Raw genomic sequence first — 72,089 nt, 5'->3', positions numbered from 1 at the left:
TCCTAATACTTTTTTCTATCAGACACACAAAACAGAAAACACGTCTCTAACATTTGCGATATGGTGTTATTTATTTACGTTGAACTTCGTTCTGTTCGCCCAGTAGCACTCACCCCCATCATCACTAAGTGCTAAGTGCTTAGAGCAGCTGGTCCTAGCACACTTCAAATCCTGTCTCCCCCCCACCCTGGACCCCCACCAATTCGCATACCGCCGGAACAGGAGCACAGAGGATGCAGTCTCCATCGCAATGCACTCTGTCCTCTCACACCTGGACAACAACAACACCTACGCCAGAATGCTGTTTATAGACTTCAGTTCAGCATTCAATACAATCCACCCCTCACAACTCATCAGGAAACTGACAGACCTGGGTATCAGTTCCCTCATCTGCAAATGGTTACTGGACTTCCTGACCAACCGCCCCCAACATGTCCGGCTGGATAACCGCTGCTCATCTACCATCACAATGAACACCGGTGTACCACAAGGCTGTGTGATGAGCCCTTTCCTCTACTCCCTCTTCACCCACGACTGCAGACCTGCTGATGGTTCCAACACCATCATTAAGTTTGCAGATGACACCACGGTGATTGGCCTCATCAGTGACAACGATGAGGCCGCCTACAGGGAGGAGGTGGATCGTCTGGCTGAGTGGTGCGACAGAAACAACCTGCTGCTTAACACCGAGAAGACCAAGGAGCTCATCGTGGACTACAGGAGGAATGCTGACCCACATCCACCCATCCACATTAAGGGGACGGCTGTGGAGCGTGTGAGCAGCTTCAAGTTCCTGGGAGTCCACATCTCCGAGGATCTCACCTGGACGACCAACTGCTCCAAGCTGGTCAAGAAGGCTCACCAGCGCCTCTTCTTCTTGAGGACTCTGAGGAAGAACCACCTGTCCTCAGACATCCTGGTGAACTTCTATCGCTGCACCATCGAGAGCATCCTGACCAACTGTATAACAGTCTGGTACGGGAACTGCTCTGCCTCGGACCGGAAGGCGTTGCAGAGGGTCGTGAAAACTGCCCAGCGCATCGCCGGAGCACCACTTCCTGCCATAAAAGACATCTACAGGAAGCGGTGTCTGAAAAGGGCTGGGAAAATCATCAAAGACCCCAGTCACCCATCACATGGACTCTTCACCCTCCTGCCCTCTGGGAGGCGCCACAGGAGCCTCCGGACTAAGACCACCAGGTACCGGAACAGCTTCTTCCCCACAGCTGTCAGACTCCTGAACTCTGCCTCCTGACATCTGACCCACGTTAACTCATGGACTGAACATACACACACCCACAATGGACAACTGTACCCTCAAACACAATAATAACATGGACTGAACCACCACTCACAACCACTAGCACTTTATATAGCCTCTGTAGAAACTATCTACACCCTCACTTATCTTAACTGCACTACTGTATAGCTCTGTGTAAATAATCATTCTGTACATTCGATAATCTTTAATCCTACAACTGTTTACAACTTGCATAGTTCCCATTTCTGTATAGCTGTATATCCCAGATTCTGTAAAGTTATTTATTTCATTTCATATTCTGTATAGTTTTTCATATTTATATCCTGTTCATATCCTGTACATAGCTTGTACTCACTACAGCCTGTACATACTTATAGTTATAGAATATTCACAACATACTTCATACCGTGTACATTATAACATACCATAATAGACCCATTTCTGTAATATACTCACATATCTATATTATTGCTAATATATATTGTAATATATCTATATCACTAAAGCACTTCTGGATGGATGCAAACTGCATTTCGTTGCCCTGTACCTGTGCATGTGCAATGACAATAAAGTTGAATTCTATTCTATTCTATTCTATTCACCTGGTTGTGTTTGTGGCACTCCAAAAATGTATGTTGCCAACAGGGAAGTTGCAGGGTGCCCTCTGCCAGACAAACTATGTAACGTCAACACTCAAAACACGACTGAAGAGTGTTTATCCAGAGTCCAAAAGTATTTGCCCAACGAGTATTTATAGCTTTTAACTGTCCATCTCTAACAGACTGTAAATAAGAGATCAACGTAGCTCCAAAGCTAAAAAGTGAAGCCAGTTTAAGCCTGCCTTCGTTCTATCCATCCATCCATCCATCCATCCATCCATCCATTCGCTTCCGCTTATCCTTTTCATGGTCGCAGGGGGCGCTGGAGCCTATCCCAGCTGTCATAGGGCGAGAGGCGGGGTACATCCTGGACAGATCGCCAGTCTGTCGCAGGGCCAACACACAGGGACAGACAACCATTCTGACCCCCGGCCTGATGGTGGAATTGAACTCAGGACCTTCTTGCTGTGCGCAACAGTGCTAACCACCGTGCCACCTGCCTTCGTTCTAAATATAGTAAACTAAGTTGATGACTTAATTTAGATGTTACTGTGTTTTCATGTCACCCTCTGGTGCTGTTAAATGTGCACTTTATTGTAAAACTTTTGTTTTCAATAACAGCCATATTGGTTGTCCTGCCTCAGTTTGACCAGGGCATCCATGGCACAGACAGGAAATGCCCATTCTGGATTTCAACCTGCCAACAGTGGAACAGGCTGTACATCAAAGCTAGAATCACGTGTAATGAGGCATGACGGAGTGAATGATCTGCGATTAGAGCTGACACTTTAACACATATTCTTGGAACATATAAGAGATTAACTTGAAAGGCAGATCTTGATAATGTCACAAGCCAGCGGTCGATCACTTACTTTTCTTATGTCATCTAGGCAGTTGATTTCTGGTGAGAGTCCGCCATGTACACACAGGAACTGCTGGTTGAGTAGGGCAGCGAGGGGCAGGCAGTCAAAGGCCTCCATACAGGCGTCATACACCCGTTCAGAGTATTTAATTTTACCTGCAGTAAAAATAAAGATTGGGATTCAGTCTGAGGTCATAATTACTGCCAAAGATGGCAAAAAGTCTGTTGAATTTGCTCACTACAGCAAAGGTTTGGTAGATGTGTTATGAGCGGCTAGCAGAGCTGCCCTGCCAACTGTGCCAGTGGTGATTGTTTCCAGACAGCTTCTACAGCGCCACTTGCAGAAGAATGAAAGGGTCAGATTAGGTCAGGAGGAAGTCCATGCCTTATAGAGGAGAAGCAGCCAGGACAGTACAATGCGAGTGCCAGTTTGAAGACAGTGCTACTTTAAGGTCATAAAGGGGAGTGTGGAGCTTTGAGCTTGGAAATTAAAGTTCTTTACTCTGTGAAAATGTTTTAGTAAATGAACATCTTTAATGCTTAGTTGGAATAACAATGAAACACTACTCATGGGATGAGAAACAGGAAAATGCTATTTCTGCAGTTAGCTAAAGTAAAGAGTTAATGCCGTCTTATGAATCTAGGTTAACTCTGGACTCCGCACACTAACCCATGTCTTCCCAGAAACGACGTCATGGGGCTGTAGACCATAACAGATAAGATGAGTGTGCTTGGTGATAATAAACTATGCTAAAACTGTTTATTGATGAGAACAAAGATAATGTATTCATTAAATAAAACAGGTCGTCATTGTATCGCGCTTGCTCATGAGGCTATGAGCTGCATTATATCTACCGCACAACAAAGTTGCCGTCAAATCCATTGTAGCAAGCCGCTGTTTCTGCCGCTTGTGCAAGTCTCTATGTCTGTTACTTGTCTTATTGTGTAAAAGATTACACAGAGGGAGGTTTCGACCCCTTTTTTGTGAGTGCTGATGTGGAGGTATAGTGGCGACGCCTATCATTCATGAGAATAGCTGTGGGATGTGGAGGAATCGCAGGAATAGATGCAAGGATAACAACATGGTCAACAGAGCCTTAATGCAGTAGCCAATATTCTGCCCACGTCATAACTCCGAGTTGTACACTGTGAGGATCAATCATAAAATAAGTTGTAAAATAATCCCCACTCTTGACTGTTTAATCTGAAAAAACAAAACGTTCTAATATCATTAATGCGCCACTTAAAACAATAAGGCAACATGGGTTAAAACATCGTGTGAGGCCACACTGACTTGGATTGCCACATTTTACTACTTCTACAAACCTTTCCTGTGTGTACTACAAGACAAGGCTACGAGAGAAGTGTGATCGCAGCTGCAATCAATTACTACAACAATCCCTAATCTCTCTGATTAAATTTGTTAGTGTTGAACTGATTATCGATCAACAAGCTTTTCCGATCAATAAGCTTGCCCCAACCGAACAGGTGGCAAACTGTGTGTGTACAGATGAGGTGGCATGTGGGTGGGTGTGAGCAGGGATGTAGTGAGTGAAATCTATTTGCAACTGGCAAGACATTCTTTGCCGACTGCTTTCTGAGTTTGCATGCTAATACCTCCACACTTGCTCTGCACACACACACATGCAGCTGTCACTGACTGAAATCAAAGTGTGAGTGTAACTGTCTAAATAGCATCAACAGCATGCCTCGCTGCTCTCCATGCTTCAGCAGTTTGCTGTCGGCAAGACAAACGGGACAAAGGCTTCATCTCCTCGCTGGAGATTCGCAGATGAACTGTTGCATGTTGTGACGGGACTTCCCAATTCAACGTGTTTGTGACAAATGTGTCCTACTTACGGGGCGCTAGTCATTTTACTAAAGGGGAATAGAGAAAACACTCCACTTCTCTGGCATGAAGTCTGACTTAACATAGCTATGTTTCCCAGCACTGTGTTTTCAATTCCTTATTTGTGTCTGCGGTACTTGAAAGTGAAAAGAACTATCAATGGGACTAAGGAAATACCTGCGACAGCAATCCTGCACTCACACTATTAGCACCAGACTGCACCATTATATCTGGGCTATGTGTGAAATCTGAGAGCTGACTGATACAGGTCAATTTAAAGTGGTACAGAGAGCATATGAGCCCCCTGGGCTGGTCTTCATACGGCTGAGAAAAGCAGCACACTTACATTCCTGTTTGAAGGTGAAATACTCGGTGAGGTGCCGGCACTCGTGGTTCCCACGCAGCAGGAAGAGTGTGGTGGGGTGGTTGATCTTGAGAGACCAGAGGTAGAGAACGCACTGAGAGGAGAGACGGCAAGAGAGAAATGTGAGAAAGGTCAGAGACGTGTGCTCATAATTCTATTCAAACATATTCAGTGTTCTCCACACACAGGCTTCCCTCACCACTGTCATCAAGAGCTGTTCGAGGGGGAACTGTTGAGCTGCTCTTTCAAAGGTTTTAAGGTATGGACCTTACTATGTAAAGTCCCAGGAACTGATTTTTGGTTTAATTTCACACTATATAAAAAGCAAAAACAATATTTATGTTAATTAAATGTGTTATCTCTCTACATATGAACTAGATTTAATCATCTCTTGAATATGTTGACATTTTTACAAGCGTATTAGCATCCCAGATGACCCTCTAAAAGGCAGCAAAAGGCCCCGCTTTCCAACACAATTCACATTGTGTGAGTATTGAAACATTGTTACTATTGTAAAACAGTGTTCCAAAATGTTGCTACTATTAACATTTTCATATTTTAGAGCCACCGGAGATACAAAGGAGACATTACCGGTACTTATTGCACACAGACTTTATTTTGGCTGGCCACCCGGCCTTAATCAATTATCCAGTTCAGGATCATGGGAAGGGAGTATCCCAGGTGACATAAGGTGAGAGGCGGGGTGCATCCTGGAAAGATCTATCATAGTATTAACACTAAGTAATAGACAACCATTCAGACTCACAGTTACACCTATGACTAATTTAGAATTACCAATTAACCTGACCTGTGTGCCTTTGCACGGTGGGAGGAAACCAGAGTACCCAGAGGGAATTCACACAGCCAAAGGGAGAACATGCATACAAGCCCCAACTAGCCAATGGACTCATGTCCCATGGAAGGACTTCAACGCCACTGCCTTGGACTGCAGCTCGCAATGGTACTCCTTCTGCTCTGGAGATCTGCTGCAAGATGCAGGCTGACTCTAAGCAGAAACAGCGGGTAGCTGAAGAGAGCTGGTTCATGTCTTAAGCCAACCTCACTTACAGATTGGTTACAGAACAGAACAAGGACTACTTTGCCAGCTGCAGTCCAAGACGATGGAAGGCCTCCAGGTGGACTCAGGGTGAGAGATGCCCTTATTATGTTCTTGCAGCAAGATACATCATATTTTTAGTTCCCTTAGACCCTTAGAATGTGTGCATCTCCTTTAATGATAGACAACCCGTATACCCCTCCATACTGAACAATAATGTTTAGTGAAGCATACTCATATTAGAAACGCTAGAAACAGCAAATGTTGGAATAATTACTCAGGCAATTATCTATCACTCCATCCATCCCTGCTCTTAAAATGAATGTGCACTCTCAACCTTTGACCACTTTTGATCACAAGGTAGTTGCACAGGCCGCATGGTGGGAGACAACCTGTCTGCAAACAATCACAGACTAACTACAAACACTCTCAGACAGATTGGTGAAGGTTTCCAAATAACTGCTGCTTAATTTATAAACACAATGTGTCTCACTGCAACGCAAGGCTCAAACAGACTGGTTGCCATCTGGTTATATTCCTATATAAAAGTAAGGTATGAGTGCTTATGTCATTTTGCAGTTAAATTCCTGTCCTGTAGAAACTGCTACAACTGCTATTTGCTTTCTGCCACATGAAGCTCCAAACACACATTAACCATCATACGCCAAACAACAGTTTGTTTTTCCCTTTGCTAACCAAATATTAGAAGCAGTGGGATGGGTTTCGTGTGACTACATTACTGGTTCTAATTTTAAAAGAACAGAACAGCATTTACAATCCAAATCCAAACATGCTTTCTCTTCAGTTCATGCACTGTTCAATAGCTGCTGCTTGACACTCTCAACATGCTTTTTTAACATGTGCAAACCATGGCCCGCTATCGATGCAACGAGATGCCAAGGTAACCAGAGCCTGCAGGTGTGTGTTCACGCAATGTCGAAATAAGGTGGTGGTGGTGGTGGGTGCACCCATCTCATCTTATACACATTGATCACTGAGAGGAATATCAGACTGTGAAGTGCAGGTAAATGTGTTGAGGGGGCTGTCGGTGTGACTTGCTCTCTCTTATGTGCGGAGGCGTAGGAAAGGACATGGCTCTGAGTGGCTTGAAGCTGACATGGGTTTTAATGAGAGCTCTCTGCACTCTTTCAGCCAGCTACTCACGAGCGGGGAAAAGAAGACAAAGAAAGGGGCATGGAGCTTTGTGTGGCAGACATGAACACTGGCTACCTTCACCTCATCTCCCACAAACACACACACACACTCTCTTCAGCCTGTGCATGGTTTATGTAGGGGTGGAGCTGGGGCTTGGACGGTTTGTCCAAAGAAACACTTGCTTGGATCAAAGAGAATTCACTAAGTGAATAAAGAAATACACAGAATAAAACAGGTTGTGCACACACAATGAATTTAGACTTTGGCAAATTGCTGGCCTGCAGTGGTAACGCACTGCTTCAAGAGGCTGCGGTGACTCTTTATGTTACCTAGGTAACCACATCCTGATATCCATTTTCCTATATCTGCCTTATGCATTACTGAAGTGGCCTAAAAAAACACTAGCCCTGCTAGTGAGATCAAATGGCTGCAAATCTATAGATTTTACACTTCAGTGCCGTTTCATGGTGACTTTAGGCTGCTTCCTCTCATGTGTAGAAACAATGACACATTTCAGAGATCTTAATCACTATTTTAACAAATCAATAGCTGCCAATTAATGATTATTTTATATTTGTAATAATCTACCTCAATCAAAAGTCTTTAAGAGAAAAAAAACCAGACCATCTAATCTCAAATTTTTGAGAAAAATCATCAGAATTTAGAAAATGAAATTGGAAGTTCTTTTTTTTTTTAATTCACTTAAATTATTAATTTATTAAAAAAGAAAAAAAAACTGTTTTACCTTAGAATGACTGACTGATCCACTGTTTTAGCTCTAGACGGATTAAGAAAAATGCAATTACGAAGTTGCTCAACTCAATTTTTTCTAACAAAAGGGACAACTTCTGGGATTAAAAAAAAATGAACCCATCAACTAACAGAAACTGCAATTTCTCTACTGACCCTTTGAGGCTGTCTGTAAAAATCAAGTGAATTTTCATAGACTTAATATACATAAACAGACAATTTAAAAGCATATTTTCAGTCTTGTATATAAGAAAAATGGTTTTGGCAACTGTCTTATTTGGACCATATAGATCAGAGTCCAAACTGGTGAGTTCACAGCAACTGTGTCCATCTTTTATCTTTGAATTCAACTCGATGCAAAGCTTCTACTACTAGCTTTGTATGATTCCCAGTCTAAAATAACGCTTGTTTATCTCATCCTTGGTGAAGCCCCCTAGTTATTCCGCTGTCCCTCTTCTTCTAACTTTAACCCAGCTTTCTTTTGATTGGCTGTCACTTATAAACAGAAAGCTTGAACAGCAGATGGGTGGCGCTTCTGAGTTGTGTGCCTGGGATGACCATAATAGTGATAGTGTCCCTCATGGACATAGAGCCAAGATTACAAACACTGCCTGAAACTGAGCATTCAGAGCAGTCTGAAGCCTGAGTTTTCAGCTCACACAGATTACTTGTACATACACTGACTACATTTAATCTTTTGCTCATGTGCTCATGAGCATCATCATCGAAACAGTATATAAAAATACAGCAAACAATAACAAAAACCAAATTGTGCTATTCCTGTATGTGTGCTCCAAAGCTAATCCAGTGTCTGGTACTGTTAAAAAACTATCCTGGCAGCTTATTGGATTGGTTTCCCCTCAGCAGCATTTTTAATTATATCCTAATAATTGCCTGGCTGCATATTATGTGTGTATCCCATTACTTTTAATTAGTTGCTGCATGTTAGTTGTGGACTACTTTGTGACCCCAGCCAGCCACAGTAGGTTGTGGAGTTTTAGAACCACAAGAAGCATACCCAAACAAATCAAGCTGATTCTTAAGAGATGCCACTGTTTCTAAAAAATGTGGTGAAAAAATATAAGCGTCTTTAGTAAAAACAAATCTATCTTCATCATCAAGAGCCTTTCATTCCCTTTGCTACTTCTCTGCCCTTTTTTCATCTGTGACATTTCACCCACCTCAGGCAATAACCCAGGGCCATCAAAAGACCCCAGAGGAGGCTCAAAATGTTAGCATACGTCCTAGTTGACTCTTACATAGCTTTCATTTTCTGCTTTTTCTCCACAAATATTCAAAATACTTGAAGACATGAATCAGGACTGCACACGCCCTTTAGGAAAAACAAAAAACCCCACTCATATCCATCATGTATCTACTATCAAAAGGTGCAGCGATGTCTGAAAGGCTCCCTTCAAGCACTTATGGACCAGCTTTGGGCCCCAAACAGTCACTATTTCTAGGCTCTTTTCTGTTATATAACATAACTTTTACAATTACTATGTTCTTAAGTTGTCAAATATACAAGACGCCGGGAAGAAGGAGGAAACTTAGACTCCAAAAGCCGGTCCTAGCAGGTCTGGGGCTAAGGATAGAAGTCGTCAACAACTGAAATGTCAAAATGTTATTTATATTTAAAACATCAATACTTTAGATGCTCTACGAGGACTCGTGCTCCACAGGGTGCTTAATTCAGACCAAGAAAAGTACTTACAGGAACAATCTGAAATGTGTGCTACAAGGAACCCACTGTTAATACACTAACTCATACTGAGTCTGAGTAAGTAACAGTGAAGCTTGAAATTCACACTACTCCCACAAGGTATCCATATTTTATTTATTTGGGGTTTTTTTGGGTTTTTTTTACAAATCTGGCTCTCAAGGCTATTTCACTGCCATCTGGCATAATTTCTCCCTAGTTTTTGTTACCAGCATGAGTGCTGACATACAATATTGTGCAAAAGTCTTGAGTCACCCCTCGTTTCTTAATAATGTGCTAGGAAAATGGCAAACAGCAATACAATTCACAGAAATATGTGCAAACATACATGGAAATAAAGCATATAAGACAAATGGAATATGTACAAAAAGGACATTCAAAGCTCTTCTTTGGACGCTGTCTGCCTTTTGTTTTGTTTTCTGTCAAATTTTCACGCTGTTTTAATAATGTCAAGGTCTGGGGAGGCCAATCCATGACTGACAGTGTGTTTTATGCTTTTACAGCAAGGACAGTGCTGTAAAAGGATCACTGGGATCACTGACATGCTCAAAGAAAGAAGCCGTTTCCGTCAATTCTGACAAGATTAATTCAGTTCTTGTGGCATACCTCAGCCTTTTCTCCACATTTTCCTTAAGAATTTCTTCCTCACATACATTCTTCCACTGAGACCATTTCTAATGAGGCTTCAGTAAACAGTAGATGGACCAACTGAAGGGCCACATGCATCTCTCAGATCAGCTGTTCATCTGCTATAGATAGTTTTAGGTCTGCCCCTTCTTATTTCATTCTCCATGTTAGGGCAGGGCAATATGGCCAAAAATATTTATCAAAATATATATTAAAAAATTTACGATAACGATATAACTGACGATAATTGATAATTGATGTGAGACAAAATACTTTAAAACTCCGCAACTTTATTAGTGCAAAAAAACCCATCAATGTATTTTCACTTAAACAAGCAGCTGTTTTTTTATGGTTCGAGGTCAGTAAGCACAACCAGAATTCATACATAAGGCGCACCGGATTATAAGGGGCACTGTCAATTTTTCAGAAAATAAAAGGATTTTAAGAGCGACTTATTTTCCGAAAAACACTGTAATAACAACGGCCCGCTTGCATGCTCTACCAAAAGTTGTGCCAAACCAGTTCCACACCACTGACGTTGCACCATTTTTACAAACCAATTCTGATTAATCAGTTTCATTCAACGATCCGCCTTCACCCTTCTCATTCTCCGTCGCCCCCATGCTTTTTCTGCCATGTGCGTATGAAAACAAAGGCACTGCGCATGCACGTTTTACCCATATTCTATTGCGATATTTTATTTTCTTATAGTTGCCTAACATTATACCGGTATTACCGTGAACAGTATGATATGGCCCAGCCCCAGTTCCCTCAAATGCACACCACGATGACACCTGCCAGGTTTCAGGCTCTTTTGGAACCACCTTCAGTGATAAATTGTCTCTTATGTGTAGACATAACACTGAGTCATCCCCTCAGTTAGATGCTTTTCTTATGCTTGATTCATATGCCACTGTTTAGTGGCTTCAAAACAAAACAAAAAAAAACCCCTCACACATTCCCCTGAAAATGGTCAGATTCAACAACTGGACTGAAAATAAGCGAAAAAGCAGCCAATGTCTTAAAAAAAAAAAAAAAAAAACACTTTTAAAGACCTTCAGAGAGCCTGGAGAATGATTGCTCATGACAAATTTAAAGGCTACAAGAAAGTCTGGCTCCTTGGGACCAACACATAAATAAATGCTTGTTTTTTTGTAATGTACACAAACCATTCCAAATGTGTGATTTATGTTTTACTTTAAATGGTAAATGGTAAATGGCCTGTATTTATATAGCACTTTTCTAGTCCCTAAGGACCCCAAAGCGCTTTACATATCCAGTCATCCACCCATTCACACACACATTCACACACTGGTGATGGCAAGCTACATTGTAGCCACAGCCACCCTGGGGCGCACTGACAGAGGCGAGGCTGCCGGACACTGGCGCCACCGGGCCCTCTGACCACCACCAGTAGGCAACGGGTGAAGTGTCTTGCCCAAGGACACAACGACCGAGACTGTCCAAGCCGGGGCTCGAACCGGCAACCTTCCGATTACAAGGCGAACTCCTAACTCTTGAGCCACGATCACCTTTAAACCAGCTCACCATTATAACTGCAATAAATTCAAACGCACTACAGGCACAGCCCTCCAGCCAGAGATCTTGAGAGTCGCACTGCAGCTTTCTGCTCCACTCCTCTGTCTTATTTTTAACTGTTCTAATCAGCATGTAGAAAAGTGTGCCCTTTGGAGGTGTCACTGAAATAAAAGTTAGGGCACAAAAACCCATTTGGTCAAGGAGCACTGCAGTAGTACTCACATTTTAGCAGCCTTTCTCACCATGAGCAACCATCTGAATCAAAGTGGCACTGAAACACGCTCAAGTCCAAATGCTTTTCATTACATCAGCTCTAGCCCTTTCAATGTGACTTGCAGCCAGTGGTCTTACTACAACATCATATACACTTAGAATACAAGCAGCAGTATAAGAAGCCACCAAAACATAACTAAACTAGATTTGACTTTCTGACAGTAACACTTGTATCCAAATTGGATATAAAGACAGCTTTTTTTTCTTAAACATACAAGACATACAGTTAGAATACATCAAAACATATCACACTGTTAGATAAACAATAGTAACTGATTACATTAGCATTTTTTCCCAATCCATTTATTTCCCACAAAAGAATGAGCCTGCCTAGCATTTATTAACAGCCCAGCTTAAATATCTGAAACGCTTTACTCAAAGTCGCCAGATCTGAAATCAGTCAGAAAAATGAGGAATAACCCTTCTAAAAAAAAAAAAAAACTACAAAGAAAAACCAAAACATTGTTATAAGTCTGATTATTTCTTTAAATTCATAAATTAAATCTCACTACTTAAGCTAAATGCTTTCAAATTGCTATTTTTTTGTTATTGTAAAGGACTTCTTAATCCTTAAAATTGAAACATTTAAATGCAAAAAAACATGAAAATATAAAAATTTGGAAGATAAAGAAATAACCTTTTAACACTGACACATGCCAAGATAACTGCAGATAATTTTCAAGCGTTATCTGTGAACCAAACCTATACAGCATGTTCATACAGTGTTTACTGATACCAGAGTGAAAAATATTCAAAAGAGGAAATAAATGTTTCATTATTATTAAAGTAAAAATAAAAATGACTCAAATATACTAACACAACTACTCACCTCAATACTGAAGTACCCTCGATCTACGTAGTCACCAAGGAAAAGATAGCGCGTGTTACTCGGTGAACCTCCGACTTCAAACAACTTCATAAGGTCAAAGAACTGTCCGTGTACATCTCCACATACTGCCAAAGACAGACAAACACGTTGCTCTTAATTTCTCAGTTACATATTATAGCCATATTACTTATTCTGGATATAGATGCTGCTCTTATGAAAGTAATGGCCATAAATGCAAATAGTTCAAATAGTTCTCCTAAAAGATTTTATCCTACTTGTTGTTTTGATGATGATGGTGGACAGAAAAGTCAAAAATGACCTTTACGTGTTTGGGACCAGACGATGTGGCCCACATCTACTTTAAACCATTTACTGACTCCTTGTGGCTTTTCACCAGTATACTTCTGGCAGGCTGCCACTGCTGCACCCACCAGGCTTAACAACTCTTCTGATGAAAACTCTGCTATGATCAGTGATAGTATATCTGTGACCTGTAATCCTGGAAAACATGGATTCCATAGAAATAGAATCACAGGGAGAAGGCGATCACTCAGATAAAGTAGGTATTGCTTCACTCTGAAGCTGAGAAGGGTCACTGCACTCTCCTTTTATGACACCAGCCAATGGGTTTTCTTGTTATTCCTTATCTAGTGTGACTATAGGATGCATGCTTGGTAGTCTGTGTGGTCACAGGTGTGAAAGCATGTAGATATCCACCTGGAACCAGGTCAACTTAGGTCAATAGCGGACGGTGAAACTAAGGTTACCAGTGGGCTCAAACCATGCTAATGTGACATCACGACTTCTGACGTGTAGGATGGTTTAATGTTGTTTCAGATATGCATGCCCGCAAGCAGGTCGGTCTTTCCATCTATTTCATATTATTGTAGGACTATAAATAATCCAGACGGCACAGGGGCGAGAAGCTGGAAAAATAAAAACCTACGTTCGCTTCATTTCCAGTTACTAAAGCTGTGCTTTTCCCTGAGTACAGACACGCACCTTTTAGATGAGGTGAGTGCATACTTAAGCATACAGATAGATGGTTACTCAGCTGTGCTGCTCTCACAGTTTCAGAGCAGTGACCAGTGCGTAAGCTATACTGTGACTTGACAAAGCCGTAGAATCCCCTCAATGAATGGAAATATATACATAGAAGGGTTATAGACACTGCAACAGATTATTAAAGATTGAGTATACTGCACGCTAAATTTTAAGCTAAGTTGTAAATGCTGATGTTTGCTTGGCACGCAAAAGGTCGCTGGTTCAACTCCAGCTGGACACACAAGGCCCTTTGGGGTTGCGTCAGAAAAGGCATCTGAGGTAAAACTCAAAACAAGCATGTGGAGCTACCTGCTGTAGTGACCACTTGTGACAAGGGAGCAGATAAAAGTCACTTCCTTTATCATAACAATACAGACTGTGGCGGTACCTTTCTAACCTTTTCAACCATTGTAGAGGTGGAGGGGGGAATTCTTTTTAAGTTGAAATTTTTTTTATTATTCACTGTCACTGAAGTCACTACTTCTGAATTATGCAGTAAATGAAAGCCACTTATCTGTGGGTTCAATGAGAACGAAACAGTAGCACAGCCAGGACTTTGTACAAATACTTCCTGCGTATTTAAAGAACAACTGACCAAGCAATACTTCTCATATCTCTTTACCTAGGACTACTCAGCTATACAAACTATATGAGCTGAATGAGCTATTCTAATCAATCACATAAACGTGCAAAGCCATATTTATCATGCTTGTCATCCCCTCCCCCAGAGTTTAGCTTTAGTAGTTTTAACAGGGTTTTGCTTCCTGAGGTTGAAAAACAAAACAGAGTATGATAGGGTCAGCTAAGGAGCTGACACTTGTCAAAGCCTGACTGACAGCCTGCGAGGCCCTCTGATCTGGTGAAAGAGTGAGGCGTCAGCCATAGAACATAAACAAGCCTGCAGTGGAATAATGCTGAAGCATCACCGAAGCAGACTTTAAACATCTGCTCAGATGTCTTCAAATAGCTTGTTTATTCTACATCCACCTGCTTTACACTACTTGACAGTGATAGTCTGTTGAACTGTGCTCTTTACTGTATGTCAAAGTTCAAAGTCAGTTACAGAGGAGCAGCACAATTTCTTAAATGGATCTAGTGTAGGGTACAGCACATGTGGGTGGGCAATATTATCGAGAGTCCGAACAGTAGACCTCCAGCTCAAGGGTAATCTGCATTTTTGTTAGATTATCCTGGAAACAGATCTGAAAAAATATGCAAGTAATACTTAAATAATGATTTCCAAATTCACTAAACACATGACACAGTCCTCCTTAAGCTCCTAATATCGAGCATCTCACCTGTAATAGGTGCCTCCACCTCCAGCATGCACTTCTCTTGACGGAGGATGTTGGCGCCGTCATTGATGATCTTGAGAGCCACGTCCTCTTCCACGCGGCCCTCCTTGACGAGGTGGTTGCGTAGCAGCTCAGCATTGGGCTTGCCATCTTCATACAGCTCTTTTATAGTCAGCTTATGTTGTGGAGGGTATGGCACAGCTGTTGATTAACAAAAACAAAAAAATCATTATGATAGTCATATTTGAGCTTAGGTTGGCAGCTGCATGACAACTGAAGGGGAGCAATGCCGTCACAGGGGAGTGAGACAATCTGTGCCAAAATTCAAACTTCTGCCTGGATTCATGACTCAGACAATTTAGAAAAATTCAAGCATGATGATGCTCATTATTTATCAATTATTATATTTGCTTGTTCTTAGCCATCCAAGATGACATCATTATGGTTCACCAATAAACATCAACAAATCCTCGATCATTCGAGAAAAACCTTCCATGGTAGGGGTGGGACCAAATCTCGATATTGTCACGGGATGTGGGGTTTCCTCCTGAATTATGATAAAAAGCTAAAAATCTGTCAAAGTCAAGCTTATAAGGGCATCGACAGTAACTAAGTTGCTGGCAACATATCCATTCGTGTTTATATAACGAATGCTGCCAAAATTGCTGCATTAAGATTATTGGCCCAGTTCATCTAAAAATCTGAAAATGTGTTCGTCTAAACATCAAAAAAAAAAAATCACTGCATCCTTAAGATGAAGTGCATTTGTGGAATTTTTACACTGATAGTGCGCATTAATTAGCATTAAGGGCGTAACCAGTGTGAAGCAAAGCAATCTGTAATGGTGTAATCTGGTTCCACTACAGCACCAGCACAGAGCTGCTAATGTCCACTTCAGACATACTAGTCTGGTAGTAATGTTGCAATATTCAAAGATTGTCCAGAAAATCAAGTGAAGTGGAAATAGATCATGATAAGAAGTTTGTTTGGATTTCTTGGTAATGATCAAGATTCCAGTCAAAAATCATTTTTCCCTTTTTTGGTTTTTAATCTCTAAGTTTTTCTTTTCCAAAGAAAAACTCCAGCATGATGCAAAGTCTGAAGGCCTGATTCTCCAGAAGAAACCACCATCACCAATTAAGGATAAACTGATTTTCACCATTTGTGAGCAGCCGCAGATTATGATTCAATCTTATTTTTATATGGAGAGAAAAAAAGGAGACGGCTTGGAGAAAAAAGAAATCATAGGACTTATTTAATATATTTGCAAAACACCAAAAATACTCTCAATGTTCATTATTGCATTCAATTAATTATTAATTACAATAGAATAGAATAGCCCTTTATTGTAATTGTACATGTACAACAAAATTGCGGGTGCACCAAACTAACTATGCCAGAATAGAATATAACTATGACTAAGTATGACTAAATAACAAACAGGAAAATATGGATAAACAAGAGCAATATATACAAAAACAATAGAAAGGCACACATTAGAGAACAAGTTGCAAAGTGAAAAGAGCAGACTTGATCTCAATAGAGTCCGTGTGTGAGTGACCTGAGTGATGAGAGTTACTGGTGAGTGGGCAGGGTGGGGTGGGGTGTGGGGGGCAGTGTTTTTTAACAGTCCGAATGGCCCAGGGGAAGAAGCTGTTTGTGAGTCTGGAGGCGTGGGACTGATCAGATGGGCAGCGTATCAAACAGCTGGTGTGCGTTAGTTCTGTTGATGTAGTTTCATAGCAGTTTTATTAGAGTTTTCACCATTTCAATAATATAGAAACAAATACAATAACGCTACCCTGATTAGTACTTGGTGACAGCGGGGAGGAAAACCTCCCTTTGAAAAGGAAGAATGCATCAGAAGAATAAGACTGTGTGGTCCCAGCAGTCCACCCTTGGATCAAAATGTTAATTTAGAAGTAGTATTGATACATAAGGACAGATTACCCCAGAAGTAACACAAAAGAAAAAAGCAGTAAAGAAAAAAAAACCCAAAAACATTATGGATCTCAGCCTGCATTCACTTCAGCTGAAGTCATGAGGTGTGACATTTTCCTTGACTGAGCCAAGACGAAGTTACTTGCACAGAAGCAGCGACGCATACACCTACATGATGACTCCATGTAAGAGACAAACAACAAGAAGCCCTGCACCTCACTTAACCCCCCCAGCCGCACCCTCCCTCCCCCCATAAGCTGCTCCACACCACCTACACAATCCTTTTACCATCATCACTAAAGGTCAGTGCTTTTGAGGCTGAGACCTGAAAGCATCACGATCAAAACACAATTAAGTGAGTAACAAGTAAACCTGGAAAATGTATCACAGAGGCAGTGTGACAGCAATGCAGTTGGGGCATTAGCTTACCGTGTATGGAAAACAACACGTTTTAGTAATCACGGAAGCAATATTTAATCTAGCTCTCTGACAAGAGACTATAATGCAGGGAATTATATCAAAATTGCATAACTGTTTTAAAACAGTGTCCACGGTGTAGATTAGTGCTCCAACACTGGCATCATGGGTTCATAAAGCTGCAGGAGCAGATAGCTGCCGACTAATCTGCGCTAGCTCAAAACAATAGTAGAGGGAGATCCAAGCTCTCACTGCCTGGGTCTGAGAGGTAAAACGGATTATGCCTGGTACGCCCAACAACAGACCAAGCGAACACAAATGCATTATGCCACCAATTAATTATGGTGTAAAGCCACCGTCTGTATGGCATGCAAAAAGAGGTGAGCCGATCTGGGATCGTGCTGATGATAGGACCCTTCTTTTAAACCCATCCCTCACAGGAATCGTGGAAGGAGACAAACACCGGTATCAGCTAAGTGGTGCAGGCGGCAATGATCACAGAAAGGAGAGAGAGAGGAATTCTGAGAATACTGTCACACCTACACACAGTAAATCAAACTGCAAGCTGAAGAGAGAGAAAAAAAAAAAAGGGATTCAGACTTAAGTGTGAGTGTTTTTACTAATCAGTGATGTGGTGCCTGGGGTTGCCAAATGTATTTGTCACTCAGGCTCATGCCATGAGTCTAGACTAAGAGTTTAGAGGCAGATCTGCAGATTGTTTTTTTTTTCCCCACAAGGAAATAAGTGCCGTGTTTTTATTGCTGGTGCAATAAAGCAAGGGAATAAGTCACAAGATGTTATTTGGGCGACAAACTACTGCCTGGCCTGTAGTGGAAAAGCTCCGACTTGACTAGCCTGTGTTGAGGACAAGCTGTCATGCACTGGCTAGTGTGGTATAAATAAACAGTAAGTGCTCCCAAGCATACGAGGCACGGCCGCAAAGAGAGCTGTAAGCTGAGGTACGAGCCTTAAGAACAGATTAGGTAAAGCCTCTATTAGCAAGGGCTTCGAGATTCAGGGGCTGTTTACTTAAATGGAAGAAGGTTCCTGTATGGACAAAGCCGGCCCTGTTTAAGAAAAAAAAAAAAAAAATCATAAAGATACAGAATGGGCATGACATAACCTGACTGTTAAACATTTCAGGCAATAGCAGCGCTGACCACATTTACAAGCAATTGCCTGGAGGCTAGCTGGTAATCCCCCCCATTCCCCTCACATGCTGGACAATAACTTTTCTCAGTGCCAGTGGAGTGAACAAGCCATGCAGCTCAACAGGAAAGAGCCTGCTGTCCTCCAGTAATGATAATAATAGCAGTAATAATAAATTCTGGGGTTGATTTGCCTGCACGATCAAGACTGGAGCTGTCTGTTCAAACACAGATACAAATGAACCTCTGGCTGCCAGTAAACACACACACGCTAACACACACACTTACACTCTCCACTTCGTGGTGAGGGGGGGGGGAAGCGAAGCAGCCCGCTCATTTACCCAGTGAAGAAAAATGTTTTGTTAAAAATAATAAGCTAATAATATAACATTAAGCTGCCACCGCCCTGAGAGTGGCTTCTTATTAGAGGCTGCCTGGCCTAATTAGCATTAATGTTTGATGAACTCTTCAAAACTACACACACACAGACGCAGGGCCGCTACTGCACCGCATCAACACCCACAGCCTGGCAGGACAACAAACGACTCAAGAAACAAAGACGCGACTATCTGCCATCCTGCCCACTGAGGATAATGTTTTGGACAGTGATATGAGCCGGCGTTTCGAATATGTTCGCTATTGTTTCAAAATCCACACAATGGGAGAGGATTGAATTACAAAGATGCGGCTGGGCAGAGATGAATGGAGTGCACTGTGGCTGCATGAATTGTCAAGTCCACTTCAGATTGCTCTAATTATCAGTGAATGCATTACCCTTCACGAGCTAAACAGGCACAGCCTGGGTTTTTAATTTCCCGTCTCAGTCACTCGATCAAGTGGGGTGGTAGTTGCATCCGCTGCCCCTGTGGCCTGTCTGATTTTATTTTAGGTGCAGGGTCAGATTTATCACGGAGCAATAATCGAGTTCGATACGCATCAAAAGTGACACGAATCTTTACGAAGGGCCAAATCTCAACTTCACTGAGGGTCTTGCGGCATCGCTCAGCTGTCAGACCCGACTCTGAGGGACGAAATACCAGGTCAAAGGAAGTTAATTGAGCTTAACTGCTGACTTACACAACCAGAGGAGCATTAGTCTCAACAGGTCTATCAGTTAAGCCCTCTTACAGTCACAGGTTAGACGGTAGACTCAAACCCATTGTTTTTGTTACTTAAAATCTGCACTAATAAGAAACCGAGCCTCACTTCAATCTACAGTCCTTCTCTCCTCCCTGTCACTGTGATGCTCTCTCTCTCTCCACCATGTGGCTGGCCATGTTGGGAACATCACTGGGGAGATTCTTTCCACAATTAACTCACTCTCTCCCTTCTGGCTCACACTTCAGCATTCCAGTCCCCTGGCAGGACACTCTACTAGTGCCCTTGCAGACAGCGATGGAGGCTGCTTTGGCATTAAGAAGCAAGCGGTGGTGGTTACAGGGGTGGGGTTAGACTCTCTTTCTTTGGGGGGCTACCTCAGACTTTGCTATGCCTCAGCCATCATACAGGAGACACAACAGATGTTCGCCCAGTCTGTCCAATGAGCCTGGACGATGTAAGCGTGAAGGAATCCGTCTTGTTGTCGAGCTCCACTGGTAACCTGAGCAGACCTCGGGTATTCCCAAGAGAAGGCCTCATGATTTTAGAGTTCATTCATTTGAAATATCAAGGTGACCGGAGAGGACGGCTTCTCGGCTTTGATTTGTGCCAAGCTGCGATCACTGGCATAGGTACCAGTGGCCAAGTGTGAAAATAATACTTTTATGAAATCATGATCTTGACCTGATTCAGGTTCATCCACAGATATCTGAGCATCCCCCTGATAAAACTGAAAGGCTTATGAGACTGCAATAGTACACATTAGTATTCACACACGTACTGATGATAAGGTGAGACTTTAAGTGTATATGTCGCTTTATAAAGCGTGACTTGTGTGACCAGGTATAACCATTAAGTGCAACTCTGTCATGCAACAGCCCGAGTGTGTTTAAACAAAGTTTCTTCAAACGCTACAGGTGGTTTTCTGTACCAAACGTTAGCTTCCAGTCAAATCATGCATGATGCGCTGGTACTGTGAGAGACTCTCACCTTTTACGAGCCGTTCCGTTGTGGACTGTTTCTCCGGCTTGTCTTTATCCTTTCCTGACATGTTTCCACTGAACGCTAATGTGTCGGGGCTTAAATCTCGAACACTTCTCAGCCCGCTAGTCTCAGGACCAGCTAGCACCCAAGTCTGGCCGTCACCTCCGTCTTGACTTTCGGCTGGGGGGGTGGTGGTTCAGAGGCACTACTACTTTTATGTTCGCCCTCCCTAACGAACTGTGCAGACTAGAGAACGACAGAGGTCCAGCTTTTGTTGTGGTTTGACTAGCTAATAACGTAGCTAGCTCGCAGAAACATTAACACTAGCGAATAACTATAGCACAAAGTAGGAATTTTGACACTGTCGTAGAAATACAATTAACGCAAACACTGACAAGCGCTTGATGGTCTATATTTGTCAAGTGCAGCAAATAATACCCGGTTGTTACCCAGAGGGAGGCTGCCGTTAGCAGCTAATCCGATTTAGTTACTCTTTTTCAGCTAGTTAGCCAGCTAACATCTTAACGTATTGGCAAGTCGGCGGACAGGCAAAGACAGCAGCGGAAGACTGGCGTTTCATCTTCAGTGTGCGGGGCGCTCGTTGAAGGAAACAGTGACAGCAGCACGCGAATCGCGATTATTCTGAATGCATAAAGAGCGCAAGTCCTCCCGAGATGCAGACAGCGTCTTGACAGAGTATCCTCCTCCACCTCCTCCTCCTCCTCGGATTAAACTCTAATCTGACAGTGAGTGAGGAGCAGCGGCGGGTTTCCTACAACATGGTGGAGCCCATATGACGTGACTATGGAAACGCAACACGTGATTTAAGACCGCGGTAAAGTGAGCCGTCATTTGTGAGCCGCGGTCAAGCCAGCCGCCTCCTATCCGCCGCATAAATTTCCTTGCGCTTTTACACCAGTCTTTACGGTAGCGCCTTTTCGCTTTATGTGCCGATTGAAAGCCTATACCCGCGCACACGTGCACGCGCGCGCACAAATTACAATGTAACGGCCCGATACAGTCAATACAATTATGGAAATGTCAGAAATTCATTAAAAATCATCCTGAGTAGTTGATGTACAACTTTCAACACATCCCCCCTCTGGGACACCTACTGTACCTGTGTGCCAATTTTCATCCAGATTTACTGTAGAATTCCTCAGAAATTAAAGGAAACTTATATTCAATTCAATACAGTCAATACAATAGAATTATGTCAATTTTCAGAAATTCATTAAAAATCATCCTGAGTAGCTGATGTACAACTTTCAACACATCCCCCCTCTGGGACACCTACTGTACCTGTGTGCCAGGTTTCAGCCAGATTTACTGTAGAATTCCTCAGAAATTAAAGGGTACTTGTATCCAATGCAGTCGGCCAATACAGTAGAATTATGTCAATTTTCAAAAATTCATTAAAAATCATCCTGAGTAGTTGATGTCCAACTTTCAACACATCTCCCCTCTGGGACACCTACTGTACCTGTGTGCCACGTTTCATCCAAATTTACTGTAGAATTCCTCAGAAATTAATGGAAACATTTATTCAATCTAATACAGCCAATACACTACAATTGTGTCAATTTTCAAAAATTCATTAAAAATCATCCTGAGTAGTTGATGTACAACTTTCAACACATCCCCCCTCTGGGACACCTACTGTACCTGTGTGCCAATTTTCATCCAGATTTACTGTAGAATTCCTCAGAAATTAAAGGGTACTTGTATTCAATGCAGTCGGCCAATACACTACAATTATGTCAAATTTCAAAAATTCATTAAAAATCATCCTGAGTAGTTGATGTCCAACTTTCAACACATCCCCCCTCTGGGACACCTACTGTACCTGTGTGCCAATTTTCATCCAGATTTACTGTAGAATTCCTCAGAAATTAAAGGAAACTTATATTCAATTCAATACAGTCAATACAATAGAATTATGTCAATTTTCAGAAATTCATTAAAAATCATCCTGAGTAGCTGATGTACAACTTTCAACACATCCCCCCTCTGGGACACCTACTGTACCTGTGTGCCAGGTTTCAGCCAGATTTACTGTAGAATTCCTCAGAAATTAAAGGGTACTTGTATCCAATGCAGTCGGCCAATACAGTAGAATTATGTCAATTTTCAAAAATTCATTAAAAATCATCCTGAGTAGTTGATGTCCAACTTTCAACACATCTCCCCTCTGGGACACCTACTGTACCTGTGTGCCACGTTTCATCCAAATTTACTGTAGAATTCCTCAGAAATTAATGGAAACATTTATTCAATCTAATACAGCCAATACACTACAATTGTGTCAATTTTCAAAAATTCATTAAAAATCATCCTGAGTAGTTGATGTCCAACTTTCAACACATCCCCCCTCTGGGACACCTACTGTACCTGTGTGCCAATTTTCATCCAGATTTACTGTAGAATTCCTCAGAAATTAAAGGAAACTTATATTCAATTCAATACAGTCAATACAATAGAATTATGTCAATTTTCAAAAATTCATTAAAAATCATCCTGAGTAGTTGATGTACAACTTTCAACACATCCCCCCTCTGGGACACCTACTGTACCTGTGTGCCAGGTTTCAGCCAGATTTACTGTAGAATTCCTCAGAAATTAAAGGGTACTTGTATCCAATGCAGTCGGCCAATACAGTAGAATTATGTCAATTTTCAAAAATTCATTAAAAATCATCCTGAGTAGTTGATGTACAACTTTCAACACATCCCCCCTCTGGGACACCTACTGTACCTGTGTGCCAGGTTTCAGCCAGATTTACTGTAGAATTCCTCAGAAATTAAAGGGTACTTGTATTCAATGCAGTCGGCCAATAAACTACAATTATGTCAATTTTCAAAAATTCATTAAAAATCATCCTGAGTAGTTGATGTACAACTTTCAACACATCCCCCCTCTGGGACACCTACTGTACCTGTGTGCCAGGTTTCAGCCCGATTTACTGTAGAATTCCTCAGAAATTAAAGGGTACTTGTATCCAATGCAGTCGGCCAATAAACTACAATTATGTCAATTTTCAAAAATTCATGAAAAATCATCCTGAGTAGTTGATGTACAACTTTCAACACATCCCCCCTCTGGGATACCTACTGTACCTGTGTGCCAAGTTTCATCCAGATTTACTGTAGAATTCCTCAGAAATTAAAGGGTACTTGTATTCAATGCAGTCGGCCAATACACTACAATTATGTCAAATTTCAAAAATTCATTAAAAATCATCCTGAGTAGTTGATGTCCAACTTTCAACACATCCCCCCTCTGGGACACCTACTGTACCTGTGTGCCAAGTTTCATCGAAATTTACTGTAGAATTCCTCAGAAATTAATGGAAACATTTATTCAATCTAATACAGCCAATACACTACAATTGTGTCAATTTTCAAAAATTCATTAAAAATCATCCTGAGTAGTTGATGTCCAACTTTCAACACATCCCCCCTCTGGGACACCTACTGTACCTGTGTGCCAAGTTTCATCCAAATTTACTGTAGAATTCCTCAGAAATTAAAGGGTACTTGTATCCAATGCAGTCGGCCAATAAACTACAATTATGTCAATTTTCAAAAATTCATTAAAAATCATCCTGAGTAGTTGATGTCCAACTTTCAACACATCCCTCCTCTGGGACACCTACTGTACCTGTGTGCCAGGTTTCAGCCAGATTTACTGTAGAATTCCTCAGAAATTAAAGGGTACTTGTATTCAATGCAGTCGGCCAATAAACTACAATTATGTCAATTTTCAAAAATTCATTAAAAATCATCCTGAGTAGTTGATGTCCAACAACAACATAGACATCAATATTTGCTCACAAACTCTACTTCATTGATAAGATGAATCCACTACAAATAGTCTTCTGAAACAATATTTCAATTTTAAAAAATATTTTCTTAAAGATTACCGCAAGGTTTATAATGGAATATGTTTTACTTACTATACAGCGGGTGAGATGATTTAATTTAAAAGCAGACTAAAAAGCAGGACATAAGAGGACAACAAAACTGTGTTGAATTAAAAGAGAGCCCTTTATTGTGGCTGATGGAAGAAACTTGAACATACAACAAGGCAAAAGCAATTTGTTACAATAACTGTAATTAATCCTGAAATGGGCGAGAGTAAAATACGACTGTTATTAATATTACTGTGACTATGTCAACACTACTACAGACCTGAACATGATGGCGACCAGCAGTATGACATAAAATATGAAGGGGTACACCCAAGACTTGAACATGAGAAAGGAAAACAGACTCTTAAAACAGGAAACATGACGAATGTATACCTCACATTAACAAACAAGGGCAATTGGAATGAATTGTAATGGTAGGTGACATGAAACGATCTATTTAAACAAAGCAGTAAAGAATGAGCAACTATGAGGTGTCTGGGAGAATTAGAAGAACATAACAAAGTATTGCCAAATAAAAAATACTAACTAATAAAAGCAAAAACAAGAATTACATACATTGATCAATAGTAATCTTAATCAACAAATACCAAAACTAATGCAAAAAATGTTGTGTCACAAACCCAAAGTGCGAGAATCGCATTATTTTCTAAACTTAGTGTAATTTTTTACAAAAGCTATTAACATGAAAAAGAATGCAATACAAAATCTAAACGAACAAGCTCTATTTACATTTCGGAAATACATAACCTACATATGTACACATACAAAATGTATAAAAACAATTTACATCTGTTCCTTAGTTTCTATCAATACAAATAATAATTTACATGACATTATTCAACCTTATATACATTTTATAAAATAAATACAAGTATTTATTTTTCACAGAGAGCGCACTCCCATTCTGCAGCCTCTGCCTTCTGAAACAGCTCAGTGTTCATCTGCAGGCACTGTGTGTGAAACCACCTTGAACAGCTGTCACACTGGATCTGTGAATTTTCAACAAACCAAAAATACAAAAAATTATTTAATCACATGATTTAACATTAATATCTTTATTAATCTGCCATTAGTATGTATTGCATATTTTTTCATTATCAACTATTCTAAATAACTGACACACAAACCAAAAAAAAATTTACATGCTAGTTAAGGCTATATTTCCCCTCTTCCTCAAAACAAAAAAACCAAATAACAAAAGCAACTATACACAATAGATTTTGTTAAATAATATCCCCAATTACAAATCCGTCTTACCCATTTGGTGATTGAAGGCCCTGGAAAAGGTGGTTTTGGAGTTGAGCACATGGCGCAATTGTTTTCTGCCTCGAACACTAGTACAAACATAGTAAAATTTGTTATTGACAATGAATATTTAAATCAAGTCATTTCTTTGTGCTGTAACACTTCACAAACCTGAGGCTCCCAGTATATTTAAAGCAATGGCTTCACGCTGCTGTGCCATTGCTTTAATTGTTGTTTTAAATGTCATTTCTGGTATGTTGGGAAATGACTCCATGAACGCCTTTGCCATCTATGTAAATAGCAAAATATTAAAAAATTATTTAGTCATATTCCTTTTCTATAGCAGACACAATTTTATAATGCACCATCAGCACAAAAATTATTTGAAACTCATGTCTTCGTTACTTTACCAAGATGACAATCACACCGCAGCTATTTGTGTCCTTCTGTACTGGGTGTTTCAAAACTCCTCCTTTTAACTTGACATCCACCTAGTCAGTCTTGTTGATCGCAGTACGCCTCATTTTGAAGAACTCCCTGTGAAAGGGTTATACTATCATGTCCAGGCAGGAAAAGTTAAGAAAATGCAGACTCACGGAAACAAAATTCTGAACTTAAGTACAGCTTTAATGCTGGACGGCAAACAGAAAAATGTTCTGAACTAGAATACAAAATCTGCCCGCTCGGCACGCTGCCAGACAGGCAGGTCATTACCTTATTTTGAATGTTCAATGTCAGCACACACAGTTTGAAAAAAACTCTACTATAAAACATTTTGGAATAACATGTGGCTTAATTTTATGCCACATTCTTTATTTATGGGAAACAAAGACGGTCGAGAGATATCACTTAGACAAAAACTAAAATAGCACTGGCTTTGAGTACTGTATTAAATCATCTACAGTAATCACAATTCACTATTGATATTATTTACACAGTCCCAACGCCAATATGGCTGCACCACCAAAAAACACACAGAATAAAAGAAACTGTAATTCAATGAAAAAAAAAAGGGAAAGTCATATATAATTAAAGAAAAAACAAAAATCAACCATCACATTACAAACACAAGCTGCTGCATCTAAACTGCTAAAGCAAGTTCTTAAGGCCAATGACTGACCCATCTACTATTGGGACACATACAGTTTACTTAATACTGTGATTTAACACAATATTAAGTAATATAATAAACTAACAACCAACTTGTACTTTTTCATGCTAAAATGTAATTACTGAGGCACATTACCATCCCAGCCCACCGATAAGGCCTGGCCTACAAATTTGGAAAACACTGCACAACTATAAAAGTAAATGATAATTTTTTAATTTTAATTTTGGAAAAATAACATTTACCTGAATTTTTGTGCTGCCACTTTGGATTCTTCAAGCTCTCTTTTGTTGCGTGCTGGATCAACAAGGTAAAGACAGCTGTCTGCTTTACTTAGGTACTGTAACAGAAAAGATAATACAATTAATTCTCTAGCCAGTAATTACAGATAAAAATATGTCTTTTATCATGCTTGAGAGGTTTGAATAAAACTAGTTTGATCAGTTATTACAGCTGATTGTTAAAATGAGCCCAGGAAAAGCAGTTATAAAAGATATTATTACATCAATCCCCATCAATCCCTATTACAATAAGTCAAGGTGATTTACAGATTCCATTTGCTATTATCTTATTTGTCCACACAAGATTTACTACAGTCGAATACCGTAAATTTCAGTTTTTAATGGAAAATGATAGGAAACAATTAGCATTACAGTATCCGGTTGTTCAGTGATGACGCGACGGATCCTACTTCCGGGTCTAAAGTAGTCTGCGTTTAATATGGCTTTTGTGTTGTTAACATGTTTAATGTTATGTATTTTCTTCTATTTGATCTCAAAAAGCTCCTAAAACAGTCAGTGATCACTGTTGACCTCCCTCGGCTTTTATTACCGCTAATCATTTATTTAAGCTCAGTTTTTAAAACCTTAGGATGTAACTACAGCCCAGCCCATGCAGCAGTATATGAATGACTAACCTCGTATTGTGGATGGATTATCTCAGTTGTTCTCCTGGCTGAAGTTTGGTCCTTTTACAGCATCCTGCCATGCGATTACATTTGTTCCTGACCACCGAGAACACTCACGGTAACTTTTATCGAGTGGAAAAAAAGTTAGCTTGTTTATATTATGCTAACGTAGCTGTGTCGCTAGCGGTCACGCAGCACATCATTATATACCAGCTAGCCCAACTTCAGTAACCCTACAAACGTCACTGCTGTTTAGTTTTCTGTCTTCATTTATGCTGGAAGTGATAACAGAGCTGTACGTTTTAATTTGTTTCCAAAACCCCGCAGTCAGGACATGCTATATTGTATTTAGATAGAAGCTAGCGAGCTAACTCCCTGCTAACTTCTAACTCCTTTAAATGTCATAAATTCCGTTTTCATGGATGCCTGGATGTTAAACTCAATTGTTACACCTGAGCAGAACGCTGATCATTTTATTAAAGATGAAAGACTTTAGACAGTTTTTCAACTCTCAGTAATGCCATATGATCGTTTGATATATGGACCTGCAGCGGAGTTTAGACCCAGACACGGCTAGTGACGTCAGACTGAACAACCGGATACTGGCATTTGACGCGCAGGACTTCATAGTGGGAGATCAAAGACACCACAAATCTGGGTTTGATGAATCCATTTGTCTCACAAAGTAAAAAAGGTTTCCAGGGATGAAATTTTATGGTACTAACAGTACATAATTTGAAAAACAAAACCCTAATTATTCCATAATATTGCGTTTTTTTTATTCAAAATATGAATTTTCTGGAGGAAAATTTGTGTTAGTACTAACCAGGAACTTCCAGTGAACATTTCCAACGTTCACAAACGAAACAATTGCCTGGTAGTTGTCAAAGTTGACCTGTTAACAAAGCATTAACACAATGTAAAATACAAATATATTTATATTGAAATATGTATATGTATTTATTACCTTTGACAAACAGTGCCTCCTCATCATTTCTCTTTTCCCGAACAGGATGACACCGGCAGTGTAGTGGTTCAGTATGTATACCTTACTGCCCAAATCCAACTTTCCGGCAATTTCATGCAGGGCACACTCTATGATCTTGTACAAAAAAAACATTGAATAATGAAGAGAGGTCAAATTAAACTGCTAATTATGTTACATTTTAGAAAATATGTAATCCATGATTAATTAATAATGTAGTGCTATCAATGTAAGAATTTTACTCTCTAAAGCACTCAAACGCACTTTCATTTTCATTGATTGGCTGACTGATTTTATATGTGATTTTCTCTATCAAAATATAGCTAGTTTATGTCAAACATTACAAAATGAAAGAATATATTGAGCTAACAGTATAATAACAGTAACTCAAATAAACACTATATAAAACCAAAGTACACAGAAGACAAATTATGAAAATACAACAAAGCAGATATCGAGGCAGAAGGTTTATATCAACCGAAGACCACACTGTGGGTGACTCCTGTCAGCCATGAACAGGAGATTGAAGCAACATTTTGTGCTTATTAACGTTTCACATTTTAATAAAAACAGATTTAAAAAACAATATACTCCAATAAATATCAAAGTTACAATATCACAGAACATTATTAAATCCTTTAGTTGTGTTTTCATGGAAAATCTGGATAGCAAAATGTGACTCAAGACTGAAAGTTCGTCTTAGACAATTTCACTTTTTTAAATAATTTGATAGATATTTTTTAATTTTTTACGGCTATTTATTTATTTTAAATTAAAGCAATGCTGGTCATTACGCATGAAAGTTAGCGATCTGGAGTTGTGACTGACAACAGTATAAAACCTTTTAAGATTCAAGTGCATCAGCACAGTAACAAATCCATTTAAGACTAAAGCATGTATAAACAATAGCTCTGTCTATAAAAACATTCCAACTGTGTAACGTGGATGCTAAAATGTGTTGTTGATATGGGAACAGCATTAAGATCAGTGATGTTTTTGCTCTATGAATAGCAATAAACCAAAACAAACACCAGGAAATTAAATTTTTGGTTTGAAAGGTTATGTAACACAGTAATTAAAATACAGCTTCATTTATTTTGTAGTCTGTCTTTTCCACGTACCTCGCCTGTTAACCATTGATGAGGTTCCAGTGATTTCAGCTCGCTGTGGTGAACTATAAAGTTGTTCCCTTTTATTTGTGATGGAATCACAGCAACAACAATTTCGGTTTCCTGTCTTTTCCACAGTGCAGTGACCTATGGGCAACATAAACAGTGTATTTGTATTTGCGGCACAAGAGTAAGTAATGCTTTTGACATTGTCAAAAAAGTACACAAATAACTCCAGATGTACCGCATCTTACAAAATGTACATTTGCATACTGACTCATGGGCATTTATTAGTGGTCTTTGATGAGTCGTTCTTGATCAATGGTCATACCAATTTGCATAGTTATGATGAAGCAACTCACCCCGCAACTGATCATTACTTCAGTTTGCTGGTTTAACTTAGAATGATAATGTTCTCTTTATAATTTGGGGGAAAACTGCAGTAAGATTAGACTGAAGAAGTCACTTGGATGATTGACGAAACTTTTCTCCCACTGAAAAAGCTACGTCCAGATGAATGGAATCAAGTTTTTCAGTTTGACATAAAAAGGATGATTGACAATTCATCAAGACATATAAATGACTATGTGTTATACCATTATAGAGACCTAATACATTTTTTATGACAAGTTAAGTATTTATTGAAAAGTTGTTTGATGTGCACAAGATTGTTACTTTCAAATTTAATTTGTGAATACTAATAACTCAATTTGACATCAGTCTACCTACCACAATCAATAATTAATTAGCTTGGAAAAGCTGTAAAAAGGATGAATAGTTTAAAGGGAACAGAAAAAGTTTTCATCATAACAGAATGCATAAGCCTTAGTTTTGCACAAAAATTTCAAACATAAAAATTCACATTGTAAGCGCCAGACGTCTGCTTTATATTTTTATTTACGATTGAGTTCATGTTTGTTTTATAATTCATAGATTCATTACATAAGTCATCTTTTCAGGATTAATAAATGTGAAAATATATGTGTTTACATAAAGTAATTTTAAGTCACTGTTTTGGGATTGGAACCTAAAAGGGGGTACCTCTCACTAAGTATGTAAGTGCAATAGTAGCATGAAACCCTGTGTGAGTGTGTGAGAGGGAAGGGGAGGAGCATGGACATAGAGGTTAGGAGTCTCACGGTTTTCTGACCGTGTGCACAGCTAGTTATGGATAACTGCTATTTTTTGGAACTTTCATGCTTTTTTAGGAAGGAGTTCATTGTTACATCTTCAGTTTGTAATAAATAAACAGTCTTCAAATCATAATGCAACTGGAAGCATTTCTTTTGGAAACCAGGAACACGCGTCAGCCATAGACTCTCCTTTTTTGAACTTGGTTTATTGGAAATTACCCTACACACATGTTATTCTCATGTAACCCTCTGCATGTTTCCGAACTGTGTCTGAATGACATAGCAGCAACTCTAGTGATCATGATGTTATGACTTTTTGTTGTGATTTCATTGAAGCTAAAGACAGTATAATACACATTGATTTACCTGTAATTTATCCAATGTGTTGCCCTTTTCCTCCTGTACTTTTCTGGAGGTGTTTCGCACATCGCATCGTTCTATATCGTCTGTGCTCTATCATAAATTAAAACACATTACCATTTAAATATTGTTTAATATGTGTGGTGTGCTACTATATTCTAATTCACTGTTTTAAAGTGTAATTTTTGCCTTGCATTTAATATTTTCAAATTGATATAAATCAAAAATACATTACCATAATTAAAACCTTAATATCACAAAAACCATGATCACCTGACTTATGGAAGTTGGAGTTGGATCCTCATTCTGATTTCCTTGTCCTTCACTGTTTGGAAATGGGTCCTTCAACAGTTCTTTGCACGCCCTCTCCAGTTCCTTTGCATTTTTTTCCTCCTTGTCCACAAGATTTATTGTAAATGGTGCTGATTTTTTAGTCTTATTTTTTACATGGTCATAGATTGTTTGAACAATCACATCAGCACATTCCCTGGCAGGAAAGTTGTATATTCCTGAACTTACTGCTGGAATTGCAATAGAACACATTTTGTGCTCCTCGGCCTTTTGCAAAACACTGATTATGGCCTGTCGCAACATTGGTTTTGCTTGTGTGACATCTTTGGCTAATGGTTTGCTTTGCAGACATGGTCCCACTACGTGAATAATTTTTTGGCAAGACAGGTTCCCAGCACTTGTTACAATAGCTTCTCCAGTCCGCAGAGGTCCGTTTTCTGCTATGTAATTATTGCTCTCTTTCTGTATTTTTGTCCCACCACATTCTGAGATCGCCAATGCCAGCCCACCACAATGTTGTAACATGGTATTTGCTGCATTGACAACAGCGTCCACTTGAAACTTGCAGAGATCAGCAATCCACACTGAAATGTTTACATCTTGCGTGAGATGTGCTGACATTATCCTTTTTTGTGTTGCTGCTTGTTCTTCTTCATCCTTGTGAGAAAATTTTAAAAATGAAAAACAAAAAAATTTAAATAACAAAGTAAATATAGAATTCATAACATTATAAAAAATTTAAGAAAGATGAATACAGAGATTGTAATAAACATATTATTCAAGGTCAAGTATAGCTCAACAACAATGTATTTCAAAATTAGATTAGGCAAAACTACTATAGATGCCAGCCATCCTTTCTTTGTATTACCTGCTGTATTAGAAAGCATGAACTAGTGCTATTAGATCCAAATTTTCATTGTTCTCACATAATAACATTAAAATTTAAAAACACACACTCACATATTTATCTCTCTCTCTCTCTCTCTCTCTCTCTCTCTCTCTCTCATTCTCTATGTATATCTATCTATCGATCGATAGATCGATAGATAGATATTAAAATGTCTTGCTTTTTTTTTTTTTAAACAGTATTGAGCAATCAATCCAACAGTTTAAATGCCTTTCATGACCGGACTTTTTCAATCATTTTTACGCGAATACTACTGACTGACATTATTCTTAGAAAAAGAAGTGACTTCTTGACGACCCAATTAACTCGATCTTTTAAGTTGCTCGAAGAACAAAGGAACCAACGAACATAAGTCATGATATGAATCAGTATTATGGCTGGCCTTCAAGATTATCGGATCAAAAATATGAACGATTGTCAACAAGTAATAATCAATGAAGCAAAATATGGATCACTGACTGTGATATGAAAAATTAAAAACATCAGCGGCCACATTTTTTAATGGGTGATGAATTGTAAAATTAAATTTTTTTCATTCATATCGTCATCTGTAGGTTATGAGAATATGAGTACAGAGATACAATATTTATATCTATAGCCAATGATTAAAAACAAAATATATTGTCACTGTTCAGGGATGTAATTTGGCCATTGGTGTTGTTGTTTTCAAGGCTTCTTCGAGGAGCATCCGGGAGAACTACTTTCAAAGTATTTAAATGAAAAGCAAGCTTGCTTTTCTTTTAGAAGGTTCCCTTAATAAATATTTACTAGCAACATCTTTAAAATGATAATTAAGTGTTAGTGTTTACAAAAAAAAATAAAATAAAGTAAAGTAAAATCAGTAATTATAATAATAGTTTCTTTGATACAATTAAATAATTTATATAAATACATATATATATGGTAACGAATGGTAACAAAGAGAGGGAAGGTAGTCAGAACTGAGGGGATTGAACTACCAGAAGGCAACATTGCAGACATAGGGGACAGTTACAAGTACCTGGGGATCCCGCAGGCAAATGGGAACCATGAAGAGGCCGCTAGAAAAGCTGCAACCACCAAGTACCTGCAGAGGGTCAGGCAAGTCCTGAGGAGTCAGCTGAATGGTAAGAACAAGATCCGGGCAGAGTCACGTGGTACGCCCGCCCAAGATGGCAGCTTAAGTTGGAGACGCGCACTCCTCTTCCCCCGAAACCTCGTTAAAAATAGGTCAGAGCCGGTTATTTGTTTTATTTGGGATCTGCCCTGGTAAATTCAGTGGAAGGAGTCAGAAGAATCATTACGTTTTACGCAACGATTCGATTATGCCGCGAGGAAAAACACACAACACTCAGGCTACTTCACTAACTACTATGGCGGAGACACCTGATGGAGTCGATGCCAGGTGTCCTTCCCAAGATGGTGTGGCGGCCGAGCTGACTTCTATAAGATCTCTGCTTGAGCAGGTAGCACAAGACATGACGGCGGTGAAAGGTGGTATCGAGTCTCTCAAGGAAGCTGTGAACAGTTTGGGTGTGAGAGTGGATGAAACAGAGACAAGAATTTCTCGATTGGAGGACGAAGAGGCTAAAGCCAGCTCAATATGTAAGATCTTGAAGATACAGAACCAGCGGCTGCAGGAAAAAGTAACGGCGCTTGAGGGTTCCTCACGGCGCCAGAATATTAGAATATCGGGTATTAGAGAAGGATCCGAAGGCAGTAATATTGAGGATTACGTGAAGAATTTGCTGTCTGAGGCTCTGGACATTGAGATGGGAGATTACTACGAAATAGATAGAATCCATCGAGTGGGGCCAGCTTTTCCGAAGCCCACGGCGGACTCCAGACCGAGACACATTATTGTTCGCTTCCTACGGGATAAAGCCAAGATGTCCGTGCTGGCGGCTGCCAGAAAAAAGGGGCAGATCGTTTGGAAAGGCATGAGAGTTCTTTTTTTCCAGGATTACGCTCAGGAGGTACAAGAAAAACGCAGGAAGTTTGATGAGGTGCGCCGCTTGTTGCAACAGTACAAGATTGGCTATTCTCTTCGTTTTCCGGCTGTTATGACTTTTTCAGTGGATAACCAGTATCATCAGTTTTCCAACCCAGCTGAGGCTAAGCAATTTCTAAGCGGCCTGGATTTGGTTAACATTCCGGGTGATGTAGATTAAGAGGATTTGATAAGCTATGGGTTGGTTTACTTCTGAGGGGGGGGGAGACGTAAGGAGGGACACCATCTGGGAATTTTTTTGAGTGCCACGGACCTGCGATTTTTTTTATGTTTTCATGTTCTTTTGTTTTTTTGTTTGTTTTTTTTTTTTTTTTTTTTTTTTTCTCTCTTCTTTTCTTGTGTTTGGTTTTGTTGTTGGTTTTGATGGTATGGTACCAACTGTCCCGTATAGACCTAATTTTTGGATCATTGAGTTGTCTCATGTTACTGGCTCTAAGAGTTGTTATATGGGTAAATGGGATATTCCTCTGGATAAATTTGTATAATAATTCGGCTCACATGGTGTGATGGAGTTATGTAAAATTGTGTCGTGGAATATAGCGGGTTGTCATAATGTTATTAAAAGGAAGAAAATCCTCACATATCTGAAACAGAAAAAGACTGATATAGCCCTGATTCAGGAGACCCATCTTGATGAGGCCGAATCATTAAAGCTTAAAAGAGACTGGGTGGCGCAAGTTTATTTTAGTGCATTTTCGGCTAGAAAAAGAGGGGTGGTCATATTGATTAGAAGAAACTTGGATTTTCAGGTCTTTAAGCATTATACAGATCAGGAGGGTAGATGGGTGGTTTTGGATGCATGTTTACAGGGGCGGAAAATGACATTGGTCAATATATATGCTCCTAATTCTCCTCAGCCACAATTTTTTCATGAAGTCTGTAACATGGTGCGGACTATAGGTAACACACACATTGTAATTGGGGGAGATTTTAACCGGGTCAGGGATGTCTTATTGGATAAATCTTCTTGTACTGGACTAAGCAAGGACCCAACAAATGCTGCGGTGGACGTGATGTCAGAGGAACTGAGTCTAGTAGATATATGGAGACTTCTTCATCCTCAAGAAAGAGACTATACCTTTTTTTCGCATCCTCACTCAACCTACTCCAGGATAGATTACTTTTTGGTGTCCCGTTCTTTGGCAAGTCAAACTATTGGGTCCTCTATTGGTAACATTGCTATATCGGATCATGCTCCCATTGACCTTGTTCTTACTGACACTGATAATATTAAACCGTCACCTAGGTGGCGCTTGAATAACTCAATATTGAAGAATAAGGGTCATTGCGAATGTATAAGGGAAATGATAAAGGAGTTTTGGTTGTACAATGAGGGCTCTATTGACGACGTTGGAATGACCTGGGATGCTTTTAAGGCCTATTTAAGGGGGCGCCTTATTCAATATTGCTCCTTGATTAAAAAAGCTGAGAGGGATAAGCTGATGAAGTTGGAACAGGATATCAAGGAGCTTGAAAAACAACATATGTTGCTCCCAGAGAGGGACTTATGGAACAAATTAATTAAATTTAAATTTGAGATGAATAGCATATTGGAGAAAAAAGTGGAATATGCAATGTTTTGTCTAAATCAGAAGTACTTTGAACAAGGGGAGAGAACAGGTAAAATGTTGGCACACAGGGTTAAGCAGATAAAATCTAGTAACCTTATACCATCTATTTTTGATCCTAGTAATAATAATAAGTTGACTACTAGTAAAAAAGAAATAAATGATATTTTTACTAAATATTATCAGGAGCTGTACACTTCTAATGGACTGGTGGAGGAACAGAGGCTGTCAGATTTCTTCTCTTCTATTAAAATTCCCAGCCTGTCGGAAGATCAAAGAAGTATATTAGAAGGTAAGATTACATTAATTGAAGTTAAGCAGGCAATCGGCAGCCTTAGAGTGGGTAAATCTCCAGGTAATGATGGATTTCCATCAGATTTTTATAAGGTGTTTGTGGACGAACTAGCTCCAAGATTACTGTCGGTATATCAAGATGCGTTTCAAAGAGGGAGACTACCGTTTAGTATGCGATCGGCAGTGATCACGTTATTACATAAAAAAGGGAAAGACCCACAGCATTGTGGGAATTATCGCCCAATTTCATTAATTAATGTGGATGAAAAAATTATTTCTAAGATATTAGCTTTTAGGCTTGAAAAAGTTCTTCCGTATTTGGTGCATAGGGATCAGGTCGGTTTTGTGAAAAATAGAAGCTCTGCGGATAATCTACGTAGGTTATTGCATATATTCTGGAAGAGCAGGACTAAGCTAGACCCTGTCGTTGCCTTCTCTTTGGACGCAGAGAAAGCTTTTGATAAAGTTGAGTATCCTTTTCTGTTTCATACCTTGAAGAGATTTGGTTTCGGTCCCTTTTTTAGGCAGTGGATTCAGGTGGTATACACAGATCCAATGGCTACAGTTATTACCAATGGGATAATGTCACCCTCATTTTCGTTAAGTCGGGGTACTAGACAAGGTTCACCCTTATCACCTCTCATTTTTGCTCTGTTTTTGGAGCCTTTAGCCATAGCTTTACGTGAATGTAAGAAAATTAGAGGGGTGGATTTGGGTCAAGAAGAACATAAAACTTTTTTGTATGCAGATGATATTTTACTGATTTCAACTAACCCAGAACAGGCCGTTCCTGCAATTTCCTCAATTATTGATTCTTTCTCTGTAATCTCTGGATACACTATAAATTGGTCTAAGTCTGAAGCTATGCCTATTTCTAAATTGTGTCCGCCTGTTATGAGGAGTTCATGGCATTTCAAGTGGAAGCCCGAGGGTCTGACTTATTTGGGGATTAAATTGACCCCTGGTTTAGACAACATAATGAAAGTAAATATTTCCCCAGTGATTCAAAACATCCGTTCGCTGTTGCAGAATTGGGTTAAAATAAATCTGTCCCTTTTGGGCAGAATTAATTTGGTGAAGATGATTATTGCCCCTAAACTTCAGTACTTTCTTCACATGTTACCGATAGCAGTCCCACATAAGTTGCTAAAGCTTTATAATACATGTGTAGAGGGTTTTGTGTGGGCAGGTAAAAAGCCATTGTTCAATCGGTCTAAATTATATGCTGCTAAAGAGAGTGGTGGGTTGGCATTGTCTAAGATGGTCTGGTATCATTACGCTTTCTCCCTCTCTCAGTTAGTTAAGATACATAATTCCTCTACTGATAAGCCATCATGGGTTGGGATTGAGGAAAGTCTTGTGGCCCCTTCGTCTTTAGAGGCCTTCCTTACTCAGAAGGGTAGGCCAGTACCGTTTAAAGATCCAGTACTGTCTTTCATGCAAGAGACCTGGCTTAGAGCTCACCAATATACCAACAGCAGCCCTTATCTCACCGCTAGAGCCTCTATTTGGTATAATAAGAAAGTATTAATAGGGAAGAAACCGGTCTGGTGGGAGGCCTGGGCTAGGACAGGTATTAATCAGATGGGGGACTTATTTGGGCAGACTGGCATGAAATCGTTTGCAGAAATCAGACGAGAATTCAATTTGGATCCAAGGGAAATTTGGAGGTTTTTTCAAATAAGACATTGTATTAAAGCCATTTTGAAAAATAATCTAGACCCTCCATCTAGTGTTCAGAAGATGTTTGCAACCCCTGACAATAACAGAATCAGGGCATCTAAATTTTATGGGAGCTTCAGAGAGGCACATGCTCCCAGTTTGGGGGGACTGAGGCGGTGTTGGGAGAAAGATCTGGGTATCCAGATCTCAGAGGACAGTTGGAAGATGCTGATCTCATCATGGTATGTTTGCTCACCTGAAACACAGTCTCAACTTATCCAGTACAAGTTGCTTCACAGAAACTATTGGACACCCAGTAAATTAGTCAGGTTGAAGCTCGCAGATAAGGACATTTGTTGGAAATGTCAGCAGGAAGTCGGGACTCTAGTTCATATGTTGTATACATGTCGGAAAAATGATTATTTGTGGGATGGGATCATCAACTTGGTGAATGATATTTTTAAACTTAATCTTTCTAAATCTCCAGCTATATGCGTCCTGGGCCTACTACCTGACGATAACATTCTCTCAAAAAAACAGAGATTGTGGATGCGTCTGGCTTTTATAACTGGTTGCAGGGTAATTCTTAGGCATTGGAAGTCATCCAGCCCCTGTTCTTTCAAGGAATGGACCGAACAAATGTCTAGGATGGCATCATATGAACGGGTTATGTATAGAATGAAGGGAAGAGAAGATATTTTTGAGCAGGTCTGGGGTCCCTTTTTGCGGTACATTGACAATGTCTCTTAGACATTATGATAAATGGTCTCTTAGAGGGATATTTCATGTGTCATTGGTATTTTGGTTGTTGTCTTTTTTTTTTTTTTTTTTTTTTTTTTTTTTTTTTTTGCACCAGGGGGTTTTACCCTTATTCGTTTTTGTTTTTGTTGATGTTTTCCAGGAGGCGGTGTATTATTTTGTTTCTCCTGGGTTTTATTTATTTTATTTATTTATTTATTTATGTAATTTTTTTTTTTTTTTTTTTTTTTTTTTTTTTTTTTTTTTTTGTTTGTTAGTGTGTTGTTTGTTTGCTTGTCTTAGTTTGTTTGTTTGTTTAGAAATGGACAGAGAACTGACAGTATGATTATTGCAGTTGTATATTTATTTATTAATGTCTCTGTCCATCCAAAAATATTAATAAAAAAAAAAAAAAAAAAAAAAAAAGAACAAGATCCGGGCCATCAACACGTACGCCCTGCCCGTGATCAGGTACCCTGCTGGGATAATAGGCTGGCCAAAGGAGGAGATAGAAGCCACTGACATAAAGACAAGAAAGCTCCTTACCATGCATGGAGGGTTTCACCCCAAGTCCAGCACCCTGAGGCTGTACGCTAAGCGGAAGGAAGGGGGCCGGGGACTGGTGAGTGTCAGCACCACAGTCCAGGATGAGACAACGAACATCCAAGAATACATTGGGAAGATGGCCCCAACTGACCGAGTGCTCAGTGAATACCTCAGGCAGCAGAAACCCAAGAAAGAGGAGGGAGACGAGGAACCATCACGGAAGGACAGGCCCCTGCACGGTATGTACCACCGGCAGATAGAGGAGGTGGCTGATATCCAGAAATCCTACCAGTGGCTGGACAAAGCTGGACTGAAAGACAGCACAGAGGCACTAATCATGGCAGCACAAGAACAAGCTCTGAGTACAAGATCCATAGAGGCTGGGGTCTATTACACCAGGCAAGACCCCAGGTGCAGGCTGTGTAAAGATGCCCCAGAGACAATCCAGCACATAACAGCAGGGTGCAAGATGCTAGCAGGCAAGACATACATGGAACGCCATAACCAAGTGGCCGGCATAGTGTACAGGAACATCTGTGCCGAGTATAACCTGGAAGTCCCGAGATCAAAATGGGAGATGCCCCCAAGGGTGGTGGAGAATGACCAAGCTAAGATCCTGTGGGACTTCCAGATACAGACGGACAAAATGGTGGTGGCTAACCAACCGGACATAGTGGTGGTAGACAAACAGAAGAAGATGGCCGTAGTGATCGATGTAGCGGTTCCGAATGACAGCAATATCAGGAAGAAGGACCACGAGAAGCTGGAGAAATACCAAGGGCTCAGAGAAGAGCTCGAGAGGATGTGGAGGGTGAAGGTAACGGTGGTCCCCGTGGTAATCGGAGCACTAGGTGCGGTGACTCCCAAGCTAGGCGAGTGGCTCCAGCAGATCCCGGGAACAACATTGGAGATCTCTGTCCAGAAGAGCGCAGTCCTGGGAACAGCTAAGATACTGCGCAGGACCCTCAAGCTCCCAGGCCTCTGGTAGAGGACCCGAGCTTGAAGGATACAAAAAATAAATAAATAAATAACCGCCCGCAGGGGCGTGCTGGGTGTTGTGTATGTATATATCAAACCTGTTTAGTGACAGCTTCAGTCTGCTCTGTGGGCACATCTGAGTGTGGTGGTTCTTCTTGATGATCCTTATAAAAATAATATAATTACTACTTTACATGGAAGAACACAGATTAATTACAGAACACACATGACAATGTATGTCTTTAGCAGAACTTAAATTATTCTTGATCTCTAATACATACATAGGTTTAGACAATATACAGTCTTTGTCTGTGTTTATATGTTACTGCATTTTCCGAACAAAATTTTAAGTGATATAAATGGTCTTCTACAACAGCAATAACTAACAATAATGATAATTATTTCACTAACATCAAGTATTTTATGGGTAGCTGTTGCCATGTGTGGAGTGTACAATATCAAGATTTTCATTAACAAAGTTTTCCTAAAAGCTGTGAAAGACTAATGATGTTTTTAATTAGAAAATGTATTATGGGACTTAACATGGTTATTTGATGTATACAAAACATTTTTAACACATAGATGAGTTATAATTACTGTACATTTATGTATAGTTAACATCGTTATTTACTTTCATAAATATGCATAAAATGAATTAAATCACAGGAGCATAAAGAGAATTACAGTAAGATTACAGTATTTTTTACATAACTAATTGAACAATTGTAAAAAAAAGAAAAGCAAAGTACACATTTAAATTTGATTAGAACACACAACCTTTCTAATAGAAAATGTTTTAGTGACATGCATAGATGATAGAAAAAATGATGATACCTTACCTGTTTGACTCGTTTTCCCATCAGAGGAGTTACATAGAAGCCTTTTCGTTTTCGACTTTTTTTCTTCCACTTCTCGGTCTCCACTCGGTAAGACTGAAAAGTATAATTTTTAAATAATTAACAATACTTTTTAGATCTGATCTTCATGTTTAAAAGATTACAAACATGCAAACCGTCAAGGACATTTACTGTAATCCCAAATTTAGTTACCGTAAAATGCTTAATGCTTCCTGTCTTTTGTTTAATTACAGTTGTTAGTCTAATAATCTCCTATATTTATCACGTCTGAAATGTCATTCTAACCACATGTAATGCATTTGAGAAAATGTTTGTTAATAACACAAAGTCACAATGACAGTACCAAAGACATTTTAGACTAAAGAATGCACAAAAAGAAAAAACATTTCTAATGTGAATATACATTACAGATTTGATAAATTCAAAAACAGCAGTGCGAATGACTGTTGTTGTGTAAAAACTGCACAAAATCTGTCCCAAAATTTAAATTATCCTATTTAAACCTCACCTTCATCCTTTTTTTGCCTACATCGCCATATTCTCGGAGAAGAGCATCATGTTTCCTTTGATATATTTGCACAAAGTCATCTAGTCTAGTGAGACGTATGTTGAAGTTATCCGTGTCTAACTGTCCTGTGATAACCTGGAAGTATCGCTCCAAAAGGTCTTCCAAACTTGCTCTGCAGAATGTTACAGCAATGGACTGGAGAAGCACCAGTGAGCCATCACATATGATCATTACTGGCCTTTTGTTTGCCCTGCTTCCATACATTCGTGTAAGCTCTGTTTGAAATGCTTGTAGAAAATATGTAACAGAGGCAGTGGTATGGTCACATGTTACAAAAGTTGCTGTTGGTAGAGGTGATGATCCCTTGAAGGGATTTCTAACTATCACTTCATACACATAGTACGGATTAGCAGAAGCATTGTCTTTAGAGATAATGCTTCCTGTTGCATCAAAATATACTATGTCGTCTTTGCACCGCTGGTAAAACACTGAAAGTGTTTTTGTGGACCACAGCATTATACCTTTTGGATGCAGGAGCACTCTCTGAAGGACTTCGTTTGGAAGTCCTTGCTGTCTGTCTATTAACATTTGCAGACTGGTCATCTCATTTAAATGAGGTCTCTGTTTTTTTCTGTGGGACAAGGCAATATTTTTCAACACATCTTTAGATGGAGCCTCATCCCGACACCCTGCTTGGAAAGCTTTTTCTGGTATTAGATTTAGAGAATCCAGATAAAGACTTCTTGGCAATTTGGTTTCAAGTTTTTCTGCTAAAACATCTCTGGACTGTCCACGCACAGGTCTTGTTTTTATTTCCTTTGTGTTGTGGCACACCTCACCTCCTTGGAAAAGCACATCAGCCTTCAGGGTTTTTTCATCTTTAACCTCCACTTTCACAGTCACTGGACAATCCTTAAAACGGCAGTATCCCGTACATGAGAATACAGCCGTCTTAGAATGTGACTGACTGGTCTTGATGGTATGCCTCTTAAATCCAAAACTGCAAAATGGGTGTACTGACTTAATGCCAGTGGCTACAACATTAGTCCACTGCATACTTTTGAAAAGCCTCCCTTTCTGTGTTTTTTTTATGTCTTGCCAGTCTTTCTGATCAATGAAAAAAAAGCATGGCTGCTGTGGCAAAGAGCATTTGTAGAATTCCTCTTCAGCATTACTACTGTCACTTGTGTTTGATGAATTTCTACTCCAGTCCTATAATGCATCAGAAAGACTTTATTAAAAATAGGTGATGTAATTTCATGACAGAAATGTTATGTGGAAAATACTTTACCTTTTCGAGGGATGTAGACGATTGTGATGGAGACACACTGGGTTGTTTCAATTCAGGAGAAATGTTTTGGACAATGCCATTGTCATCACTCTCCTCCACAACATCCTTTGAATATCATTTTATTTGTCAAACAAAGAAATAACTTTTAAATAGAGACATTGTTTTCATAGAGTAAAAGTAGTTATAATTAATGTAATAAATAATTCCAACCTGTTTGAGCAAATGGAGAGATTCATTTCCTTCCATTGCAGATGGACACATCTCCAATGTTTCGTCGCCAGTGTTTCCTTCATCCTGAGTGTGAAATAATTATTAACTCATGAGTATAGTAAGGTAAAACAAGAACTACATGTTTTATTTTAAAAGGTTTAGCATAGAGCTTACTCTATATTACAAATTTAATAGATGTTTATATAACCTATGCAAAAAGGCATGGAAACTGTCTAATAGAAATGTGAAATCAACTACTCTGTATTGCATGTTGTCACAGCAAGTTCTTTAGTAGAGTAAAGAAGCAATGTTTGTTGAACACCACAGTGTTGTGAAGCCTTATATATATTTATATGGCTTTTATATGAAAATATTGTATTCTGCAGTGTGGACATAATACAAGTAATTTACTTACTTTATGTTAATGAGAGTGTGGGGGGTGAGTTGGAGGGCAGGGTGGGCTGCTTTTAACCATGTAAAGCACTTTGTGCTACATCTTTGTATGAAAAGTGCTTTATAAATAAAGATTGATTGATTGATACACACACACACACACACACACACACACACACAGATGATAAATGGACTGATTTATATATATTGCTTTTCTGCTCAACCAGAGTACTCAAAGCTCTCTGAGTCAGTGTCGTGTCGTCCCTCAAGCTGTGTGTTTCCTTGTGTGCCTCTCTGCAAAGTGTGAGTTTATATTTTCCAAGTTTAGTTTAGTATGCTCATTTTCTGTGACCAACAAATAAAGCTGTGATTTTGATTTGCCCTTCAAAAAACAACGGTTTATGTTTTTTGTGCCTCCATCCATTAATGCAATATGTCTCATGTTAGGTGTTATTATTAACCACTAATAATAATGGATTGGATTTATATAGCGCTTTTCAAGGCACCCAAAGCGCTTTACAATGCCACTATTCATTCACTCTCACATTCACACACTGGTGGAGGCAAGCTACGGTTGTAGCCACAGCTGCCCTGGGGCAGACTGACAGAAGTGAGGCTGCCATATTGCGCCATCGGCCCCTCTGGCCAACACCAGTAGGCGGTAGGGTAAAGTGTCTTGCCCAAGGACACAACGACCAGGACAGAGAGCCCGGGGATCGAACCGGCGACCTTCCGGTTACAGATACGCTTCCCAACCCCCTGAGCCACGGTCGCCCCACTACACTATGGACTTACCACTACACTACAATTTATAGAAAACAATACATTCATGTGTAAATGATTGTTTAACCATGTAATCTAAACATTAATATAATTTAAAAAAATGCAACTTTTGAATTCATAACAATATATGTAACATCAAAGAAATCATGTAATTTTGTTTTGAAATACGTACCAAAGCAGATGAGTTCTCTGCGGAGGTCCCACTATCACCTTCAACATCGATATTTTTTGGTTTGTGTATGACTTCCATGGTTCTCTGTTTAATACACATGTAGTAATTACATTTTCATCTATCTGTAATGTAAAACCGTATCCTTCCACCTTGTTATACTTAGGTGTGCCTGTGCAAGGCCCAATTTTTATTATTCATCCACTGTTCTTCATGTCTAAACAAACTTCTGTTGCTCACTCAACTTTTGCTCTGTAATTAATTCAGAGCTTAAAAAATGTTTGCCACTCTCCTTGATAAATACTAAGTCCAGAGTAGTATTCAGACTCTAAACATAGATATCATAGAGTGCTTACCTTTTGGTAGTGCAGAGCAACATGATTAAGTTTTTTACGATTTGTATAATTGTTTGGCACTCCCAAGTCTTTGCACACGTTACTCCAGAATGCGTCTCCTCGGTGAACACTGTGTTTCTTTCTGTTTTGTCTTTCGGAGAAAGTCTCAATGCATTTTAGTATATATTCATGTTTCAAACGAATTTTCCGTGTCTGTAAATGCAAGTAAAAAACAATTAAATAAAATAGAGAGAACTATACAACTATAAAATTATATTTCAATTTTTTTACACAATATAACTTCTAAATATTGTTTAAGGATAAAACTTGCCTTTCCAAAGGATGAAAATGTGGAGGTTCTGTAACACAAATAAGAAATTAAAAAACAAAGGCTTCAATGTATTTGCCAAACAATAACATTTTCAGTTTTTGTCATGCACTTGTTATATTTACATATTTCCTGTATTACTCGAAATGACCTATTTAAAACCACTGGGGTGAGCGAAATGGTCTCGGATGGAAACAGACTAATCATATTATTGTTAACGCACCATTACAGTCAAAGATATGGACAAAGCAACAGTCTTATGATTTGTGTTTCGGGTTCAAGGAAATAAGCCTACATAGGAAAAGTTATTAAATTATGTATTAATATCAAATTTATTTCTAACAAAGTTGTTTAAAAGTGGTTGTTTGTTTATAGGAGCTACCGAGAGCATCACGTGGTCATACCACATCTATTACGTAATGTGTCCCTACCTAAATACATAGTACTTAAAAACACGTTAAAACCAAATTTAACTTAGAAAACAGTAATAGGAAGCAAATAACATATGAAGCAAAAAGCCATAAGGAAAACTTCATAAAATTTTTTGTCAATAAGGCAAACGTAATGACTTGTGGCTTAAGCTAATTGCATGCTTACCTTATCTGTCGTTTTGCGTAGCTCATTATTGTCTGTTGCAGAACCACGGGAACTCGTAACTTTTCCAAGTTTACAAACGTAGTGTATTTAAGACTGTCAAGTAAAATTGTAATTCCGTAGTTCCTACAGTTGTTGAAGCATGTGCACGCATCACACCGCCACCGCAAGTACTTGACTCATTGGGCTATAGGCTACTATCACCTTCACCCTTAATCAGTGTCCCGGATCAATAGTCACCGGATATCCTCGGACGCATTTCAGAAAAGTAAAATAATGCGCGATTTAGAAATGTTAATACTTGCCTGTTCAATTTTAATCCTTTGGATAATTGATATTAGTTACACATAAATAGTGTTTACAGATGACCTTTGACTTTCGATGTTCAATTAAGCAACGCAAAAATGTATTACAGGCACATAAAAAACGAACCCATTGATGCATCAATTGTACTTAAACCCAAAAATACCCTTGAAAGGTTTTTAAAATGGACATTTCAGTAGATAAACGGTTGAAACTTGTAAAAGTACTTAGTGTCACATTGAAAAAATATTTTTGACACTTAAAAAAATAATTAAATACATTGCATTTAAAGATATTTGAAATAAAATAATAAAAGGGTGGAGTGCCCACTCCGGGTCGGGGATGAGTTCCTGCCCCAAGTGGAGGAGTTCAAGTATCTCGGGGTCTTGTTCGCGAGTGATGGGAGAAGGGAGCCGGAGATCGACAGACGGATTGGGGCTGCGGCTGCAGTAATGCAGACGCTGCACCGGCCCGTCGTGGTGAAGAGAGAGCTGAGTGTAAAAGCGAAGCTCTCAATTTACCGGTCGATCTACGTCCCTACCCTCACCTATGGCCACGAGCTGTGGGTAGTGACCGAAAGAACGAGATCGCGGATACAAGCGGCAGAAATGAGCTTCCTCCGAAGGGTGGCTGGCCTCTCTCTTAGAGATAGGGTGAGAAGTTCGGCCATCCGGGAGGGGCTCAGAGTAGAGCCGCTGCTGCTCCACATCGAAAGGAGCCAGCTGAGGTGGTTCGGGCATCTGACAAGGCTGCCTCCTGGGCGCCTCCTGGGTGAGGTGTTCCAGGCATGTCCCACCGGGAGGAGGCCCCGGGGCAGACCCAGGACACGCTGGAGAGATTATATCTCTCGGCTGGCCTGGGAACGCCTTGGTATTCCCCCGGACAAGCTGGAGGAGGTGGCTGGGGAGAGGGAGGTCTGGGCCTCTTTGCTTAGGCTGCTGCCCCCGCGACCTGGCCCCGGATAAAGCGGATGAGGATGGATGGATGGATGGATATTTTAAATGAATTAGGCAAAATAATTAATGTCTTTTTTTGGTAAAGTTCCATTATGGTATAATAACCTTCATACTTCACTGATGGGTGAATACTCTTGAGCAACTGTTTTGTGATTTTGTTAATTGGTGTTATGGAAAAATTATACAGGTTTGTTGAAGTATTTTTGGAAGATGATAACACATTGGTTGAGTATAGGAAAGTGTGTGTAGGACTTTTGAAAAACATTGACAACTGGTCCTCACTATTATTGTGAAAATAAATTTTAAAAGAAAGTCTCCTAGAAAGCTAAATGTTGAAAAATGTGAGTAAAACTAAAATATTTTGATACTCAGCAATGCTGTACATTTTAGTATTACAGTGTAAAATCAACCAACATTAAAAACAGAAAACAATGAGAAAAAAGAGATAAGATATGATAACCTTTATTATTCCAACACGTGGGAAAATTGTTTTGTCACAGCAGGAAGTGGACAGTGCAAAAGTTATATACCAAAATTGGAATACAATAAGAATAAAATACTGTACAGAAATATACAAAGTAGAATAGAATAAAATACTACATATATTAGAAAAAATAGAATAAAATATACAATAGGATAAAAAATAGAATGCAAATGAGAAGACCAAGTCAAATTTTTAATCACTTCAGAATTTTAACGATTCTGATAATTGCCACTGTGATAATCAATTCTTAAGTAATTAAGTAAAGTGTATCATTTTTGTCATAATGTACCAGCTACATTGAAACATCCATCTATTCACTTGCGTTTGTCCTCTAAAGGCTTGCGTGAGGTCGCTGTCATAGGGCGAGAGGCGAGGTACACCCTGGACAGGTCGCAAGTCTGGCGCAGGGCAAACACACAGGGACAGAAAACCATTAGCACTCACACCTATAACTTAGATTAATCAATTCCACACATATCTTTGGACAGTGGGAGGAAGCCAGAGTACCCAGAGAGAACACATGCAAACATGTGGAGAATATGCAAACTCCAGACAGAAAGAAAACAGCATGATGGTGGAATTGAACTGACAACATTCTTGCTATGGGGCAACAGTGCTAAACACCATGCCACTGTGCAACTCAGATTAAAGGATCTGACATTAAAATGAGTAATTAAAGACTATCAAAATTAGCTTTTGGAAAGCTATTCTGCACCTCAATGTAATTTTATTTATGCCCAAAATATACATATTCTACAGAAAAATCAGAACCAGAGAAGCTTTATTAATTTGACGGTGAAATTTAATACAAGTACCCTTTAATATCTGAGGAATTCTACAGTAAATCTGGCTGAAACTTGGCACACAGGTACAGGAGGTGTCCCAGAGGAGGGATGTGTTGAAAGTTGTACATCAACTACTCAGGATGATTTTTAATGAATTTCTGAATATTGACATAATTCTATTGTATTGACTGTATTGAATTGAATACAAGTTTCCTTTAATTTCTGAGGAATTCTACAGTAAATCTGGCTGAAACTTGGCACACAGGTACAGGAGGTGTCCCAGAGAAAGAATCTGTTGAAAGTTGTACATCAACTACTCAGGATGATATTTAATGAATTTTTGAAAATTGACATAATTCTACTGTATTGGCCGACTGCATTAGATACAAGTACCCATTAATTTCTGAGGAATTCTACAGTAAATCTGGATGAAAATTCGCACACAGGTACAGTAGGTATCCCAGAGGAGGGATGTGTTGAAAGTTGTACATCAACTACTCAGGATGATTTTTAATGAATTTCTGAAAATTGACATAATTCTACTGTATTGGCCGACTGCATTGAATACAAGTACCCATTAATTTCTGAGGAATTCTACAGTAAATCTGGATGAAACTTGGCACACAGGTACAGTAGGTGTCCCAGAGGGGGGATGTGTTGAAAGTTGGACATCAACTACTCAGGATGATTTTTAATGAATTTTTGAAAATTGACATAATTCTACTGTATTGGCCGACTGCATTGGATACAAGTACCCATTAATTTCTGAGGAATTCTACAGTAAATTTGGCTGAAACCTGGCACACAGGTACAGTAGGTGTCCTAGAGGAGGGATGTGTTGAAAGTTGTACATCAACTACTCAGGATGATTTTTAATGAATTTTGGAAAATTGACATAATTCTATTGTATTGACTGTATTGAATTGAATATAAGTTTCCTTTAATTTCTGAGGAATTCTACAGTAAATCTGGATGAAAATTCGCACACAGGTACAGTAGGTGTCCCAGAGGAGGGATGTGTTGAAAGTTGTACATCAACTACTCAGGATGATTTTTAATGAATTTTTGAAAATTGACACAATTGTAGTGCATTGGCTGTATTAGATTGAATAAATGTTTCCATTAATTTCTGAGGAATTCTACAGTAAATCTGGATGAAACTTGGCACACAGGTACAGTAGGTGTCCCAGAGGGGGGATGTGTTGAAAGTTGTACATCAACTACTCAGGATGATTTTTAATGAATTTCTGAAAATTGACATAATTCTACTGTATTGGCCGACTGCATTGAATACAAGTACCCTTTAATTTCTGAGGAATTCTACAGTAAATCTGGATGAAAATTCGCACACAGGTACAGTAGGTGTCCCAGAGGGGGGATGTGTTGAAAGTTGGACCTCAACTATTCAGGATGACTTTTAATGAATTTTTGAAATAAACATAATTGTAGTGCATTGACTGTATTGCACTGAATATGAGTTTACTGTGATTTCTGAGTAATATTACAGTAAATCTGGGTAAAAACTGGCCCAGAGGTAAAGTAGGTGTCCGAGAAGAGGATTGTGTTGAAAGCTTGGCATCAACTTTTAAGAATGATTTTTAATGAATTTTTGAATATGCAACCAGACTGTCACGATGGCTGTATTGGGCTGTTCCATTGTAATTTGTGTTCACGCGCGTGCATGTGTGCGCGAGTCTAGGCTTTCAATCAGGATATAAAGCGAAAAGGCGCTACCGTAAAGACTGGTGTAAAAGCGCAAGGAAATTTATGCGGCGGATAGGAGGCGGCTGGCTTGACCGCGGCTCACAAATGACGGCTCACTTTACCGCAGTGATTTACCGGTGCGTTCAAAACGACAAACCCACTTCTTCGTATTGTTCTGTTTTTTTAAAGTAACCCGCAGTTTGCTTGGTTGCTACATATAAGCGAATGGAGAGACTGCCACCAAATACCACGCCAGCTAATAACGAGTTACTATGTCAACCGTGACAATGTCTCCCTCTGGCGTTCTCCTTTGGATTGTCATTTTACTAACTGTCAATGAACGCTTCCTGTTTTATTGATTTCCAAGTTAACTAATGCAAAGTTCGATCGTATAACTGGGAAACTGGTCTTAGCTGATACTTTAGAATGTGTGATCTTATATAGAAAATTTATATATAAGAAAGGGTTTAGAATCTATAGGAAGACTTAAACATGTGAATGGTTGTTATTAAAATTTCCGATTACGAGGTAAAAGTAATCCTGTGAGCCAACTGCTCAGGCTTTAGACTGCTTTAATTGCTCAGCTCATACATTTTTTTTTAAAAACCTGAATCCAAATTATGTCAAATTGAGGGGATATGCTTATTACGGTCATTTCAGAATCCAAGCTCTTGCTGTTCAGTACAGCAACTCTGCTCTACTATCCTGCTGTTTAGACCTTCTGTTTGTTAGAAGCAGCCAATTAGAAGAAAGCTGGCTTAAGAGAGGGTGGCTTAAAAATGCTTGTTTTTGTCAATGAATAAAGAGCCTCACCCATTTAAGATAGATAAGGATTATTTTATGAATCATGTAAAGCTAGCTAAGTAGATCCACTTTAGAGATTAATAATAATGTATACTTTATTGATCCTCATGGGGAAATTCCTCTCTGCATTTAACCCATTCACTAAGTGAAGCAAGGGGAGCAGTGTGTAGGGACGGTACCTTGCTCAGGGGTACCTCAGGGTAGCCGTTCAGTGGATTCGAAACCCCCGACCTTCCGATCATGGGGCCACCACTCTACCTACTGAGCTATCCCTTCCCTTTATTTATTTAGTACCCACAGAAGTGTAACTAAAGGGTCTCATGTTTTTTTTTTTCTCAAGGAATAGCTTTGAATTCAGTAAAGGTGCACACTGTTGTGTTTCAGTGCACTTGCAGGTCCAACAAGAGACAAAGTAGGTTTTTCCATTGCATGGATTCAAAAACACCTCTTATTAATACACAACATTTATGATGTAGTAGCCTATTTAACCTAATCATATTGTAGTGGACAACCACTCTGCATGGACATATGTTTATATCAAATAAATGTAGAGTTGAATTTTAAAGACTGACAAAGCCTGGAGGCTTATTGCTCAAGAGCACTTTAAAGGAGTTAGACTTCTTTGTAATTCTTTTAAGGAAGGCATAAAGAAATGAGGGGTGGCTCAACAGTTATACTCTACAAATACATGAGCTGGGGGAAAAACAACTAAACTCTGGATTTCTGTATCTTAATCTAATTCACACTGCCATACAAAACAAAACAGAATTATATTCAGAACTGCTTTTCCCAGCCTGCACTGTGAGTAATTTACTCACTGTACTAAAAATAAATACAGCAGATTGTATAGAAATCTATCACAATTTCAAAGTTTTTCTTTGGACACTAGCCGCTTTTCAGTTGAGTCTTTGTATCTGACTAATTTTACAGGAATGTTTTTTTTGTTTTGTTTTGTTTGCTAAGCTACTTAACATTGACCCATGAATTCCAGCATAAAAAGGCACCAACCAAGGGATAGATCAAAGCTGTTTCTATGCACAATAGACAACAGACATAAAATAGCATTTTTGCTGCAACAAGGTGATTCCCAAAGAGCTATTAGCCTAAAACTAGAGGCATGGAGGACAAAAGAAGAAAGGGCAGGTTCAACAATCACGTACATCTGTTCAAAGAAGATTTGTACAAACTGTTTGTGCCATTTATGTTTGCACCTTTCGATAAATTGCTGCACCTACTTTGCAATTTCCTGGAAAAAAAAATATAAGAAACGAGGGGTGGTTCGAGACTTTTGCACATTACTGTGCGAACTGTGGCACTGTTGCCCACATTAGAGGACGTTTTCATTGCATAACAACTATGGAACACTAGATGGCAGTCTTATTTCATTGTCAAAAAGTAACAGGTCTGTGAAACTCTGAGGAAGCTGTGGATTACAAAGAAAGCCCTGCAAAAAACGGATACAAAAAGAACAGATTTATTGAACTTGAAAATAGCATTAAATTCCACTTAAACATTCATTATAAGTAAATACCTACAACATTACACTGAAATTATCACCAATCACATATAAAACCATGGATGCAGAGGATCAGTTCGAACACAAAAAGCAGCTCAAGAGCTAAAAAAAAAAAAGAAAAAAAAAGAAAAAGGAAAAAAAAAAAAAAAAAAAGGTAGTATTAAATAGGAATTCTCAAAATGAACACAGAACAAAGGCCATGCACGAAAGAATTATCAGTTGTTAGTCGTTAGAAATGCTGGTTCATCGAGACGTTGATGCTTTAGCTTCTGCTTTTTCCTGCTGACATTTGCTTACATGTGAAGTTCAACCACATGAGACATGACACAAGTGATTGACGAGCCCTGTTATTTTACCAATTAAAGAGAAAAGGAAACACTAAATACAAAAACCAGTAAGATCCCTCCAGGCGTTGGAAGCAGAAATAAAAGCACCACTTGGCACAGAGCCTGGGGGAGTGTCCCGTCTCTCTGGCACATAAGTATGGGCTTTCTGCTACCGGTGAGAAAGCAAAAACAGTCAGGCTTTTTTTTTTTCTTTCTAAACTGTCTCGTGGAACAGAGAGTCAGCGGGAGAGGGAGGAGATAATGCTCAACCTGTTTTGTTTTCATTTTTCATGTTAATCTGAGGCTGGGGCGTAAGGTGGGGATTCTCTATGTGAACATAAAGAAACTTGGAGTAGTCAGCAAGACGTCATCAACGTCACTTCAAGTGTAGGCACTCGTGGCTCTTCAACAGTGCACAGCGACCGCAGTCAGGAGGAGAGGGGGAAAAAAAAATTGATTTTTTTTTTCCAAAACAATTGCACCAGAATGTTTCTCCCAAACCAGGTTAACCTCTGCCTCCCATCAGCACACCTGGCTTGCATGTACATAAGAAGAGTGTTTCAGCTCAATATCACAAACAGATACGTTAGGAACGATGGTACATAACCCTACTGTTTACATAAAAAAAAAAAAAAAAAAAAAAAAAACTAACACGGAATGATGTGGGAAGTCTTTGGTGCTCAGTGTGACAGAAAACTGATGAGATCCAAAGAACTGTTGGCATCACTTCCAACCCCAACTGAGGGGGTTAACGACATAAAAGAGGAGTGTAGCACAGGAACCCACAAACAAACAAACAAAACAAACAACAACACACATCTTGAGTGTACTGTATGGCTATACACGAATCCTTCATTATGCGAGGCCACGCCGGCCTACTCGCTCTCTATTTCTTACAAGCTCAGCCTCCCATCGCCTTCCTCAACAACCCCTTTAAAAACTTGTGCCCTGAGATGGACCAGTCAGCCATTCTTTTACACGTGTCAATCAGTCTATCCTGGCTATTATTAACATAACTCAGTACGCTATCATAAGAAGATGCTGAAATTCAAAGATTTCTATGTACCTTATGAATGTTTCCTATTTAGAAAAGAAAAAAAAAGTCACAGCATAGATGCAGTTTTCGCCTGAATATTCTGGGAACTATTTTCATCTACACTGCACAGTAATTAGGGTCTCTCCTTGCTTGCATTGAAGGTATCAGTAAATTAGTGCTCTGCAGATGGAAATGACTAATTGAACCCTTTTTTTTTTTGAAAAATCATAAAAAGTTGAGGAACATGTTTGAGGAAAGGTGAGAAGATGGCTGGGAGACAGAAAGTGCTGATAAATGAGGAGTCCCAGCTCAGCAGCCTGCAGACTCACGCTGTCACCACAGCCTGCTGCGCTTCCCCTAAAGGTGCTCAGGCTGGACAAGAGTCGAAGACGAACTCGTCGTTTTGTTGTTGGAGGATTGTTGGTGAGAATGAGATGTGAGCGGGAATCCATAGAGGTTTATTGGAGATCTGCTTCGGCCGACCAGACCAGCCGGTGCAGGTCTGCTTTCTTGTGTTGTGTTTGGTCGTAATCCAAGAAGGCAGACAACACAGTTCCAGTTCCAGTAGTGACAACTTTTTTAAATTTACTGCATGATGAATCCAGGCTGTGGGGCCATCCGGGGTGGGGCCCTCTGAGGCAAAGCAGGGGGGTACTGAGAGAGGTAGCTGTTGGGGTAGCCAGAGGGGATGTTGGGGAAGGGTTGCCCTGTTCGGGGAGGAATGGGTGGGTATTGAGATGCTGGGTACGAGAAGGGAGGCTGTGGCTCAGCGGTTGGAGGTGGACTTAGAATTGGTGCTGGCTGGGATGGAGGTGGCGGTGGCTTCCTTCTGGGCTGAGCGAGGGGGGAAGAGGAGCTGCTGCCAGCCTCGCTGAGGAGAGAAGCAGCTCCGGAGATTTCCTGAGAGCGGGAGGGAGGGACTGACAGCTGGGGCAGCCGCTGGCCCTTCATCACCATCTCCTGCAGCTTCTCGATTTTAACCCGTCTCAGGTGGGCCAGCTTCCTCTTGTTCTGGTAGGCATCGATAAACAAATCCAGAGTCATCTCCCCATCCAGTAAAGAATCAGCCATGTTCTGTGGACAGAAGGGATTTGGAGCAGAGTTAGAGAGAGAATAAACAAGGTTAATCCAAAAATAAATAAATAAAAATGCTGAAAAAGTTTCCACTGAAATTACGCTGTCAGTGTGAATGGCTGCAATAAGAAAAGGGGTCTGAAAATTTATTTATTTATTTTTTTTAAAAACGCACAAAATATTTGCACAAATTTTAGGGCTCTGGTGGGTCGAAGTTTCTAAAAGCAGAACGGGACTTCCTTCTTCCCGACTGTCACAAAGTGCATGCTGATAAGGGATCCTCTATTCCTGATACTGTGGGGTCTCTACCTGGCTAAAAAAAAAGTGTCTTGAGATAATGGCGTTTTGTGAACTGCTGCTACATGACTAAAGCTGAATTGATAAGACAGAGAGAGTGTCGACATGAGTCACACTGATAGGAATAGCAACGCGGGAGAATCACTCACTGTTGACGAATGTAACATTTAAAATGATTCATCTAATGGTGGGTTCTCTGCTCACTCACTTCCATTTGGTAAAATGTCACAAAAAGTGACAATTTTCCCACATAAACTGAGCGAACTAATTCAAATATCACTTCAACACTACACTACTAAACTATATTAACACTACTCATCAATGGCAGCTGCCTGCTCTCTATGTAGGTGAGGGACTGCATGCTTATATAAGAAGTCTGATATTTATCAGACACGTACAGAAGCACGAGTCTCATCTTTTCCACATCTACCACATTTACAGTATATATTTTATACTGACAACAGTCAGCGTACAGTTATTGACTGAAGAATCGAAGATGGAGCTAAATCATCGATCAGTGGGTTTGATATAATGTAGCTCTGTGTTTGATGCTAGAAGACGCAAACCTTTTAGAAACACCAAGTAAAACAACGTCTGCTACACTTAGAGTACTGAGTATAAACACTGGCAACCATACCAGTTTACGAGTAGTTTGTATTCTAATGTTTTTATCATACCAGGAAAAACAGCCGACGCACATCCTTGTTTCCAAATAAACTGGGACACTTTAAAAATGCTGTCAGGACCTGACGCCATACAGTGATATACTTTACTCTATCAACATTTGTGAAATGTGATGCTGCCATCCAAGTATCATTATTTTTAACAATACTTGCAACCAAAGAACTTCAGGTGCGTGCTCTTGGGAGCATAAAGGGTAAAAGACTTGCACAGCAGCTGATTTTAAGCAGCCAGTCAGTGCAGAGACTAGCAGAAGAAATGTCACATTCAAATATGATCTGTGATCACACGCTCTTAAAAAGAAGTTCAGCTGCACAAATCTGAGATTTAACTCCTGCGTAATTAGGCCATGACTGTTCATACCAAAAATCACTATCACGACCATGATTACCACAAATGTTTTTGTAGAGGAAGTTGTAGAGGAAGTTTTGTTTTGTTTTAGGCTGCCCAGATTTACAGTTATTCAAGCTGTGAAACCGATTGCATGTCCCTGACAAATTTATACTTAAGCAATTTGATTGATTTGGAGAATATGGCAAATAAATCCAGTGTGGGAAGTGCCTGGAATGTAGGAGGAAGTTTGTACTGACAAAGAATAGCTCAGAGTAGCTCATTAGAAACAAGCTCATGTTTGGGAACTTCACCACTGTTATTAAAATGTCAACTGAGAACAACTCGTAGCGAGCTACTGCAGAATGCGATTTACACCACACTGTATTGTTCAGTCTATATTTTACTGTTCCTTTGTGAGTTTAGATTTCTTATTAGCTGTAGCACTCCTGTTTTGTTTTGTATTTTTGTGACATGTTAAGGCCTATTTAGGGTTGTGTGGTACTGGTTCATGTTAGGAGTTTCTGTAAAGTTCAAAAATAAATGAGAAAACCACATGTTGGAATATTTTTAATGATAAGCACAGTTCTTACATGACTGTGTATAATCTGATGAAGAACACCTTAAAACACTGACGGGACAGGTAGCAGTCACCTCTATGTCAGCTATTCTGCTGCCCACATACTCTCCAACAGGGATCTTAGATATGAACAATGAAGCCTCTGTAGGAGAACACACCATCAACTAGAGCAGCAGGTATAAGAATTACTGACCGAGGATACATGAAGTCATCCGTGGTGACAGCTGAAGAATGCTTACCTCTGTTTCCTCCTCTATTTTGGCTCCTTCTGCCTGAAGCAGGGCTAGCAGAATATCCAGAGAGGTGTTTCCTGACTTGTGGTCTGTTGAAGAGGAAGACAGAGGAACGACAAAGATTACTGTGCTGGGCCTGAACTGGGAGGAGGCGCGGTCGCTGTTGGCAGCAGTCAGTCAGAGTTAACCGTGCTTGTTGTATAACCGGAATTGTTTTCCACAATGTAAGAAAGCAAATACAGGTAGCAAGTCAAACCCATAATTCTCTCATCTCTTGTGAGCTCTCTGATGTAAGTGAAGTAGTAGAGCTGTTCACAATCCTTCAGGCATTTGAGTCACGGGATGATTACGTAGTGTTTACACACTGCTCAAAGGAACACAAATGTATTCTCAAACCAAGGAGCTCATAAAAAGACATCGCTTTAAACATGAATGTTCTGGCATTAAAAGGTTTCAATGAGCCTGTTACACAAAGCTGAGGCGGGACGTGTGAATGCTGCCAGTCAGTGTCCGGGGACTGCCACTTCCAAACCGTCAGAGCACGTCTGTTTGCGGTGAACTTGCAAAGCTCAACTGAGTCAACTGAAACTGCCCTGGTGTCTCCAAGGAGGAGCACAGTTTTGTTTGTGTTTCTATGCAGGGATGAAAGTCTACACCAGCTGGAGCTGGGACTGCATCCTGACGGTGAGACCAAGAACACCAAACTACTCTCCATCTACACACAGTCCAGTCTAACCTGATGAGCTCTTCTGGACAAATAAATCAAGATTTCGAGCTGATATAGAGCAACACTGGTAAACATCCATGCTAGAAAGCTACCTGTAGCTCAAAAGTGCAAACATTAACATGCTGCCCCTTGACAGCTGGAACAGACTCCATCTACTGGTCTAAGGAAGCTTGATTTCAAGAGAAAAATCCAGTACAGGTTGGCTCATTGGTGGTACTGAACAGCAGGCGTTCTTTGTTCTGATTGGTTACATTCTGACTGTATCTAAGGCAGAGACAGACTAGCTGTAGAGCTTCAAAAACGCTGCCATCGCTTGAAAAGTCCAAGACATTTTAAAGACAATCCGAGTGTCCCTTCATTAATATATTACATTACATATATTATTACATATATTATCATTATTATAACAACAAGCTTGGGTTCCCCAAAAGGAATTGCTAAAGCACCTAATCCTACCCCCTCATCTCAGTCTGGTCCCACTTTCCTTGGCAGCACCACTCTAAGATTTCCCAGCTGTCTGAGCGTGTGCTTCCTCCCACATGAGACTAAGCACGCCAAGTTGTGTTCCAAGGCCACAGTCAAAGTCTCATGCAGCTTTTCTGGTGTATTAGTTCCGAATGTTGGGTCTTTTATTAAGGGAAACGGAAAACGAAGGAAGTTAGTGGTAACCTTTTTAATCAGTGTGGGCGAACGCTGGGATAAAGAAGCTTCATTAAACGAATCCAAAGGTTGTGTGGAAAACATGACAGATAGTGAAGGCTTTTTCAGACACACCTTGTTAATAGTCTTGATAATTACACAGTGGGTGATTGTAGTTACCTGAACTACTGTCTAACCCTTTTAAACACTAACGCCGAAATGTACCAACACATGTTGTCCTTGTTGTGATCAGATCACATTTAACACACTAGCTGAGGACTTGAATACTAGCACAATGAGATTTAGCTTGACAGAGTACACAAGAGCGCACACACACACACACACGACGGTTTTAGTTAATGATCAACTTTAGATAAAAGCTGCAGCCTGGCTGCTTGTCATCTCATCAAGAAATAACACAATCTGTGAACAACTTTAACCCTTTGAGTACAAAAACCTTAAATAATGGACAGTATTTGATGCTCGTCTTTACCACACGTGATGCTAAAGTGTGACAAGGTCATAAAACAGCCTTCTACGCTGAGTTTAAGTTTATTCTGTTAAGACTAAGACAAAAACATTCTTAGTGTATGTATCTTGTTTCAGATATTTCTTTCCACCCATGTTCAACAATTACTATAAGTTAAATCACTTGTCGCTAAACAGGTCAAGGTTAACCACTATAGCCTATATTGCTTTCTCTTTATGCGGGATGTGAGAAAGAAACTGAGCGCTCACTTTCTTTGCACTTTTTTATGATCATCATCTGCATCATATGTGCCAAATGCTGGAGACTTTTGATCCCACCATTAAGTTGCTGATAGAAGATCCCTTCTTATTCTTTTAGGCCACTACAATGATAATGGACAATCATGGAAACAGACTTACAAAATTCATCATTTCCACTGACTTTGTGAAGAACAGACCATCTCTACCTTTATTACCTACGGCAAACTTTCAGGAAATATAAGACAACGTAAAACTTTATTTTTCTTGAATTTAATTTCAGCCTATGGAAGCCCCGTGTTTAGAGGTCAGATTTTCCTGGAAATCCAAAATGCTGCCCTTAGATTCCAAAAAACAAAAAACTCCCTGGCCGGGGCTTCATGCTTGACACAAAGCCTTTTTCCGGGGTGAACTCCCATCTCTTATTGTTTCCACCTCGCTCCCATAACAAGGCAGATTCTCAGGCAGATCAGCGCACAAAGCTCCAATTCTCTGACTCAGTGGAGAATTGGGTGAACACAACACCAGTCTGGGCCTAGAGATCATGGGACGGCCATTTAGTAAATGAATCCACATCAACTTCTGCTGTGAATATGTGAAAAGGGGGAGTTGTTGGCCTGCCTGCCTGCCTCTCTCTCTCTCTCTCTCTCTCATCCTTCCAACTTCCACACTCCCTCCCACCCACTGTGGCTGGTTTATAGCAGCTTGCCTGGCAGCACAATGCTCCACTGAGGGCTGGCGTCCTCAAAGGCAGTGGATAGTGGTGATAGAAAAGAGGGGGAGTGCCTACTGGACAGTAAAGGGTAAAGCAGAGGCCATATAATTTCTGGAGAAAAAGAGAGGAAATGAGGGAGAGCTGGTGTTTGACAATATGCAAACGAGCGCACAACAAGCTACTGTACGTCTAATCTCCCATCTGGGTCAAATGACTGTTTCTCTCAGCTCTGAGCATCGCTGTCCCTCCCCAGCTACTCTCCAGTAAATCCACATCTAGGACAACTACTACATGGCAGGTGGGGGTGGGGGACACTGGGTAACCTACATCTGACAAAAGCCACTTCATGCTGGCAAACAAAATCACAAGGTCACAAAAACACACTGGATTGGTATAATATCAGTCCAAGCACCAAGAAGAGAGCTTAAAATATTTGACGCCGATAACACGGTAACAAGGAAAAAGATTCTTGAGAACTAAAATTTATTTAACGGAACTTCATTTTCACAACACAGAAATCTCCCGTTGACTGTGACAACCTTTGAAAGCTGTGAGAGCCTGTCTTTCCAGCAGAGACGGAGCCAAAGTCAAACTTTTATCAGAGCACAAGAGGAATAAATGACTTGCATTCTATTCTGAGTGAGCTGCTTAGCAACCGTTGCGTCACCAAGGTCACAAACATCGTCACGCCGTCTTCTTCACATGCTGTAGTGCTGTGAAGGTATGCCGGTGAGGGACGCTACAAGCCTGTAACACTTTCATGAGTTTCTCAACCTGAGCTGCAGTTACATGTTGAACAGCACTTCTGGGAACAAGGCTGCTGAGGCCTTCTACAGTAAATGTGACAACTGGTCAAACAGGTCTCTTGAGTGTGTGTTCATGTACACAAACAGAAGAAACAATGAGGAACGAAGGCTATGTACCACATCACCTTCCTAGCAACAGGAAACTGCTATCACCTTTAGTTTCTTAGGGTTTCCTCACCAATTATGACCATACTGTGTGTTCTGCAGCACACCCATAATGATATGTTGATTACATCAAACAGGTAGTGTAAAAACTATAACAGAAGCTGTTTTTGACTGGATCACAGATAGAATCACGTCAGGACACTGAAATAATAATAAACCCTAAAACAATCCTAAACAGGTCTTAAAAATACCCCAGACATTTTCATAATCAACAGTGACTATGAAATGACAGTTGTGTTGTGACTGGTTACTTAAGTCTCACGTAAATAGGAAGACTGATTTAAAAAACAAACAAAAAAAAAAAAAAAACACAACAAAACAAAGCAGAAACTTAGAGAGAACTTTGGCACTTACACGGGTAAAAACAAAGTAAGATTAACTAAGCATTTCCACCACTAGATCAGTAAGTAACCAAACCCATCTCCTCATTCGCCAATTAGGGTTTTAAAAAAGAAAAGTGATCCATTCCTCACCTCCGTCATCAAAGCTTAGAGAAGGGTGATGGGGACGTTGACCACTGGCACTATGACCACTTCAATTTTTTTTTAACTCAAATGTTAAAAAATGTGAAGGAAATAAAAATAACTGATTTCACTACTAATCATGAATAGAACAAAATATATTAAAAAGATTAAATAAGGTCCCCTGTTTATCATTTGCAGTCTGAGACAGAGTAGCTCAGGCATGACTTGCTTCCGTTTCTAAATGCAAACAGAAATGTTCACTCTGTTCAGAAATGATGTGAAGGCCTTGTGCACAGATATTTAAATGTACTTACTGTTAGGATGTTAATATGTGAGAGTAAACTTGTTTTCCCCACAGTGTACTACAATAATGCAACAAGGAGTTTAAAAAGCACAGCTACGATTAGCAACACACCCTGTGTGTGTGTGCCTTTTCCGTTTCAGGCTATTCCCTTGAGCATTTCTGCAAGTATCACTTCTCAGTGACTTCACAGATAACAGTGTTCAAATTTCCTTTGGACGTTAAAAATTCAAGACAAACCGTTCAATAAAAAATGCCTCTAAAACTCTCTCTCCACACTGCTGCTGCCGTACCTAAGGTGGACTTGCGGAGTTGATAGGATTCAAAGCCCTCCTGCAGACTGCTGTAGCGCTTGATGAGCTGCTCTTTCTTGTGCTCCAGTCTGGGCTGCAGGGCAAGGTTTTGCTCTGCCAGGGTTCGGTTGTTGCCCAGTGTCCTCTCCTTGTTCTGCTGGACTTCTTGGATCTACAAAACAAGAAATAAGTGTTATTAGTATCTGTCTTGAGAAAATGTCCTTTTTCAACACTGATCACTGATATAATCATCAATAATTAAAATGTTTGGTTAGAGGAATCTCCTACAAACATCTGCACATGTTTAGAAAGACAAATTCTGGCCATGAAAACCCAAACTTCATCTGCCTTGATCCACACCAAATATTCAGTATTTTTAAACGTCTTTAACCAAGCAGCAAGATACATGAAAAACAATCTATATAAACAAAAAAGAAAGTCCTGAAAGGCCTTGCTCAAAGCTATCGTTTGTCATTTTGGATATTTTCCATCTAAAAAGAAAAATATCATAATTGGTCAAATTTATTATTATCTCTTTTATTGGGACAGCTGTTGAACATAACAGTAGTTTGCCTTTTTACATTTTCTTTGCTGTCACATTTTAACTTATAATTGAAAAATAAAGAAGACAGAAAAAGGAGAAAAGAAAAGAAGAAAAAAAAAACAAAAACACCCCCCCCAAAAAAAACAACAACAAACAAACAAACAAAAATTAGAGACCAATACTGGCAAATATCTTTACAGTCCCAAAAGATGTGGAAATGGTTAGCTCCATCTCCCCCACATCTCCAACATTTATCACCAATTCCTCGATATCTTTGTTGAGCAGGGGTAATGAAAAATCTCATAATGCTTTTCCAGCAAAATTCACGCCAAACATTAGACCCAGTGGTAGCCCACTGTATCTTGCATGCGTGAGCCCAACACTTCTCAGTAATTGTCAAATTACCCTCCTTTTCACACTTCACTTTAATATACAGAGCGCTGTCGTTTTTACACCGCCGGATGCTGTTATATAATTTAGAAATAATTTTACTTTGCACTTCAGAATTGGTCAAATTTAAACTCTTTAAAGTTTCGAGTAGAGCAGCAGACAACAAAAACAATATAAAGAGAGGAAGCACGGACCTTCCTAACTGGTACACTTTATTAGCAAACAATGAGCCTGACGTGAGGACACGACTGATTTGTCATGGCAGGAAACCTGCAGGTCAAATCATGTTCTGGGCTCCATTCCATTCAGGTGTGTAAACACCTGTTTCCTGATGACTCACTTGCATTACATTAAGCACTGACTACGGAACTGTGCAAAAGTCTTGAGGCAGCCTCATTTCTTTATATTTTGCTTGGAAAATGGGGAACGGGTGCAGAGATTTATTGATACGTGCCAGCTTGCATGGATATACAGTATGTAAGACAGAAACAGAGTTTGTACAATTCCAATATAATAGAAATTCTCCTCATTTCTATTCTTCAGAAATAATTCCCTGGGCTCCTTGGTGGATATTCCAAAGGCATTCGTTGAACGTTGGCTGGCTGTTTTTCCATTTGGGGCTTTTTTCGATTCAGGTATGTTTTTACTGCAGTAGAAAAAGGAGAAACCAGAGCAGCAATTTATTGCTGAAGACTGGTAGTGTTCTATTGTGTGGTCTTCTATCCAGGTATGCGTTTATTGCATAGTTGTGTTTGTACATGTTCCCAGACACTTTTCAGATTCTTTTACACAGTGACTCGAATTCTTAGATTTTTCTGTGCTCGAAATTCTATTAGTTTTGAGACGATCCCAACACCACTGGCTGAATTGCAGCCCAAACAAAGACAGAGCTTGACAGTTAGCTGTAGACATTGACTGTTATATCTAAAAAAAAAAAAAAAAAAAAAAAAAAATTTATTTGGATTTACAATTAAGAGTAGTTTCTTGAGAGCTACCCTTCCACTGAGACCATTTCTAATGAGACTTCAGGGCAGAGTAGATGGATCAGTTGAAGGGCCAGATGCATCTCTCAGGGCTTACCTCCCCATTTCTGGCAATACACCTGATTTTTTTTCTTCTTTTAATTAATAGCTATTTAGGAATTAAATTCAATTTTATTTATAAAGTGCCAAATCACAACAACAGTCGCCTCAAGGCACTTTATGTTGTAAGACATGCATACAGAGAAAAATCCAACATATATCATATGACGCCCTATGAGCAAGCACTTTGGTGACAGTGGGAAAGAAGAATTCCCTTTTAACAGGAAGAAACCTCCAGCAGAACCAGGCACAGAATCACCTTGCTGGGAAATAATTACTATTTTATGCCTGTTAAACTGTGTTATATTTAGCATTTTTCAAAGATTAAGCTAAAGAAATGGGAATAAATTATACCATATTTTTCAGACTATAAGGTGCACTTAAAATCCTTAAATTTTCTCAAAAATCGACAGTGCGCTCATAATCCACCTTATGGTCTGAAAAATACAGTTGTGTTTTTGTGGGAGGCTGCTTGTAATGAAGTGCATGAAGATTAAATTTAAAATGTGTTCTTTGCCAAGTTATCCGTTGTGTGCAGACGAGTTAAAATGTTTTGGTGTGTGATAAGTAGCTCAACAAAATGTTTTTTTGAAAATGCTCAAGGACTGGACTGAAAATGAGTGCAAAAGCAGTCCAAAGAAAAATACCCTGCAAGAAAAACATAAAGAAACAAGAGGTGGCTCAGACCTTTGCACAGTCCTGTGTACACCTACAATCAAACCAGTTGTTTTTTAATAATAGTGCAAAATTTTACAAAATGACAAGAAGATAATTTAGATAGGAAAGAAACGATTCCATTTGTAATTCTAAATCCAAGATATGAAGGATTTCCTTTTTTTCCACATTAATGTTAGTGCACACACTTGACAATTTTATCAGAATATACTGTCATATCAATGCTAATACAATTAATAATACAACTAACAACAGTTTTGTTTTCAAATATCATGCCAAAAATGTTTCAGTCTTTAAATTTTCAGTCTATGAAATAAAATAAAAAAAGTGCAGAAAAAAAAAAATACCTGTAACAATTCTGAAGAATCTTAAGTGACATCTTCAAATATGTTTGGCTGCAAGACCAAAGGCTTTCTCTTCTGTACAAATGTAACAAAGAACAGCTAGGACTTTTATATGAGTGGCAATTTGCAAAGGTTTTGTTTTATTAGTATCTTACATAAATGTTCCCACACATAGGTGCACATTTTGTTTTTTTACATTGCTGCTCAACAGATCGTCGTAATTCTGAAAACACTTGATACAAGAAATCTTAAAGAAATTATTAACTCATGAACTGTTACAAACAGTCGACAAAAGAGACAAAAATCAGGCTTTTAAATGACTGAAAGTGTAACAGTGTTGCCAACGACCCTAGAATAAAACACAAGCAAGTCAAAATGCTTTTTGCTCTCTATTCTGCTCAGTGTGGGAAAGTAGAACAGAATAATTGAAAATTAGACTGCAGAATATATTTATTACCGTACCCACTTTTAACCACAACATGCACAGTGGGCAGGAAGCAATGACTATATAAGCTTCTCTACCTGGAAAAATCCGTGAATGAGCTCATATGACTGTTGGTAATACTCCAAAAAAAAAAAAAAAAAAAAAAAAAAAAACATCTACTACTTGTGCAGTCTTAGCTAGAGGACCAAAACAAAGACGTGAGACAAAAATGCTGGCGGAACAGAAGCAATTTGTACCGTGCTGATGTTTGGAGTGATGTGTATTATTACAGAGTGACTTGACTCACAATGCAGCAACTTATGATTCAATGTTAATATCATATGCATACATGCATATATGAGAGAGAGAGATGATGATACAATGTCATCTTTTTTTTCACTGTGGAAAACTCCATCCACGACTGTTTTTAAATGACGAGTTGTTGAATAATTGGTGGAGTATTACATCAACACAAATATGAACTGAAACAATGGAGACAAATGGGATAAACAACATGTTACAGTTGGAACAGCGGGGGATTAAAGAAGAAAAAAAAAAATCTCTTGTGCCTTCTCTGATGACTCATTTCACACATCCAACATGTTCTATGTACAAACTCAACTAGGACTGGGCGAGAACACAGGAAAACTCTAAAAATACTCCACAGCGCAGGCCAGGCTTATGGAATAGTTTCTAAAAGTAGTCAGTGGTTGGACTGAATGAGGGGAGGCAACATTTTATGCAGTAAAAGCAGCTAAACAAGTCTACTATAACTACAATTTGCACCGTCACATCTCCAGGTGACTGGTCTTACTACTGGAAGATCTGATTTGCTCATTCATTACGGCCCCACTAGTGATGCAGAGCTTTAAAATAGCATCTATAACTGCAGGCTTGTTCTGTCAGAGCAAAACCATATTATTGTTTACTTGCGGAAATGCTCTACATCGCAGCCCACCCTCCTGAAATAATGACAACGAATGTAGGTCAAGCGCTTGCCTGGATGGACCACAGACCTGAACTTTGGAGAGATGCTGAAATAACCACAACTGAATTCAGGTCACTGTAACGCAGCACTCACAAAAACATGAAAAAAAAACAAAACAAACTAGAATCACATCTTGCATCGGTTATGGAAGTGAGAAATAAAATTATGAAGTCTGAAACTGCAGACTGGCTGCAGAGTTCTCAAGTGGAAAGGTGAAGAGTTCAGGCTCTTTCGAACCATGGGTCAGAAGGATTCCACTTAGAGAAGAGGAACAATTGTGTACAACGTAGAAATGACACTGTAGTGCAAATGCAGTCCAGTACAGTTCTGCATGGACTCTTGAAACAACATCACACTGTCTGAACGTTTAGACACAGCAAAACTGATTTGGTATAAAAGTCTAAAGACTCAACTGTTCAGTTATTTCTAGTAATCAGGATTCTTAGGTTACTGGCACAAAAAGGGGAATTATATGGTCGATAACAAGTACTGTAGATCCAAACACTAGTGTGGAAGATGCATCCTGCATTTAAGATGCTATTCCAACGCCTCAGTCCTTTCTTGTTGTTTTGAGATAAAGTGAAAGGTTTTACTGAAGGAGATTCTCATCAAAGATATGTAGCAAACTAGCAAATCTAGTGTTGGGACACTAGATTTGTCCCAACACTAGATTTGCAATGTCAGGTGCATGATATTGACCATGCACCTGACATTGCATGGTCAATATCAGATGCTACAAGTCAAAGTAGTAGTACCAAAGTCTTAATTCTCTCGTTACTGTTACTGAGCTAGCTAACCTAGCACTGTTTTCCTTGCTCTTCAACAACATGATCAAAAGGATGAGCCCCGGCTTTCCTTTGTCATCATTACAAAAAAAATAAAAATAAGAATGATTATGTACACTCCCCAACTAAACAAACCTTGAGCAAGACACTTTCCTGTTTACTGAAGGTCTCAAAATAATAAAAAAAAAAAACATCTTTATCTTAGCTGGCTTCAAAATGGACAGTAAAATAAGCATTTAAAAAGCCCATCAGGAAATGTTTTATAGAAGTGCTTAATTCTTAACCCTTAGATACAGTTTGGGTTAAATTTGACTACATATGGTGCTCAACAGGAGAAGTAGAGGTCAGACAGAGGGTCGGGGGGGGGGGGGGGGGGGGGACCTTGACACATAGGCACAGTCCACCTGCAATGTAACCAAATAATCTCAAAATAAACAAACTAGAATCCTTTTACTGTGAACTAACAGAGTAAAGGTGAGGTTGGGAGGAACATAAGGTTATACAACCACCTGAGCTGCCATTTTAGTGAGCCTGGGAAAACTGCACGTCCCACACACGCGAGGTTTCCTGCCACTGCTTTGGAATGCAAAGACTAGTTTATAATAAGCTGTGTTCTAATTGTTGAATAATATTTGTAAATACAGATGGCATGGATTTTTCATGTTTTAGGTAAAACAACACATGATGTAGTGTGAGATGTTTTTCTCCAAAATGAACATAGAAAAACCTTAAGAAAATATTCTCTGTCTGCACACTGAAAACAATAATTAAGGAGTAATTGTCCATTTATTATTGTCAGATGGGCTTTTTATACATTCTTAAGATAGCTTTGGCTCTTTGGTCAGCATTTCTTTTAAACGTGCTTATAAATAAAATGCCTTGACTTGTAATGGAGAGAATACCTTACATTGTATGGTTAATTACTTTAGAATAGCCTTGTATCCCACCAATTTCTGATATTCCAGGTTTGACGGATGCTCGTGCTACATAAGTTAGCTGCTAGGTCTTCACTGACACCATGACATGTTACTGGCATCAAAACTTGAAAATGTTTGATTACACCTCCAAATAACAGACTACAACCTTCACCAGCACAATTCCTGGATTAGTGAAGGTCTTAAAAGATAAGCCACATTAATCTTAATTCAAAACAGACAGCATAATGGAAAGCTGGCTCTTCGCCAACACCATCAACAGGATTGGTATTGGTATAATTTGTGTCATTAAGAAAGCAAATCAATGTCTGATTACACCCACAACCACACAGACCTTGAAGTGATACTTCCTGGTTTACACAATGGACAGCATAATAGAAAGTCTAAATATGCTGAAACATCAGTGAGAATTATCAAAAAAAAACAAAACTGGGTAATCAACATCCTAGCAGCCTAGTGAAGCGTATCTGCAATTCTTAGTCGTTCAAAAACAGGACGCACTGAAACTAAACAAATTCACAAAAGGGCTATTTGCATTATTCAAATGCCAACACAGCCAGTGTGTTTTTTACAGAACAAGAAGATTGTTGCTTACAGAAAAGCGTACAGTGCCTCTCAGCACTCTCATGTTTCATTCAGTGCCTTATGACACCTACTGCCTTTGTTCTTATCCACTGTACTGTGAGCAAAAAACTTCCCAGACAGTTTCAAGTGTGGTTCAGGCATGTTTTTAAGTGTCCCATTCGCTTAAATATCTCTTGCAATCTTATGACTAACACAAGTCAACAGCTGCAGTGTCATTCCTGTTCCTCCCTCTCTGTAACCTATGGGACTTGGGAAAACGAAACCATAGAGACAATCAGACAGGGTGTGGATGAAAAACAGGAGCGACAACACAAAAGACCAACTCACAGCTCAGCATTCATCCAAATGCCAAAGGCCTGTAGTCTTGCGTCTTGTAGTCGAGCTGAAACTGTCATTATGTTGATATACAGAAGCTTGTGCTCGAGTTTCTCAGCTCTGTGAATAGAGGCTTTTCATCACCTCTCAGGCAGCGAGTCATTATTGCGCAAAAAAAAACTAAGCTAAAATTAGACAACACCTCAGCGTCATGACAACAGACAAGAAATTCCCAAGTCCTGACAATATGCATTTAATGTTTGTGATAAACAGTCAGGTCCAAGCTGTTGGGTGAAAAGCAGAGGTGTGAAGTGTTTCCTCCGGATTTAGCACTTGGTAGGGAAACGTTCCAGCAGCTGTGGTGGGCAGGGGTACAGTTAATCTACTTATATAATACACTGTATTGGCTACTCAGGAGTACAATTGAGTACAATTAAAATTATATTCAGTGCCAAAATTAAACTCATATTCACAATAATTAATAAATAATTATGATCTTGTAATAAAATGTATATGAATAAGAAGGGTGACCAATTTGACTTTAACTATTTTAAGTATATTTAATGCCAATTTTGTTTGCATTACTTAAGTAGGATTGTGGCTTTTACATAAGAAACCATAAATAATGTTACCTAGACTTGCTTTCTACGCTTTTTAAAATTTTAATCTGATTATCCATCCTTCCTGGAGAGGGAGTGGTGGTGGGGGAGTCTTGTTTTGGGGTCATTTTTTCCCCAATGCTCCCCTATTGAAATATCCTGGAAACGCCCCTGGTGGCGGGGCTGATTCAGCAGGAGAACATAAGGGAAGATTAAAACCCTCAGTGGAAGAGACGGTTTTAGAAAGAGAAGCAGCAGCCGCAAGGGAAATAATCAAAAGGGCAAATCCTGTATAAAATGCTAATCTTTTAGCCTTTCGTCTTAATATGCCAAATATCTGTCTGCGCTTTAACCATTCTGGGCAGCATGGCTGTAATCGTTGTGCGTATGGGGGGGAGAAGTGGGGCTTATCAGAAAGACAGACTTATGACACCGTGAAAAGAAACTGCTGAGTCCTTGTGCTGCTGGAGCAGAGCCAGGCAGTCAATATATGAGCCAAAATGTAACGATTAAGTCGTACTCTTGCATGTGATTACTACAAAAGATTGACAGGCTTTGTTATCTGGGAAACGAAAGGTTTGTGGAGAAGCTATGTCGAAACCTTGGAACTCCGTAGCGTTAAAACTTAAGACAATGCTCCGGCCCGTTGTTAACCCTGTTTTGGGCTACGAGACGTGTAAGTTCGCTTGACAACACACGTTTAACATTAAATCCTCACCGCGACCAGAAACAGCCATTTCCAGTAACTGAACCCAGCGAGTGTTGGGAAAGCACAACAAAGGCTTGAGGGAAAAAAACACAGACACAGTGGCCGAGAAAGGGGAGTCAGTAGCTAACACTGGACTACAAAAGATTTACATACCTCGTCCATCTCCTGTACCATTTTTGTGAGCTTCTCGTCGTCCTCAAGAATTTCGTTGAGCTGAACCAACGTGTACCCGCTCAACTTGTTGAAAAAACTAGACATTTTAGCTGCTGTTGTGTGTTTCTCCTCCGCTGTGGTCCCTCTCTTCTCGCCTCAAATTGTGACAGCTGACTGAGCTTCCCTTACAGGAAGTAGAGAGAATACAGGCCTAGTGCCGCCTTCAGGTGCTGTCAGAAATATTGCTTTCGATGGGAAAATGAACCAATAGTGTACGATCCAACGAGGCAGGAGTGTCAAACTCATTCCGAGTTCATAGGCCACAAACCAAAATTACATTTCTTTATGATTTTAGCAACATACAGAGGTTATAGACTGCACGTAAAAGATGGGTACGTAATAGTTTAGATTTGATTTGTGTGGCCTGAATTGACGGAATTAAATGTAAGGTAGTAAGCTAGCAATCTTCCTTATTAAAATGTACCCGAAAACTGCATGGTGCAATGCAGACAGACATCTATCAGTTAAAGCTAAGACTGATAAAATACTAGAGTTTCATTGACTTTTAGAGAAAACCCTCATATGGTCATTACAGGAACTGCACTTGTTGGTAAATCCACCAATATCATTGTCACTATCACCACCTTCACCTTCATTACTATATTAATAAAATCAGTATTATTGTTAATACTATTATTTCGAAATACTGTATGTAATTAGTGTAAAAGTAATTCACGCTGTCTCAACATGTTCACTCTCTTTAACCAAGGCCTTTAAACACAGCTACATGTGAACTATTATGCTTGAGAATAGATTTATAAGTCAAAGTCACTTCACAAACAGCAGGTGGGCAGGACTTATAAGCTCACAACCAGAGCTGTATGCCTGTGATGACCATATTGGGGATATCCATTCTCAGTGACAACGTACAGTGCTAGAGCAAAGAATCTGTCTGAAGTATCAGAAGCCATTTTTGACCCACAGGGATTACTTATATATACAGTGACTTCATTATTTGAAACTTTGTTCATGTTCAATAAGAACATCAACTATTAAACATAAATATTTATTTGTAATGTGTTTATTTGTAATGTTTTATTTTTGAAGTACAAAAATAACATGAAATGTTGAAAGTGACAAAAAAACCAACGTAAAAGACCATTAAAAACCATTTTAAAAATACGCATTTAGATTACAATATATATAGTGTAATCAAAAATGGTATAGGAGATGGACGAGGTATGTAAATCTTTACCCCTATATATTGTATTTTTTTTTTAATGTGAGAACAGGAGCATGCTTCCCATATGTTGCATCATGGTTTTCTTTTAACAGCACTCTACAAGCTTTTGGGAACTGAGAAGACCAATGCTGTAGTTTGATAACTTGATTTTAGATTTCAGCTGCTCTGCAGCTCATGAATGCTTTGTCAGCTAACAGTAGGCCAAATATTTCCAGTGGGTGACAGTTCTGGACTGCAGGCAGGCCAGAGTAGAACCTGCGCCCATTTGTTTAAAAGCCATGTTGCTGTAATACATAAGGAATGTGTTTTGGCAGTATCTTAATGAAATAAAAAAATTTCAT

The 72,089-nt window shown here is 39.5% G+C and overlaps 4 protein-coding genes across 4 annotated transcripts in view; all 4 read right to left on the bottom strand.

Moving 5' to 3' along the window:
* ppp3cca (protein phosphatase 3, catalytic subunit, gamma isozyme, a) overlaps positions 1-21,522 on the bottom strand; it is a 34,456-nt gene extending 12,934 nt beyond the window's left edge. Inside the window, exons 1-5 of the mRNA XM_085367895.1 lie at positions 20,819-21,522; positions 15,228-15,425; positions 12,886-13,010; positions 4,918-5,029; positions 2,733-2,878 (exon numbers count right to left, since the gene is read on the bottom strand). Of these exons, the coding sequence (XP_085224021.1) occupies positions 2,733-2,878; positions 4,918-5,029; positions 12,886-13,010; positions 15,228-15,425; positions 20,819-20,879 (642 nt within the window). The 5' untranslated portion in view covers positions 20,880-21,522. The remainder of the gene's footprint in view (positions 1-2,732; positions 2,879-4,917; positions 5,030-12,885; positions 13,011-15,227; positions 15,426-20,818) is intronic.
* Positions 21,523-27,337: 5,815 nt separating this feature from the next.
* Positions 27,338-41,773, bottom strand: LOC146620833 (uncharacterized). The gene is made up of 8 exons (XM_085367717.1): positions 41,765-41,773; positions 41,404-41,496; positions 40,663-40,728; positions 31,597-31,683; positions 30,110-30,244; positions 29,052-29,105; positions 28,830-28,898; positions 27,338-27,436 (listed from the first exon to the last, which is right to left on the bottom strand). The coding sequence occupies exons 1-8, from the start codon at positions 41,771-41,773 to the stop codon at positions 27,338-27,340; spliced, it is 612 nt and encodes a 203-aa protein (XP_085223843.1).
* Positions 41,774-41,914: 141 nt separating this feature from the next.
* LOC146620832 (uncharacterized) lies at positions 41,915-42,985 on the bottom strand. The gene has a single exon (XM_085367716.1). It carries the CDS (start codon positions 42,983-42,985, stop codon positions 41,915-41,917), a length of 1,071 nt encoding a protein of 356 aa, XP_085223842.1.
* Positions 42,986-53,581: 10,596 nt separating this feature from the next.
* Positions 53,582-70,665, bottom strand: vps37ba (VPS37B subunit of ESCRT-I a). Its single transcript, XM_085367894.1, has 4 exons — positions 70,506-70,665; positions 61,978-62,149; positions 57,148-57,230; positions 53,582-55,020 (listed from the first exon to the last, which is right to left on the bottom strand). Exons 1-4 carry the CDS (start codon positions 70,608-70,610, stop codon positions 54,532-54,534), a joined length of 849 nt encoding a protein of 282 aa, XP_085224020.1. The 5' UTR covers positions 70,611-70,665; the 3' UTR covers positions 53,582-54,531.
* Positions 70,666-72,089: the final 1,424 nt, after the last annotated feature.

Source organism: Diplotaxodon limnothrissa, linkage group LG12 (assembly GCF_057381915.1).
Source record: "Diplotaxodon limnothrissa isolate DT_005_m linkage group LG12, D_limnothrissa_male_GT1.1, whole genome shotgun sequence".
Lineage (NCBI taxonomy): Eukaryota > Metazoa > Chordata > Actinopteri > Cichliformes > Cichlidae > Diplotaxodon > Diplotaxodon limnothrissa.
This window is presented reverse-complemented; position numbering and strand designations above follow the sequence as displayed.

Coding starts and splice junctions, on each gene's coding strand:
- LOC146620833 (XM_085367717.1), bottom strand. Junction 30,245..31,596: donor ACACATTGGATAAATTACAG/GTAAATCAATGT, acceptor TGTTGCCCATAG/GTCACTGCACTGTGGAAAAG. Junction 27,437..28,829: donor ATGTTCACTGGAAGTTCCTG/GTTAGTACTAAC, acceptor TTTCTGTTACAG/TACCTAAGTAAAGCAGACAG.
- vps37ba (XM_085367894.1), bottom strand. CDS start 70,610: ATGTCTAGTTTTTTCAACAAGTTGAGCGGGTACACGTTGGTTCAGCTC. Junction 57,231..61,977: donor ACTCCGCAAGTCCACCTTAG/GTACGGCAGCAG, acceptor CCTCTTCAACAG/ACCACAAGTCAGGAAACACC. Junction 55,021..57,147: donor AAATAGAGGAGGAAACAGAG/GTAAGCATTCTT, acceptor TTCTGTCCACAG/AACATGGCTGATTCTTTACT.
- LOC146620832 (XM_085367716.1), bottom strand. CDS start 42,985: ATGCAGTGGACTAATGTTGTAGCCACTGGCATTAAGTCAGTACACCCA.